The sequence below is a fragment of the Castor canadensis genome, chromosome X (genome assembly GCF_047511655.1).
Source record: "Castor canadensis chromosome X, mCasCan1.hap1v2, whole genome shotgun sequence".
Taxonomy (NCBI): Eukaryota; Metazoa; Chordata; class Mammalia; order Rodentia; family Castoridae; genus Castor; species Castor canadensis.
This window is the reverse complement of record NC_133405.1, coordinates 52576682-52648607: the sequence shown is the minus strand read 5'-3', so window position 1 is coordinate 52648607 and position 71926 is coordinate 52576682. Positions and strand designations below refer to the sequence as shown.

The 71926-nt window shown below is 40.9% G+C and overlaps 3 protein-coding genes across 22 annotated transcripts; all 3 read left to right on the top strand.

Moving 5' to 3' along the window:
• The first annotated feature begins 15140 nt into the window (after window positions 1-15140).
• Window positions 15141-58027, top strand: LOC109675794 (armadillo repeat-containing X-linked protein 1). Of its 20 annotated transcripts, none has more exons than XM_074063943.1 (5): window positions 15141-15185; window positions 15488-15579; window positions 25773-25967; window positions 55746-55850; window positions 56106-58027. In XM_074063943.1, the coding sequence occupies exon 5, from the start codon at window positions 56238-56240 to the stop codon at window positions 57627-57629; it is 1392 nt and encodes a 463-aa protein (XP_073920044.1). In that variant the 5' UTR covers window positions 15141-15185; window positions 15488-15579; window positions 25773-25967; window positions 55746-55850; window positions 56106-56237; the 3' UTR covers window positions 57630-58027. The 20 variants fall into 20 exon arrangements, with proteins under 20 accessions (XP_073920044.1, XP_073920055.1, XP_073920054.1 ...); XM_074063954.1 differs by lacking the exon at window positions 15141-15185 and adding an exon at window positions 15906-16004 and having other exon boundaries at window positions 15543-15579; window positions 55746-55799; XM_074063953.1 differs by lacking the exon at window positions 15141-15185 and adding an exon at window positions 15906-16004 and having other exon boundaries at window positions 15543-15579; window positions 55746-55837.
• Armcx4 (armadillo repeat containing X-linked 4) lies at window positions 16003-23498 on the top strand. The gene has a single exon (XM_074063940.1). It carries the CDS (start codon window positions 16051-16053, stop codon window positions 22975-22977), a length of 6927 nt encoding a protein of 2308 aa, XP_073920041.1. The 5' UTR covers window positions 16003-16050; the 3' UTR covers window positions 22978-23498.
• Window positions 58028-68454: 10427 nt separating the features above from the next.
• LOC141419932 (protein ARMCX6-like) lies at window positions 68455-69845 on the top strand. Its single transcript, XM_074064425.1, has 2 exons — window positions 68455-69064; window positions 69444-69845. Exon 1 carries the CDS (start codon window positions 68484-68486, stop codon window positions 68979-68981), a length of 498 nt encoding a protein of 165 aa, XP_073920526.1. The 5' UTR covers window positions 68455-68483; the 3' UTR covers window positions 68982-69064; window positions 69444-69845.
• Window positions 69846-71926: the final 2081 nt, after the last annotated feature.

The following is a 71926-nucleotide window of genomic DNA, read 5'->3' as shown; positions in this document are numbered from 1 at the left end:
AGAGTCAAGAATTTTCTTCTTTATAAACTATGTCTAAAACATAGAAAATTTCTCAATTTATTTATTGTACAAAGTTTATATAATTCTAATGTCAAAAATAGAAAAGGATAGTGCAACAAAAAGAAAACTATAAACTGATTTTATCAATGAAACCTGCAAAAGCATGAAATTAAGTATTAGCAAATTGACACCCAGCAGTGTATTTAATAGTCATTACCATGTGAGGTTTATTCCAATATATTCAAATGTGGTCACATATTTGAACTTTTTTTTTGTGGTACTGGGGCTTGACCTTGGGGCCTTCACCTTGAGCCACTCTACCAAGTGTTTTCGAGATAGGGTCTTGTGAACTATTTGCCCAGGCTGGCTTTGAACCGCTATCCTCCTGATTTCTGCCTCCTGAGTAGCTAGGATTATAGGAGTGAGCCACTGGCACCCAGCTGAACATTTTAATTATAACCCACAATATTAAAATTACATTAAAATAAGATCATCTCAACATGTACCATAAAATCATTTATTGAAATTTAGCATCCATTCCTGATAACAATCTTAGCATTCTAGGAATAGAAGATTCCTTAATCTGACAAAGGGTCTAGGCAGGAGAGGTAGTATAAAAACATACTTAATGATGAACCATTAAGCGCATTCCCATTAAAGTCAGGAATTAGACTGTAAGGATTCTGAAATCACCTTTACCAGTCAATATTATTCTGGAGTTCTTGTTCCATGCAATAAGACAAAAAAAAAAAAGAAAGAAAGAAAGACAGAAAGAAAGAAAGAAACAGCATTAAGTATTTAAAAGGCCTGGTTCGATCCTCAGTACTGCAAATAAAATAAAACAAAATAAAATACTGAGAAGGAAAAATACTAAACTGTTATTTCTAGATAATATAGCTGTCTCTCTAGAAAATTCAAGAGAATCAACTGACAAACTTTTCTTTGAATTTTTTTTCCTTTATCGTTGTGCTGGGTGGGGGTACTTTGTGGCATTTATACAGGTTCTTACAATGTAATAAATATATCATACATGAATTCACCCCCTCCACCACACCCCTTTATCCCTCCCCCTTCCCTGATTCATGGGATATTTGCAACAGGTATCATTTTTGCATTTAAATACATATGTACACATTTTTTGCACTGTATTCACCCTCCTACCCACTTTTCTTGCCACCTCCCCCTCCCACTGGTGCCAGCTCTCCCCCCTCCCCCCACCACCCCGCCCCGCCCCGGGCAGGACTTGTTCTGCCCTCCTGTTGTCTGATTTTTTAGAAGAAAAGATAAAACAAAAAATATGACATTTTAGCTTGTTTGAGATCAAGGTAGCTACACAGGGAGTTTCCCTGTGATATTTCCATGTATGTATGTATTATAAACTCAATTGGTTTATCTCCCCTAATTTTCTCCATTCTACCTTAGTCCCTTTCTTATGGTAGTTTCAGTCAGTTTAAGATTTCTGTATTCATTCTTGTATAGTGAGTGTATCAACCCTGTTCAAGTTCTCAGTTTCCCTACCCCTCCCGTGCGTGACCTCCCCTTAGTGTGACCAGTGTTTCATAATATTGCTGCATTTGTGTTAGGTCTATATTCCACGTATGAGAGAGAATATGCGGCTTTTGGCCTTCTGAAGCTGGCTAACTTCACTTAAGATGATGTTGTTGGGGCAGGGAGGAGGTGGCCCAAACAATTTATACACATGGAAGTGTAAAAATGATAAAATGAAAAAAAAATGATGTGTATTAAAAAAAGATGATGTTCTCCAGTTCCATCCATTTACCTGAGAATAACAAAATTTCATTCTTCTTTGTGGCTGAGTAAAATTCCACTGTATATAAATACCACATTTTCTTAATCCATTTGATAGTTGTGGGGCATCTTGGCTATTTTCATAGCTTAGCTATTGTGAGTAGTGCTGCAATAAAGATGGATGTGCAGAAGCTTTTGTTGTAAGGTGACTCACAATCCTTCAGGTATATCCCTAGGAGTGGTATTGCTGGGTAGTATGCCAAATCTATTTTTAGTTTATTAAGAAACCTCCATATTGTTTTCCAAAGTGGTTGTACTAGCTTACATTCCCACCAGCAGTGTATGAAGGTTCCTTTTTCCCCTGCATCCTCACCAATATTTGCTGTCATTTGTGTTCTTGATGGTAGCCATTCTAACAGGAGTGAGGTGGAATCTTAACGTAGTTTTAATTTGTGTTTCCTTTATGGCCAGGGATGGTAGTTTTTCATTTTTTTTTTTTTAGTGATTTGGACTTCTTCCTTTGAAAAGGTTCTGTTCACTTCATTTGCCCATGTTTTCATTGGGTCAGTGATTTTTTGGGAGTTTCGTTTTTTGAGCTCCCTGTATATTCTGGTTATCAGTCCTTTGATGTATAGCCAGCGAATATTTTCTCCCACTCTGTGGGTGATCTCTTCAGTTTAGAGACCATTTCTTTTATTTTGCAGAAGCTTTTAATTTCATGTAGTCCCATTTGTTGATCTTTCCTCTTAGTTGCTGAGCCACTTGAGTCCTAGTGAGGAAGTCATTGCCTATACCTAGTGCCTGCAGTGTATTCCCTGTTCTTTCCTTACTAGCTTCAAGGTTTCAAGTCTGATATTAAGGTCTTCAATCCACTTTGAGTTGATACTTGTACAGGGTGATAAATATGGATCTCATTTCAGTTTTCTGTTGGCAGATATCCAGTTTTCCCAGCAACATTTGTTGAAGAGGCCGTCTATTCTTCATCGTATGTTTTTGGCACTTTGTCAAAAAGTAGGTGGGCGTAGCTGCATGGATTCACATTCAGGTCCTCTATTCTGTTCCACTGCCTTCATATCTGTTTTTGTGCCAGTAACATGCTGTTTTTTATTGCTATGGCTCTGTAGAGTAGTTTGAAGTCGGGTATTGTGATACCTCCAGCGTTTCTGTTTTTGCTCAGTATTGCCTTGGCTATTCATGGTCTTTTGTGCTTCCAAATGAACTGTAGGGTAGATTTTTCAGTCTCTGTGATGAATGTCATTGGGGTTTTGATGGGAATTGTGTTGAACATGTAGATTACTTTTGGAAGTATAGCCATTTTTACTATGTTGATTCTGCGAATCCATGAGCATGGGAGATCTTTCCACCTTCTGTAGACTTCTTTGATTTCTTTCTTCAGTGGTTTGTAGTTTTCCTTGTAGAGGTCATTCACATCCTTTGTTAAGTTTATTCCTAGGTATTTGATTTTTTTTGAGGCTATTGCAAATGGAAATTGCTTTCTTATATTCTTTCTCAGTCTGTTCATTGCTGGTGTATAGAAAGGCTACTGATTTTTGTAAGTTGATTTTGTATCCTGATACTTTGCTGAAGCTATTTTGGTGTCTAGGAGTTTTTGGTTGACTTTTTCGGGTCTTTTAGGTATAAGATCATGTCGTCTGCAAGTAGGGATAGTTTGACTTCTTCCTTACCTATTTGTATTTCTTTTATTTCTTCTTCCTGTATTATTGCTCTGGCTAGGAATTCCAAGACTATGTTGAATAGGTGTGAGGAGAATGGGCACCCTTGTCTTGTTCTTGACTTTAGGGGAAATGGTTTCAGTTTTTCCCCATTTAGTATGATGTTGGCTATATGTTTGTCATATATAGCCTTTATTATGTTGAGGTACATTCCTTCTATTCCTAGTTTCATCAGAGCTTTTATCATGAAATGGTGTTGAATTTTATCAGAGAATTTTTCTGTGTCTATTGAGATGATCAAGTGGTTTTTGTCTTTGCTTCTATTAATGTGCTGTATTACATTTATTGATTTGCATATGCTGAACCATCCCTGTATCCCTGGAATGAAGCTCACTTGGTCATGGTGTATGATCTTTTTGATATGTTGTTGGATTTGGTTTGCCATTATTTTATTGAGGATTTTTACATCTATGATCATTAAAGAGATTGGCCTGTAGTTCTCTTTTTTGGATGTGTCCTTATCCAGTTTTGGGATGAGTGTAATGCTGGCTTCATAGAATGAGTTTGGTAATGTTCCTTCCCTTTCTATTTCATGGAAAAGTTTAAGGAGTGCTAGTATGAGCACTTCTTTAAAAGTCTGGTAGAATTCAGCAGAGAATCCTCAGGTCCTGGATTTTTCTTTTGTGGGTAACTCTTTATTGCTGCTTCAAATTCATTGTGTGTTATAGGTCTGTTTAGGTGATTAATATCCTCTTCGTTCAGTTTTGGATGTTGACAAACTTTTAGACTAATAATAAATGTTTGTTAGGATGGCTGAAAACAAGTTCAACAACGTGTAGCTTTATCTTATACTAGCAATAAACAACGAGAAAATGGGTTAGAGGAGCCCATTATTAGTATGAAGGAGAAAGACATCACCTCAAAGAATATCTCTTGCTATGTAACAAAATGTAGGAAAAAAGCAAAAAACTAGTGGGAGTAGAGTGGAGATCATCAGGGCACAGTCCTATGACATAAACTTGAAAAAGTCACAGCCAATAAAGAAACAGGAGAGTTCAGAGATGAACACTGTGGTGCAGTGTGGCCAGGTTCTTAATCTTGTCCTCATCTCTCTGAAATTCTATATTAGATTCAACAGGTAAATAACAAAGAATCTAAACAAGAAGAAAAATATCCCCAGAGAACAGAAGGAAATTTCCAATAAGTACTTTAGAACAACTTAAGAAGAATATAGACTTAATAATATAGAGTGCAAAGACGAGATGTTAAAACAGCAAAATTAGATGAAAAGGGAGATTGCAAGTTAACCCATTAAGATGAAATATCATTATAGAAGTAACTAAGTTATAAACAGAATAAAATAGAAAATTGTGACTAAAAATTGAATTATGCAGAGATAAAGGGCTTGAGATTGACTTTTCATTGACTGGCAATGAAAAGACAAAAGAAATAACAGGAAACAATTTATATTATACGTATACACCCAGATGCACAAAAGTATATGTAGTCATCACTGGTCTGTAAATGCTCAAGTCTGTACGTAACATGGTGTAGTATTTGCAAGTAGCCTACATACATCATTCTGTCTACTTTAACCTATAAATTACTTATAATGCCTACTGCAGTATAAATGCCATGTAAACCATTGTTAAACTGCATTTTTTAGGGAATAATGACAAGAAAAAGTCCATACATGTTTCACATAGATGATTTATTTCTAAATACTTTCTTTCCAAAGTTGGTTGAATCCGCTGATGTGAAACCAGTGGATATGGAGGACTGACTGTAGATTTACAGTCTTAAGAAAAGAATGAAGTGTTCAGATTTAAAGAGCATATCATGTTCTACGAAGTTGGAATGTTGTTTGAAAGTTCATTTATTTCACAGTGTGAGAATCTGAGTGATATTTTGTGTTTCCTCCTGGCACTTTATTGCATTGCATTGTTTCTTTACAGTGAGCAAGCATAATTTTTTAATATAAACTAAAATTATTTTCCTAAAAAATGAAGGGAGAATATAATGTTATAAAGGTTACCATTCACAATACTAACAAAAGCTATAAAACATCTGGGTATATAGCTAATAAAAATGTTTCAATTCTGTATTAATAAAATCATACAATGTTCCCGAAGGACACAAAAGAGGATATGAATAAATTTTAGGTGACTGCTCTCTACCACTGAGATATATCCCCAGTACCATGAATAAATTTCAGAACTACTACATGATCCTATATAAAAATAATTTATTACCAAGATTTTAATTATTACCAAATTAATCTATAAATTCAATGAAATTCTAGTAAAAGTCCAACAGGATTTTTAAAAAATGAAACACTTTTGTTTTTAATTTGTTTGAATTCCTTATAAATTTTGGATGTTAACCCCTTGTCAGATATATAATTTTCAAATATTTTCTTCCATCCTGTAGGTTGTCACTTCAATGTGTTGTTTCCTTTGCTATGTAGAAGCTTTTTAGTTTTTAGTACCATTTGTTTATTTTTGCTTTTGTTGCATGTGTTTTTGAGGTTTTGCTCAAAAAACTTTTTTTTTTCCTTTTTCTTTTATTATTCATATGTGCATACAAGGCTTGGTTCATTTCTCCCCCCTGCCCCCACCCCCTTCCTTACCACCCAGTACGCCCCCTCCCTCTCCCCCCCCTCAATACCCAGCAGAAACTATTTTGCCCTTATTTCTAATTTTGTTGTAGAGAGAGTATAAGCAATAATAGGAAGGAACAAGGGTTTTTGCTGGTTGAGATAAGGATAGCTATACAGGGCATTGACTCACATTGATTTCCTGTGCGTGGGTGTTACCTTCTAGGTTAATTCTTCTTGAACTAACCTTTTCTCTAGTACCTGTTCCCCTTTTCCTATTGGCCTCAGTTGCTTTTAAGGTATCTGCTTTAGTTTCTCTGCGTTGAGGGCAACAAATGCTAGCTAATTTTTTAGGTGTCTTACTTATCCTCACCCCTCCCTTGTGTGCTCTCGCTTTTATCATGTGCTCATAGTCCAATCCCCTTGTTGTGTTTACCCTTGATCTAATGTCCACATTTGAGGGAGAACATAAGATTTTTGGTCTTTTGGGCCAGGCTAACCTCACTCAGAATGATGTTATCCAATTCCATCCATTTACCAGCGAATGATAACATTTCGTTCTTCTTCATGGCTGCATAAAATTCCATTGTGTATAGATAGCACATTTTCTTAATCCATTCGTCAGTGCTGGGTCATCTTGGCTGTTTCCATAACTTGGCTATTGTGAATAGTGCCGCAATAAACATGGATGTGCAGGTGCCTCTGGAGTAACAGTCTTTTGGGTATATCCCCAAGAGTGGTATTGCTGGATCAAATGGTAGATCGATGTCCAGCTTTTTAAGTAGCCTCCAAATTTTTTTCCAGAGTGGTTGTACTAGTCTACATTCCCACCAACAGTGTAAGAGGGTTCCTTTTTCCCCGCATCCTCGCCAACACCTGTTGTTGGTGGTGTTGCTGATGATGGCTATTTTAACAGGGGTGAGGTGGAATCTTAGCGTGGTTTTAATTTGCATTTCCTTTATTGCTAGAGATGGTGAGCATTTTTTCATGTGTTCTCTGGCCATTTGAATTTCTTCTTTTGAGAAAGTTCTGTTTAGTTCACGTGCCCATTTCTTTATTGGTTCATTAGTTTTGGGAGAATTTAGTTTTTTAAGTTCCCTATATATTCTGGTTATCAGTCCTTTGTCTGATGTATAGTTGGCAAATATTTTCTCCCACTCTGTGGGTGTTCTCTTCAGTTTAGAGACCATTTCTTTTGATGAACAGAAGCTTTTTAGTTTTATGAGGTCCCATTTATCTATGCTATCTCTTAGTTGCTGTGCTGCTGGGGTTTCATTGAGAAAGTTCTTACCTAGACCTACTAACTCCAGAGTATTTCCTACTCTTTCCTGTATGAACTTAAGAGTTTGTGGTCTGATATTAAGATCCTTGATCCATTTTGAGTTAATCTTGGTGTAGGGTGATATACATGGATCTAGTTTCAGTTTTCAAAAAACTCTTATTCAGACTGTCATGCAGCATTTCCCCTATGTCTTCTTCTTAATGTTTCATAATTTCAAGCTTTACATTTAAGTCTTTAATTCATTTTGAGTTGATTTTTATATATGGTGAAAGACTAATGGTCAATTTCATTCTTCTATGTGTGGATATCCAGTTTTCTCAGTACCATTTATTGAAGAGACTGTCTTTTCCTCCTTTCTGTGACCTTGGCACTTTGTCAAAAAATCAGTTGGCTGTAAATTCTTGGATTTATTTCTGGGCTCTCTTCTATTCCATTGGTCCATGAGTCTGTTTTAATGCCAATGCCATGCTACTTTGACTAGTGTAGTGTATTTTGAACTGGGTTAGTGTAATATCTCCAGCTTTGTTCTTTTTGCTCAATAGTGCTTCAGTTATTCAGGGTCATTTGTGGTTCCAATGGGCGAAACATCTGAACAGACATTTCTCTAGAGAAGACATACACATAGCCAGCAAGTATATTTAGAGCTTAACTTCACTAAACTCAAAGAAATGCAAATCAAAACAACATCTAGTTAGAAGGGCTTTTTATTAAAAAGAAAAAGAAACCCAACAATGTGGAGAAAGAGGAATTCTTATACATACACTGTTGGTGGAAATGTAAATTGGTACATCCATTATAGAAAACAGCATGGAGGTTCCTCAAAAAACTAAAAATAGAACAATCAGATGATCCAGCAATCCAATTACTTGGTATGTATCTAAAAAATATGAAATGTCAAAGAGGCATCCATACCTCCATGTTTATTGAAGCATTATTCATAATAGCCAAGACATGGACTAAACCTAAACACCTATTAATGGATAAAAGGATAAAGAAAATGTGGTAAATATGCACAATGAACTATTAGTCAATGATAAGAGATGATGAAATTCTGTCATTTGTGATAATATGGATGAACCTAGAGAATGTTATGTTAAGTGAAATTATCCAGGCACAGAAAGACAAATAGCACATGATCTCACTCTCATGTGGGATCTTAAAAAGTTGATCTAATCAAAGTTGAGAGTAGAATAGTGCTTACCAGAGGCTGAGGAGAACAGAGGTGATAGAGAAATTGGTAGAAGTTGGTCAAGGGGTACAATGTTATAGTTAGATAGGAGAAATAATGAATGTACATTTCAAATAGTTAGAAGAGAGGACTTTGTTCTTATCAGAAAGAAATGATAAATGTTCAATGTGATGCATGTGCTTATTATCCATATTTGATCATTACACAATGTATACATTTATCAAAACACCACATTGTACCCCACACATATACACAACTATATGTCAGTAAAGTATCATACATGAAAATGACGGTTTTGAAATCTAAAAAAGAAAAGAAAAGAACATTAAACTTGGAACTTCACTTGAAATGCCCAAGCATATCCAAAAAATGTTTGAAGAAGCACAGCAATGAAGGATTTGTCCTTCCAGGTGCCAAAATTTGTTGCAACACTACACCAATTAAAAGTGTGAAATTAAGGTAATAATATATGCATAGATCAGTGGAACAGAAAAGTTAACCAACGAACAGATCTGAGTATAAAAGAGAACACATGGTAAGTCAGCTTTTCAAGTTAGTTGGGGGAGTAATGGAGTAAATGGACTATTATATGAAAGGGACTGAGATTTACCCATACATTTGAAAAAAAAGTATATCTATCTATGTATATAGAGAGATTTGAAATATATAGTTGATATATATTATAAATAAGTATCCAGAAACCACATGGAAAAAAGCTAATGCATTTGACCATCAAAGTGTGAAAATTCTGAATATCAAGTAGTATAAAATTAAGATGTGAGCAACAGATTAGGAGAACATATGTGCAACCTATACATTAGAAAAATAACTAATATTCAGAAATGTGTAAGGAACTACAAATCCGTTAGAAAATACAGCTGAACAGAAAAATACTCAAAGGATATGAATAACTAATTCTCAAAGAAGAGATGCAAATAGTCAATAAACATATGAAATGATGGCCAAGATAATAGGTACTTAAGAAAATGTTAATAGAGTCAGGAGTGGTGGTGCATGCCTGTAATCCCAGCACTCTGGAGGGTGAGGCAGGAGGATCATGAGTTTGAGGTCAGCCTGGGCTACATAGTGAGATCCTGTCTCCAGAAAAGGAAGAAAAAGGAAAGAAAAAGAAAAAAATGCATATTGTAAAAGGACAATCTGATACATTTCCACCCCCCTTATATTGGCACTAGTTACCAATGTATAGTGTGCCTGAGAATATGAAGAACAAGTCCCTGTCATATGCCTGATGAGGGTTTGAATTAGACCAGACTTTTTGCAGGGCAGTTTGGCAATATATCAATTAAATTTCATTTAATTTTAACCAAAAATGTCCACTTATAGTAGGGTATCCTAAAAAAACTCTCTCACCTTTGGGAAAAGCTGTGTATGGACCAGGTTGTTCACTGGAGCCTTGCTTTTATCAGTCCCAGACCCAGAACATTTTAGGCTCATCAATGGTAGGTGCTTAAATACATAACAGCATAAGAAAACTATGGAATACCATGAAGCAGTAAAAAAGAATGAAACAGCTTCAGATATACTGGCATGTCGAGCTTGCTAAGGCATAATTCTAAGTAGAAAAGGGCAAGTTTCAAAACAATATACTAAATATGATTCCATTTATATATTTAACAAGAAATGCAGAGAAAAGGATTCGACACATCAAACTTATAACAATGAAGAACTGTGATTTGGATGAGGATAGTAGAATTAAAACAGTGCTAGTTATTTTTCTGGGCTCAAGTCTTATAGTACAACGTATTCTTGTAAAACTTGTAAATAATCACAGAACATAAACAGCAAATAACAAAACACCCCAATTGTCTTTCGACAGGATAGAGTTAACTCTTCCTTTTTTATTTTATATCAGCCGCATTGCATAAATTTAACATAACTTATTTAGTTTCTCCCCCATTTGTTATGGAAAGGTCAGTGACTGTATCTCAATTTTTGCATCAGGTGGGATTTCAGTCAAGACATGAAATGTAGAGAGAGTGATAGCAAAATTTATTTAGAATAGTAAAGTTTATTAGAACAGAAAGGCATTTCAGAGGTGAAAGTGGGTTGTCTCAGAAAGAGAAGTTGAGAAAGAGGATTACTTTCATATCAGTTGAAGCTTTTGTTGAGTTTTAAGGGGCTTGGAGTCCCTCCGCAGGATCAGCCTTTGTGAAAGAATTATGACACATCTCAAAAATCACTCTTCCCATGCGATTACCCATGACCACCTAAGAAAAACCTACAGGGGAGAAAATTTAAAAGATTATAATGACATAGTAATAGACAAAAAGGCAACTTTCCAGCAAAGTTGCCCACTTCAACTGGCTTAGACCAGAACTTGTTTTTCACTTAGAACTAGGTGTAGGAGGACATATATGACCTGCATTCCAGAGCAAGGTTAAGCTTGAGAGAGTCTGGCCATATCAAGTCTTCATCTTATCAGTTCACACCAAGCCTCCTCCATATTGGGCATGTCAAGGTCTCTTTTGTTCTTTGCAGATGTTTTACAAGGATGTGGAACCAAAAGCCTGGGTCTAGGAAAGTTTAGCTTGCAAGCAAATATGTCATGAGGGAGAGAGAAACAGGACCCTCAGCAATGCATGCTGAACCAAGATTCTCCCTTTTTCCCTTTGCATAGCCCCATTGCTCATGTCTAATTGGTGTCTATCACATTGATCGTCATTTTATGTTGCTTCAGTTGTTTTTAGCCTTTACAAGGACAGCAAGAAATAGTCTAGCATAGATACTTTTGTGAAATTCTGTAAGTTTATGTAGATTAGCTGAATACTAAGGAACAGAATTGCTCAGTCAAAGATTTGTGGGATATTTATCACTTAATACATTTTTGCCAAAATGCCCTACATAGAAAGACTGAATCAAAATATCTGCCTCCAACAGAGTGGGGAAATATTTATTTCCCCACAAACCAGTGAACAGAATTATTAAATTCCTAAATTTTGACAGACTCATACCTGAAACCCAGTAAGGCACAGTTGTTTTGATTTGCATTTCTTTTAAGTTGAGCATCTTTCCATATGTTTATCAGTCATTAGGGTCATTTGTGTTTCTTCTCTGTGAACAAATCTGTTCATGTCTCTGGCACATTTTTCTATTGGCTTATCATTTTGTTAGTGATTCATAAAAATTTTTAAATTACAAATTAGCCCTTTGGCATCCAAAGCTATGTTTTCTTCTTCTTCGTCGTCTTCTTCTTTTTTTAACATTAACAGTTTTTTAAATTTCTTTGGTATAGAAAGTAAATGTGAGTTCGGAAAAGCCATTAGTAAGGTTGTAAGGCATTATGGGCTCCCGGGCTCACCTCCGGAAAGGGCCTCCTCCACACAGGGGCCCCTCTTAGGGAGGGCCTCTGGCTTGGGTGTCATATTTCAATGTTCTAAGAAAGAGGCTGCCTGGAGGGTCTATATTTAGAGTATGACTTCCCAGTAGGAACAGGTGGGTGTCTGGGGAGTAACTTCTGCATATTTTGTCCCTGAGTCTGGGATTTTCTGAGGGGCTTTTGTGGGTGGTGTAGTGACTTTATAAGGGACGATAGGGAGTTTAACAAAGACCTCTTTTCTCAGAGTGAGTGCTTGGGATCCTGCACTTTGTCCCTCCATTTGTGAGGGGAAAACGACTTGGACATATGGGTATTGCAGCAATTCACAGTCATCCACAGGACCCCTCCCCCATTGCTTCTGGAAAATGGTGAACACTCACCACTGCTATGGTAACAGCACATGAATGGCAGATATCAGAGAGATCTCATCAGTGTCATGATGAAAAGAAAATCCCACCTGTTAAGCCTCCTTTCCATCCATGTCACATTAGTTGGTCGTTTTTCATGGGTGTGGTGAGGACTGATTTGATTACACGCACCTTGAACTGAAAACAGTCAATTTGTGAAGTCACTAGTTTGTAAGGCACTGGGTTCATCAGGAGTTAGGTCTTCATTAAATCATCAAGGGTCATCTCTGAAGAAGTTTTTGGACACCTGACAGGGGAAGGTAAGTTCAGCGAGAACTTCAAAAGATTATAAATTATTTTTGTAAAACTACCAAGCTTAGAAATCTGAATGTCTTCCCAAAGATTAATTCACAAAACCCATTGAAGAATGGGCTGGCTTTGTTTAGGAAAATTTTGTTTTAAAAATGTCAATAATTACTAGTCTGTTTTAAAAGCTCCGAAGTAGTTTGTAGCAACTAGAAAACGTCTTAATGTGGCATAACATAGTGCGAACAAATGAATGAGTCTTTTGTTATTTTTACAATTTGAGTATTTTCATGTTAAATGAAAATGGCTTTACTGCATTTCCCCATTACAAAAACAAAAACAAAAACGATCTTAACAGAAAATAAAGGAACATATAAAAGAAAGTTAAGGCTGTATTTGCACTGTGTTTTCCTCACTGATCAGCTATTTGGTTGGTGCCTTAGTAAGGGACCGCAGATTGGAAAGAGGACGAGTGGGGAGCATTGATCTTGTAGCCTAAGAGGAAAAGAAAGGATTCCTCAAAGATGCAGAAAAGGCCACAGTCAAGGCCTGTGAGTGGGTGGGGGTACGGACCCTCCCTGGTAACCACAGACTGGTAAACTCCAACCGCAAAATGGTGATGCCACTTGTAGGCTTTCAGATTGGAGAGAACTGAGATGAGTGACAGGGCGGGGCGCGCTGGGGCACCGCGCACACACGGGAGGAGGGGGATGTCTGTGCGGGCGGAAGGGGGTCCTGTTGACTGCCTGCCAACGGGTGGGGGGTTGTGAGGAGGAGGGCGAGCGGTGACGCGCGGCCCTCACGTGACCCGGAGCTGCAGAGCGACGCAGCCCTGGGTGCAGTCGTCACTCGCGTCTGGCTACCAGCTCCCCGCTGCCCTGCGCACGGCGGGCTGGCATCGGGCCCGGGGAAAGCGGAGCAGGTAAGGCCCCGGGGCCCGCGCGCCGCGGCCAGGCCGGCAGCAGCTGGCCGACCGGGCGGCGGTACTAGGGCGGATGGGGGGCGGTGTCTCTGCTGGTTCAAGTTCAAGAGCCTTCGCCTCTGATTTTCCTGAGTCCCCCTACCGTGGGCTAAATCCGTGCAGGGCAACCATGGGCTTTGACAAGGCAGCTGGTGGGGAGCGTGTCTCAAGAGGGAAATACAGACTGAGATGTCCGCCCTCTCCAACTCTCATCACTGGCCGCACATGTCCGCTGGTTTCCTGCTCATTTCAGAGGAAGGGACGCGCCACGGTGGCGTTTGCAGAGAAAATGGTGGGCCTTAGTGACTGGACAGCGGGGTTGGTAGGGGTGGTGTTTCTGAAGAAGGGGAGGGACGATTGACAACCGGATTCCTGAATGTGGAAAGGCTAGTATTGGGATCTGTGGCCTAGGTGCTGGCCTAAGCCCTCAGTGCCTTTACTCTCTCCTGTCTTTTGGACAATAGTTCGGTGTGGCACTGTTTGTGGTGAGGCGAGGGAAGAAGAGAAAACTGCACAGGATCTATGGAGGTTAGTGTGAGCATGGGCACTGTGAACCGTCGAAGTTCTCTATGAATTTTATGACAACCATATGATTGGGATGCAGGGTGGGGCTAGCCAGGGAGCTTTCCCTAAACTATCTTTCCTTACCAAGCTTCAGACTTGTAACTTAAATTGCATGCTGAAGACCAATAAAGCTAGCAAACTTTTCTACAGATGGGTTCATTTGTACTTCAGATACTAATGAGAAAATACAAATTGGTGTATCAAAGAATATTACTATTTTTTAAGATGGTCTTTGTGGGGAGGGATAATGATTTAGCAGAAGCAAAAGCCCTCCACACCTTGTATCTTTTGCTGGAGACTCTTAGAGATGGGTTTCACGGGAAGCAGGTAACAGTAGACTATGAGTCTTGAGTCATGGGATCTGGGGACCGCCGTCTCTTCCACTATCCTCCAGTTTTCCAGATACCCATGCCTATCTGACCATCTTGGTGAAGAATATGGTGGATTTTTGGAGGGGGCAGTCCTAGAGCTCTACAGGTGGTTTTAAAATAATTTGCCTCTATCTCTCCCCCTTTACGTTTCCTCTCTCCCTTTTCTACTTTACCCATATCAGTGCTGGGGAAGCCCTAGGTTCTGACTGCTAGGAAATGGGTCTTCAAATCCAGAAAGCCAAGTGTGAGGACCCATGTGATGCATGCTCAGATGTCAACATTCACCCTTCCTCTTTTCTTTGCCTGTTCTTAGTTCTCATAGGTTTGCAGTAAGGCTGGTTTTCACTGGAAGCAAAGGAAAGAGGGAGCCTGGCCTGCAACTATGGAAGTTGGTGTGAAGGTGGGCTGTTCCTGGGGATGACAAGAGAGGGTAGGCTAAGTAGGTGGCTGAGACCTGAAAGGGTCTCAGTGAACTCCTGCCTCTTCTGCTCTAGGCTGCTTTCCACAATGCTGCTGTACTCCCTGTGATTGTATTACATGAAATGGTAGAGGTATTTAGGTGAGGGTGGATTAGGGTATGACTGAGGGGGGATCACAAGATGGGCCACATTAGTAAATTGGATCTGGGCCCTGGCAAGGCAGGCACTAGGGTCAGAAATTAGGGTGCTTATCTGTTTTACCAAGGATTTGGTCTCCATCACCTCCTGTTTATTTACTTGTCCATAGATCTGCCTGCATGTCTGCAGCAGAGCTGGAGATCACTGGAAGCAAAGAAACTAGGAGGAAGTTGTATCTGATCAGTAAAGACTGGTAAGAGGGTGGGGACTGCCTGGGTATGCTTCTGGGGTAGGTTGTGTATCCAATAACAGCTATTGTCCAGTCTGGAGGATCCTCAAACTCTCACTTTTCCAGCCACCTTTTGTATAATCCCTGTCACCTACCCCAAGCCTTCACTTTAATTCTGGTACAGGGAAGAGAGTATGGTAACACCTGGGAGAAATGGGGTGAATAAAGGGGGTAAATAGGTAGTTTGCTAATAATAGGCCAACCCCATTAAGAATAAACTTTGCACTCTCATCTCTCCTTTCTTTTGTATGTCTGTCTGCCTCTAGGTCCAAACATCTCATGAGTCTATAAATCTACTTTAGCGTGTATCACCAAGCAAGAGAAGGAAAGAGGAGGGAACTTCCTTGGATTGTTACAGGTTGGTATGAGAGCTGAAACCTGTGGTAATGGTGATCAGAGTAGGTCCAGTAAAAATCTAGGTCTGGGGACTTCTCTGCCTCTTCTATTAATCATCAACCTTCCCACCATCCTTCCTGCTGTTCATCTGGTATATGGAAGTACCCTGGTGGAAAATTTCTGTGCATTGGGGAAGTTGGGGAAAAGATGAAATAAGGGATGGAAAGTTTTATACTCATCCTTTTCTCCCACCCAGCATATAATTTCTACCCTTTCCTGTTCCTCTATTTATTTGATGTAGTAGAATTAGAAGAGAAATTTTAGTTCATTTCCTTCCTCTACTTCTAGGTCTACCTCCAGTGGGAGCTGTAGTGGCCTTTGAGTGACTGAAGACCAGCACCCTCACAGGCCTACACCCAGACCTATCACTCTCTTTCCCCAGGCCAAGTGAGCTCCCTTGTACCTTATTTGTGCCTTCAACAGGGGTGATTACATGGGCCGCATTCAGGAAGTGGGCTGGGCGACTGCAGGACTGGTGATCTGGGCTGGCACCTGCTACTACATTTATAGATTAACGAAGGGAAGAGTTCAGAGTGTGAGGAAACATTCCAGAAATGGGTCCAGAGTCAAGATGGAGACTGTGGCTGGAGTACAGAACCAGACCTTGGCCAAGAGTGAAGCCATGGCTGGGACAGAGATTGAGATTAGACCCCAGGCCAAAATTGAAGCCCAAGCTGGAGCAGGAAGTAGGCCTGGGGCTGAAGTAGAGACCGTGGTCACTGTTATAACCAGACCCAAAGTCAATTGTCAGGCCAAGGCAATGTCTGGGATAGAGACAGAAACTGAATCTGAGGTTGACTCAGTGGCTGGAACACTGGTCATGACAGAGGCAGTGACTTTGACTGAGATCAAGGTCAAAGCCAAGGAAGTGGCCATGAAAGAGGCAGTGACCCAGACTGATGTTGAGGCTGGGGGAGTAGGCAAGAAAGAGGCAGTGACCCAGACCAAGGCTAAGGCTTGGGCACTGGTTGCCAGGGCAGAGGCCAAGAAAGAAGCAATGACCCAGACCAAAGCTGAAGCTCGTATATTGGCTGAAAAAGAGACAGAGATTAACCGAGTAATGGTGACACAGAGTGAGGTCTTGGCAGTGACCAGGGAAGTGGTCAAGATTGGGACCATGAACAAGACTGGAATTGTAACTGAAACCAAGACAAGAGTCCTGGAAGAGACTGTGAGTGTGGCTAAGACTCAATCTGAGGCTTGGCCTGGTGCCACAATTGATGCTAAGGAAAATCCCTGTGGCATGTCCAGGGCAGTGGTTGGAATGGATATGAAGTCCTATGCACAATCTCAGGCTGTAGCCAAGATCCAAGATTATGATGTGTTTGGTGCTGGGGTTGAGGACAAGGGGAATCTCAAAACCATGTCTAAGGCAGGGTCTGGGATAGACACAAGGGCTCCTGCTCCGCCTCAGATTGTGGCCAAGATCCAGGCTGAGGCCATGCCTGGGGCAAGGATTGATGCTGAGGGGAATACCAATGCCATATGTAAGGCAGAAACAGACATGATGGCCTGTATAATACAACCTCAGACTGTGGTGAAGAAACAGGCAGAGGCAACATACGGTGTCAGGATTGATGGCAGAGGAAATACTAATGCCATGTCAGCAATGACTGGAGCTGACATAAGCATTATTCAGACTGAGGCTGTGCCTGATGCCAAGGTTAAGGGTCGAGGCAATCTTAATGCTACGGCTAAAACAGGGTCCAGGGCAAACATAAGAACCAATTCACAGGCTGAGGCCTTGCCTGATACCAGGGATAAGACCAGAAGCAATCCCAATGTCATGGCTAAGGCAGGGGCTGGGATAGACATATTGTCCTGTACCCAGCCTCAGCCCGTGGCCAATGTCCAGGGTGATTCCTTGCCTGATGGCAGAATCAAGGCTAAGGATAATGCCAATACCATATCTAAAGAAGGAGCTCAGTGTATGGCCCAGAGCCAGGGTGAAGCCTTACCTAATACTAGAGGTAAGGCTAGGGGCAAAGCCAAAGCCAAATGTAAGACAGGTGTCAGCACAGACATGAAAGCCTGTGCACAGCCTCAGGCTGGGACCAAGACGCAAGCTGAAGCCTTGTCTGATTCTAGGATTGATGGTAGGGGTGATTGTAATGCCATTTCTAGAGCAGGGGCTAAGGCAGACCAGAAGGCCTGTGGTCAGCCCCAGGCTGTGGCCACCTCCCAGAATGAGGCTTTGCCCGTAACCAGGAATAAGGTCAAGGGCAATCCCAATGCTGTGCCTAAGGCAGAGGCTGGAACAGCTACAACAACCTCTGCCCAGCCCCAGGTTGTGGCTAGTTCCCAGACTGAGACCTTGCCTGGTACCAAGAATAAGGTCAGGGGCAATCGCAATGCTGTGCATAAGGCAGGGGCTGGGCCAGATACAATGGGCTCTGTCCAGCCTCAGACTGTAGCTACTTCCCAGGGTGAGGCCTTGCCTGGTGCCAAGAATAAGAGTAAGGGTAATCCCAATGCTATGTCTAAAGCAGAAACTGGGGTGGGTACAACAGGCTCTGCCTATTTCCAAGCTGTATCCATTTCCCAGGGTACAGCTTTGACTGGTACCAAGTCTAAGGTCAAGGGCAATTCCAATGCCATGTCTAAATCAGAGGCTGGGGCAGGAACCACGGGTTCTGCTCATCCCAAGGTTGTGGCCAATTCCCAGGGTGAGACCTTACCTGGTGCCAAAAGTAAGATCAGGGGCCATTCCAATGCTGTGTCTAAGGCAGAGGCTGGGGCAGATACAACAGACTCTACCCAGCCCCAGACTATGGCCACTTCCCATGGTGAGACCTTGCTTGGTGCCAAGAATAAGGTCAGGGGCCATTCCAATGTTGTGCCTAAGGAAGCGGCTGGGGCAGCTACTATGGGATCTGCCCAGTCTCAGGCTGTGGCTAGTTCCCAGGCTGAGACCTTGCTTGGTGCCAGGAATAAGGTCAGGGCCAATCCCAATGCTGTGCCTAAGACTGAAGCTGGGGCAGGTACAAGGGGCTCTGCCCAGTCCCAGGCTTCAGTCAACTCCCAGAATGATACCTTGCTTGGTGCCAGGAATAAGGTCAGGGCCAATCCCAATGCTGTGCCTAAAGCAGGGGCCAAGTCAGGTACAAGGGGCTCTGCTCAGCCTCAGTCTGTGGCCAGTTCCCAGAATGAGTCCTCACTTGGGACAAGGGACAAGGCTATGCCCAGTTCTGAGGCAGAAGCCACAGCAGCAGATGACGTCTATGCAAAGTCTGAAGGTGGGGCTGTGCCCACTTCTGAGAGTGAGAGTGGGACAAGTGCTCAGATCTGTGAAAAAACTCAGTCTAACGTTCATGACTACTACTGGAATGGGATTGGTGTTGAGGATTGGATTGCTGCTGAGCGGTGGATCAAATTTAGATTTCAGGCCATGGATGGAGACTGGGAGAGTAGTGTGACCTGGGCTGATGAGAATGAAGCCAGTATTGGGTCCTGGAGTGGGGCTAGTGATAAGGCTGGTGTTGTTAGTTCCTGGGCTGTGGCTTGTGATGAGACCAGCATTAAGTCCTGGGCTGGAGCCAGGCCTGAGAATGAGGTTGCTCTTGGGTCCTGGGTAGGAGCTGGGGACCAGGCCACTGGGGGGCTCTGGGCTGGGAGTCAGGCCAGTGAGGGGTCCTGGGCTGGGGACAAGGCCAGTGGAGGGTCCTGGGCAGAGGCTGAGAACAAGGCCATTGCAGCATCCTGGACTGGGGTTGAGAACCAGGCTAGTGGGGGGTCTTGGGTTGTCTCTGGGAATCAGGCCATTGGAGGACCCTGGACTGTGAGCCAGGTCAGTGATGGGTCTTGGCCTGGGGTCCAGGCTAGTGGAGTGTCCTGGGTTGTGGACCAGACTACTGGATCCTGGACTGTGGCTGAGAATCAGGCTAGTGCAGTATCTTGGACTGGGGCTGGAAATATAGTTAGTATTGGGTATTGGACTGGAGCTGTGGACCAGACCAGTGGAGGATCCTGGGTAGGGACTGGTGATCAGTCTGGCAGTGAGAACAAGCCTAGATTTGAGGATCAGGTGAGTCAGAAAGGGTCCTGGGCTGGGACTGGTGGCCAGGCCAGTGGAGAGTCCAGGTTGGGACCTGAGGACCAGTCTAGTGGAAGGTCTTGGGCTGATACTGCAGACCAAACCAGTGGAGGGTCCATGCTTGGGACTGTGGACCAGTCTAGTGATGGATCCTGGCCTGGCACTGGGGAACAAGCTGGTGGAGTTTCTACTCCAGGGTCTGCAGACCAGTCCAGTGGTAGGTCCTGGGCTGGAACTAGGAACCTGGCTGGGGGAGGGTCCTGGTCTGGGACTGGTGATCAGTCTGACGGGGGATCAAAGCCTAATTTTGAGAATCAAGCCACTAATGAAGGGTCTTGGGCTGGAGCTATTGTCCAGGCTGGTGGAGGGTCCAAGTCAGGTCCTGAGGATCAGTCCAGTGGAAGATCCTGGGCAGATTCTGGGGATCAAATTAGTGGAGGGTTCTTAGTTGGAGCTGTGAACCAGGCCAGTGGAGAGTCCCAGGCTGGAGCTGGGGATCTGAGTGGTGGTGGGGTAAAGCCTATATTTGAGAATCAGGCCAGTGCAGGAAGATGCTGGGTTGATGCTGGGGACCAATCTGGTGGAGAGTCTAGGCTGGGACCCAGGAATCTGTCCAGTGGAGATTCCTGGCCTGGCACTGGGGACCAGGCCACTGGGTGGTTCTGTGCTTACACTGGGACTCATACTAGTGGAGGAGGGTCTTGGGGTGGGTCTGGTGGTCAGGATGTGGGAGGGTCCAAGCCAGGGCCCATGAACCAGTCTAGTGGTGGATCCTGGGCTGGTACTGGGAATCAGGTTAGTGGAGGGCCCTGGGTTGGGCCTGGGGATCAGGCTGTTGGCTGTTCTAAACCTGGATTTGAGGATCAGGCCATTGTAGGAGGATTCTGGCCTGGTGCTGGGGATCAGGCCAGTGGAGGGTCCAGGTTAAGGCCTGAGGATCCGTCCAGTAGAGGAGTTTCATGGAATGGGACTGGTAGCCATGTCATTGGAGCATCTAGATTGGGTTCCACAGACCAGTCCAGTGGTGGGTCCTGGACTGCCATTGGGAGTCAGATCAGTGGAGGGTCCTGGGTCGGACCTGGGGATCAGACTGCAGTCTGCCCCAAATCTGGATTTGAGGATCAGACCCATGGAGGAGCCTCCTGGATTGGTGCTGGGAACCATACCAGTGGAGAAACCTGGCCTAGGCCTGGAAATGAGGCCAGTGGAGGTTCTAGGCTGGGCTCTGAGGACCAGGCCAGTGGAAGATTCCTGGTCAATGCTGAGGTGGAGGCCAATGAAGGATTCTGGTTTGGGCCTGGGAGTGAGGCCTTTATAGGGTCTTGGTGCTGGACAGGGGAAGAGGGTACTATTGTAGCTGTGCCTGTTGGTAAGAATAAGGTCAGTATTGAATCCACATCAGGGACTGGGGAAGAGACCATCATTAGTTCTGGATTGGGAGATGAGAACAAGGCCAGTACTGAGTCCTGGATAAGATCTGAGGAAGCAGCTTATATGGGTACCTGTGAGGGGGCTCAGGCTGGAGCTAAAACTGCAGCTGAGGCTGGAACTGAGTCAGCAGCTGAGGCTGGAACTGAGGCAGCAGCTGAGGCTGGAACTGAGGCCACAGCTGAGGCTGGAGTTGAGGCCAGTGCTGAGACTGGAACTGAGGCCAGAGCTGAGCCTAGAGTTGAGGCCAGAGCTGAGGCTGGAGTTGAGGCCAGAGCTGAGGCTGCGGTTGAGGCCAGTGCTGAGGCCAATGCTGAGACTGGAACTGAGGCTTCAGCTGAGGCGGGAGCTGAGGCTGTAACCGAGGCCGGAGCTGACACCGGAGCTGAGGCTGGGACTGAGGCCGGGGCTGAGTCCGGAGCTGAGACCGGAGCTGAGGCTGGGGCTGAGGCCGGGGCTGAGGCCGGGGCTGAGGCCGGAGCTGAGGCCGGGGCTGAGGCCAGGGCTGAGGCCGGAGCTGAGGCCGGGGCTGAGGCCGGAGCTAAGGCTGGGGCTGAGGCTGGAGCTGAAGCCATGATGGGGTCTTGGTTCTGGAATGGAAATGCAGCCACTGAAGGGTCTAGGCTTGTGACTGAGGAAGATGTTGGCTTAGGGCCTTGGACTTTGGATAGGGATACAGATGAGGATGAGTTAAGTAGAGCATCCAGCCCTGATATTGAGGAGATCAGTTTAAGGTCCTTGTTTTGGGCTGAAAGTGAAAACAGTAGTGAGCTCAGATCAAAGAGTGAAAATGATGTCAATTTTGAGTCTGGGACTGGGGACAGCATTAAAGATAAATTTGAGGCTGATGATGGAGTTGATATAAGGTCTTGGTTCTGTACTGGTAATGAAAACAGTAGTGAAGACAAATCTACACCTAAGGCTAAAGCCAAAAAGTCAGCTGAATCAAGAGGCACATATCCATCCATGGTTCCTGGGGCAGGAATGGGGCCGTGGGATGGAGCCATGGTCTGTTCAGAAGCAAAGTTTCTACACCAAAATAATGGCAGCTTTCCAGTTGAAGATGACTTCAGAAAGCAGGTCAGGTCTGGGGAGAAAATCCGGCCCTGGTCCTGCCGCTGTAAACGCGAAGCTAATGTGGATCCACAAGATCTTGAAAAACTCATTTGCATGATTGAGATGACTGAAGATCCTTCTGTTCATGAAATAGCTAATAATGCTCTGTATAACAGTGCTGATTATCCTTATTCACATGAAGTTGTTCGTAACGTAGGTGGAATCTCAGTTATTGAAGGCTTGTTGAATAATCCCTACCCCAGTGTTAGGCAGAAGGCTTTAAATGCACTGAATAACATCTCAGTGGCTGCTGAAAACCATAGAAAGGTTAAAACATACTTAAATCAAGTATGTGAAGATACTGTCACCTATCCCTTGAATTCAAATGTGCAGCTGGCTGGATTAAGATTGATAAGGCACCTCACTATTACTAGTGAATATCAGCATATGGTTACAAATTATATTTCAGAATTTCTTCGTTTGTTAACTGTGGGAAGTGGAGAAACTAAAGACCATGTTTTGGGAATGCTTGTGAATTTCTCTAAAAATCCATCTATGACAAAAGACTTGCTTATTGCCAATGCTCCAACAACACTGATTAACATTTTTAGCAAGAAAGAGACAAAAGAGAATATTCTTAATGCTCTTTCACTGTTTGAAAATATAAATTACCATTTTAAAAGACGAGCAAAAGCATTTACGCAGGACAAGTTCAGTAAAAATTCTCTTTATTTTCTATTCCAACGACCTAAAGCCTGTGCCAAGAAACTTCGAGCCTTAGCAGCAGAATGCAGTGACCCGGAAGTGAAAGAAAGAGTTGAGGTATTAATAAGTAAACTCTGATTGGCTGTATATTCCCAAACAAATTTGATTAACATTTTGTTTTTGTAGCCTGGAAGTGATGCACTTTGTAAATTGCATTATAAAACTGATGTTACCTATGGTGGTCTATAGCTGGATCATTTTATGAACACCAAATGAATTCAAACTTGTACTGGAAATACATGTGTCAATTTTTATCTTGTCTGGATTGAGATATTTTTAGTATGCTTCATGAGCAGAAACTGAACTGATTCTTCATAAGTAAGGTAATCTTTGGTCCTTTGTGTGGACTTCTGTTTATACATTTAAGACTTTATTTTTATGTCATCAATAAAGTTGTGTGTTTTAAGCAGCAAAAAAGACATTGTCCTTGTCTTTGAGTTCATGATCTGTTTGGAAAGACAAGATACATGGAAAGAAAAGTAACAAAATCATGAGCCGCCTGTCAGCAGCAGATGCTTTGCATCAGTGCTTAGAGGCAGCAGAAATTGCTGCATGCAACACTGTGCAGGGAAAATTTTACAGAGGAGGGGATACTTAAGTAAAGTAAGATGGACTTGGAGGGTAAGATGCAAAAGACCAGAAGGGCATTCAAGGAGGAAGAAGTGGGGGAAGGAAGGCATGGAGATGGGAATCCAGCATCAGAGAGAAAGGCTGGCCTGCTTGGAGTGGAAAGTTTTGGGAGGGGAATAAGAGGCAATAGAGTCAGGAAGTTGGCATGAATTCTGTGCATGGATCACTCCTGATTGCTAAACTGGGGTGTCTGAATATTATCCCATCTACCCCTGGGAGACAGCAAGGCATTTCATGACCAGAAGAATGAGAGGATGAAAGGAAAACAACAAGGTTGATTTGTGTGCAGGATAGGTTCAAGTTGGAGTGGAGACAGGAAAGGTGACTGGAGAGCAGAAAGTCAGCTAGGAAGTTACCACCATAATCCAGGCAATAGATGATAAAGCAAGAAATTTTACTGGTGGCTATGGAGATGGTAAGGACAAGATGGGAACAAGAGACCATTTGAATAAATAGGTGCTGCAACATATTCTGGGGACATATAGAGAGGGCCTATTTTATTTTTGGGTTCAGGGATCCTTGGGAACATGTCCTCTTTCATGGCCAACTCTAGTTTCTTTGTAAGTGAATAAGACAGCTATTGTTTTGAAATAATAAGAAAATATGGTTGAAGGAACCATCAATTTGAGTACTTGTATCACATTTCTTTTGTAAGGCTGGGGTGGAGCTTTTATGGAACCATGGATAGTGCTGTTGGGATACACAGCAGAGAAGATTCACTTCTTTCCCACCCCACAGTGTTGGTGAGGAGTGCAGGAAGAAGAACCCTCAAATTGTGAGACTGGGAGCATACAAGGTCAAGGTCCATTGAAAAACTTGTTTCAGAAGCCTTCAAGATGTGCATGCCCTTTGACCCAACAATTCCACTTGTAGAAATCTGTCCTTAGAAACTAATTAAATAATTGACTTGTAGATAACTGTGTATCTTCAAACTATTTAGAAGGATGAAAAAATATAAATGACCAAAATGTCTCAGAATGAACAGTTGTCTAAACAAATTAAGGTCTGTACATTGAAATATTCTGTAGCCATTTAAAACATTGGTACACATCTACATTTATTACATAAAAATTCATGTAATCTTAAGTGGGAAAATAGGCTATAAATGCATATATATATATATAGATAGATAGATAGATAGATAGATAGATATAGATATATATCACATGAAGTCAGGGTCTCAGGCTTGCTGGGAAAGCTTTCTACCACGTAAAGCCATAATCTCAGCCCAAAAGTGTGATTTAAATGATGTCTATGTAGAGATTGGTGAATACTGTGAAAATGTTAATAGTTCTCTATGGGTGTTAGACTGGTGGATGATTTTACCTGTTTTTTTACTCATCTGTTTATAATGTTTATGTAATAAGTAGGGATTTCTTATGTAATTTACCCAAAGGAAAAGAGTGGAATCAGGATAGGCAGGCCTGTCAGTTTGAGGAGCCTAGAGCAAAAGTCTAAATAGAGAGAGTTGCACTTATTTATGTCTAAATATTTGAGAGGTATTACCTAAAAATTTAAATAAATGTCTAAATAAAACTGTAAATGTTTGAAAATTAAATCTTTTAAGCTAGTTAAAAGATAAAACTATTCTTAAACAGTGTGCAGTGGCACATGTTGCAATCTCAGCTACTCAGAGGGCTGAGGCAGGAGGATTGTGTTTGAAGTAGCCTGGGCAATATACAGAAGGTCCAGAAAAACAAAACAAACAAAAATTATTTTCAAGGATTAGTACTTGATGATCATCAGTTTTTTTTTTTTGGTGGTACTGGGGTTTGAACTTAGGGCCTCATGCTTGTTAGGCAGGCGCTCTACCACTTGAACCACTCCACCAGCCCTTTTTTGTGTTGGGTATTTTCTAAATAGTGTCTAATGAACTATTTTCCTGGGACTGGCCTTGAACCACAATCCTCCTGATCTCTGCCTCTTGAGTATCTATAATTACAGTTGTGAGCCACCAGCGCCTGGCAGCCACCAACTTTTTATGATGAAGAAATATATTGTAGTTGTCCTGATCCACCCTCAGGAATAAAGGGCTTATTTTCTAGGTGTTCTTCTGGTAGACAGTTCTCTCAGATGTCATATTTCTTAAGAAATTGTCTCAGCTGAAGACAGCCACCTCTTCCAAGGTTATAATCCTTTCCATTCACATCCAGTGACTGATAGACATAGCCATCTTGTCACCAAATGGGATAGCTTACTTTCTCACTCTGTCCAATCCTGCTTCCTTCTTTTCCCTTCCACAGGTGTTGCTCTCAAGGGTATTCCTTAATAAAACCCTTTCATGCTGAACTCTGTTTCTGAGTCTGTGAGTCTGCTCCCTGAGAAGCCAACCTGCAAGAATTGGTACAAGAAGTTGTTCAAGAAAGCAAACACTGTGATGTAATTTTGGAAATGGATCTCCTGCTGACCAGCTGGCAATGATCACTCCATCACTGGTGGTAGGTGGAGTAGATAGGTTCCTGAAATGAGGTTGCAGAGGAATTGTTAGAGCCTTCATTGGTGGTATACTAGGGTGGCATATTGGTGGAAGGGAATACATTGACTGGTGCCATATATCAAACTTTTGAGAAATATGAGAGAAATGTTAATTATAAAGAAGGCTACAAAAATTATGTGGTTATTGCATAAGTTGGGTGACCTCTTTGAAAATAATGAAAAGGTGAATTGAAATAATCAACTATTAAAAGCTACACGCCAAAGTCCAAGGGCTTTGTTCATAGCATGTAAAGAGGCCACATAGAGAAAGGGAAATCTGAGGAGCAGTATTAGAATTTATTGAAAGAGAGTTTCAAAGAAAGTTAAAATCCCAGCCATGGTAAGTCTTCTGAGCCAAGACAGGGGCCTTGGTTAGAAAGAAATGGGGACCTCTTGACTGATGTCCCTAAAAATCTTCTATCCCCAGATTCTCCTGAATCCTTTAAGTATTCAGAATTGTCTCACTCTTCTATATTAAAGGCTAGCATGCCACCTTGCTTGACGATTCATAGTCCTTTTCCTTGTAATATAACACGGATTCTCCTTGGAAGCTGCCTCCACTTCCCATCCTGGCCACTGGGCCTATAACTGGGAGTTTACCACAGCATACCAATCTGAGGAGATTGATTAGGGGGCTGGAATATAAAAGTGAATACAGGAGAATGGATCAATTTGAGAGTGCTCTCCCAGAATACAATATTAAACACCCTAAAGAACACCCCAGTGATGATGTGAACTCACTATTAGGATGGCAGTCAAAGTATGGAAAAAATAATAGCCTCCATTAAATGAGGTATAAATGGCAGATTTGCTGTAGCAGATGATGGAAGAAGGGATTAAAGACTCAGAGAAGTGAGAATGATAGAAAAATTATATAAATCTAGAACAATCCTCCAGAGGAGGATTTCTGCAAGAGAACCCCAAAAATACACCATTTACCAAAGCTATGAAGAATGTACTGGTCAGAGAGACCAGCATCACTAAGGAGTTTAGTAGGGGCACTCTTCTATGTGTTAGGGCTCAGGGGAGTAGAGGTTGTTATGGGAGGAGGATTAATGATAGAAATAGTGATGTCTCTGAAATAACAGAGGCAGGATGGCTGTATTTAATGGTCAGAAATTAGGTGGCTGCAAATACCAAAATCCACACAGTGTGGCAAGTGGGGAGGTCTAATTTACAGAGACCTATGGAGATGATTAGTAGAACATAGTGCTGCAGGCGGATAGATGGTTAAGAGATGGTTAGTAGGGTGTAGATAGTGCCTTGGAGAAAATAAGCAGCACTCAATCTATACACTAACAACAACAAACAAACAAAACCAAAAAAAATTAACCCAAAGGTGGTTGGGAGTCTGAGGGAAGCTGCCTCAACAAAAAGCCATTATCCCTTGCCCAGCTTCTGGTTCTAAGTCATTTTTTGATCCAGAGCACAGTGGAGGAGAGTCTGGATGTTCAGGGAGAAGTACCCTACAATATAACCATAGTAATGCTTCCCCATACCTGCCCAGATACCTAAAATACCACCGTAACCTCCAGGTTCAAGTGGAGATTATGGGAGCCAGATATTAATGGGATCCTGGCCCAGGTCTGGTTCACAGTGGGTCCACTGGGTCCACAGACTCACCCAGTGGTTATTTTCCTGATCTCTGAATGTGTAATTGAAATCAACATAGTTGGAGTTGGTATGAGCCCAACTGTAGTTCCTTGGTCTGTGAAATCTGAGCTGTTTGTAGATGAGAAGGCCAAATGAATGCTTCTAACTGCACTTGCCCTCCCTGGCCAAAATAGTAAGTAAAAACATAGAGAATCTTGGGGAAGGTGGGATGGCAGAAATTATTGTCACTTTGAAAGATCTAAAGAATGTAGGGATGTGGACTCCATTATATTTTCATTTAAGTCACCAGTTTGTCATCTTGCAAAATGTGGGCAGTGCCTGGTGAATGACAGAAGACTATTGCAAACTCAACCAAGTTGTAAAAACCATGCCAGATACAGAATCTTTGTTAGAGTAGATTAACATGCCCTTAGGTACCTAGTATTCAGCTCTTGTGAAAAATGTGTTTATTATCCTTATCAGAATGGAAAAATAGAAAAATTTCACATGGCTCACATTCATGTAGAATGGTCAACAATATGCAGTTACAGTTTTTTTCTGAATGCTTTACTAATGTTCCTATCTTTCGTTATAATGTAGTCTGGACCATCTAAACATTCTGCAGAAGGGGTAGCATGTTGGACACCTTGGTAAGACACATGCATTGCAGAGGATGGTAAATAAACACTACAGAGATTCAGGGTCTGGCCAACTTAAGTGGATTGAGTGGTCTGTGGAATGCCAGGAGAGACCTTCTGAAGTAAAGGACAAATTAGAACATTTCAACCTTCTTCACGAAGAAGGAAGCTTAATGCCTGTTAGGCTTATTTGGGTACTGGAAGCAATGTATTTAACACCTGAACTTGCTGTTTCAACTCATATACTGGGTGCTACACAAACTTCCAGATTTGAGTGGGGTCTACAGCAGAAGGAGTCTCTATGGCCCAGTTTCATGTAGTTCTGACACTTGGCCCATACAAAAGGCAGATCCTATGGTATTTAACATGTTTGTATAGACAAAACATATCATGTAGAGTTTTTAGCAAGCCTCTGTGGAAAAATCACAACTTAGCTAGGGTTCTGGAGCAAAGCTATCTCACACAGACAGAAGGATAATATACATTATAAAATAGCTCCTAATATCCTGATAGAGATGGAATGGTTGACTGTAGGATATCAAATGACCATATAGCCAGAATTTCCCATTATGAGCTGGGTTAAGTCAGATCCATGAAAGTATAAGTTTGGGTAGGCCTAGAAACCAATTGAAAGTTTTACATACAGGATCAAGTACAAGCAGTACTGGAGAGCTCAAGTGATTGCACAATCAGTAGAACAGAACTGCCATGATATTCGTCACTGTCACGCTAGTGCCTTTTCCTCATCTTGCACCTATGATTTCATAGGGCATCCTTTATGACAAACTGACTGCTGAGGAAAAAACAAGCCATGTTCATAGACTGGTGGGCTTAGTACATGGGTATCAGAAAATGACCCTAGCATGACATGGATATGGTAAACAGGAAAGAATTTGAGTCATATTACCGGGAAAACTGCCAAGACTGGGAATGATGGGGACCTGTAATTAATAGTGGAAGGAGATTTTCATCTGCAGCTTTGAGACCTGCTATAGTTGTCATAAGTTTCTCCTAGGAAAAGAGGTTCACCAGATCCCTGGAGGAGCTGATTCCCGAACTTACATGAAGTGGATCTGTATTGCACAAGGTGGGGGATGTTGTGGACACTGTGGTGTCCTGTTCAGAATTCCCTTTATCCATAAAGGACTGATTATTTCAGTTGTTAGGAATGTTGCCTCCAGAGAGCCCGTGGCTCAATCTGTTTTCAGGGTTACTTCAGATCACATCTTATTCTCAGTGTGGCCCACATCCAATGACTCACTGATGCTGCTTGTAAAGTTTCAAGATTCTTGCTCCAACTCAAGGAAACTCTGAACTTACATCCTGTCTTTAGAATTTTCTAGAAGGTATGCTGAGGCATTCTGTTGATAGCTGATTGAAATTTGATTTCTCCTGCTTTTTTTTTCTTTCTTTTCTTTCTTTTTTTTCAGTATTGGGGTTTGAAATCAGAGCCTTGTGATTGCTAGGCAAGCTCTCTACCACTTGATGCGCCCCACCAGCCATGTTTTGTGTTGAGTGTTGTTGAAATAAGGTCTTGTGAACTATTTGCCCCAGCTTGCTTCCAACTTCAATCCTCCTGATCTCTGCCTTCTCAGTAGCTAGCACTACAGGCGTGAGCCACCAGTGCCTGGCTGATTTCTCCTGTTTACTCCTGCTTTCTTTCTCCTTTTCCTTCCACAAGTGTTGATCCAAAGAACATCATCTAATACACCTTATTTCAGAATCTGCTTCCTGGGGAATCCAATCTGTCACAATGCTTTACATATGTTACATTTCTATCTATCTATCAGCTATCTACCTGTCCATCCATCTAACACCCATCCATCCATCCTAAAATCAGGGGTAACATGGGTTGTTTAATATTTCAAAATGTTCTTCAGCCTTCATACACAACTGTTGCAAGTATTGCACTAATTTTGGTGACCTCTGAAACCATAAACTGGAAAATGAAGACAAGCAAGAAAAGAGACACTGGGTATTACTGGGAAGTGATAATTTATTAAGCAAAAATATATTGCATTCATATATTTGAGAAGGCTTTTGGCAAATTGCCTATTTTTTTTGTTTTCCATAAACCTTCTACTGCTTGAATCTTTCCTTCCTGCAGCTTGAAACAATATCTGTCTCTTATGTGAGCAGTGGCACAATCTACAATTTTTTGGGTATTTGAACATTTGAACACAACTGACTTTTGTTTAGAGGACACAGAGACAGCTGTGTAGAAGCATTTTCCCAAAGCCTGAGCAGTGTTAGTCAACATGCATGTGTTTAGTGTCACAAGTTACACTGTGCCAACGATGATGTGACTAAGGCAAGTATCTGTGCTTTAGTGCGTGTGTGTGTGTGTGTGTGTGTGTGTGTAAGAAAGAGAGAGGGGGAGAGAGAGGGAGAGGGAGGTGGGGGAGGCAGAGGGGGTGAGAAGAGATAGGGAGGAGAAGAGGGAGAGAGATATGTAAGACCCTCTGATACATGGGACTTAGTAGGGCTCTTATGCACGATTCTAAGGGCAGCAGTGAGGTTTGACTGTCAGTGGACAACATTCCTAGATGCTTGGGAGACTGAAATGGTCTTGTAGCCAATTCTGTGTCTGACTCTGGCCTCAGGTTCCCAGATTCTTACTTTTGTGCTGTTTTACTAACAGATTCAAGGTTCAGGGAATGGCTTAAGGTTTGGATGTAGTGTCATTGCTGTGCCATGCAAATATGAGGAAATATTCCACATTGCTTATCGAAGATGAAAACAACAGTCCTTTTTGGGCAAAAATGTCCATTTATGGTAATCATATGAACTGATTGGCCATGAAGGCAGTATATGGTAGGGAAAGAGGATAATCTGGAGTAGAGGATGAAGAGGGAAGCATATTAACAGTTCTCTTCATTTTCTATTTTTCAAGCATGAAGGAACAGCTTTGGTAGGGGAAGAAAATGAATCTTGATTTGAACTCCTTGAGTCTGAGGTGTCTGTGAGACTTCCAAGTGGAGAGGCTCTGTGGCCATGTGAAAGGCATGGGTCTTCAACTCAGAAGAAAGGAGTGGGCTAAGGATACATATTATGGATGATGACTGAAGCAGGACAGAGAGTCAGGTAGATCCAGTGAAGAGGACAGATGGAAAAACAGAACAGAACCCCAGGAGAGTGATAGGGATGGAACTTCTGCAGAGAGGAGTGCAGAATTGAAACAAGGTATGGCTTCCCTCAGTGCTACAATGCACATTTCTGCACTTTACACAGAATTAGAGTCCTATGAATGTTTTTGCAAAGAGGAATGCAGAACTGAAACAGCGTATGGCTTCCCATCAATATTATAATGCATACCCCTGTACATTTTTTAAAAGTTGCGGTACATTACACACAACTCCATCTTCAGCATTTTTAAATGTATGTTTCAGTGACATTAAGTACATTCACATTTTTGGGCAACCATCATCACCATGTGTCTCCAGAACTCTTTCCACCTTTCTAAACTAACACTTATGCTCATTAAATAGTAACTACTCACTCTCTCCTCCCCCAGCCCGCTGCAACCCCCAATTGTTAGTGTTCATTTCTATAAATTTGACTACTTAGGGTACTACATATAAGTGTAATCGTGTATTATTTGTCCTTTTGTGATAGGTTTATTCACTTAGCATAATGTTCTTGTATTAATTTGCTCAGGGTGCTATAACAAAATACCACAGACTGGGTAGCTTAACCAACAGAAATTTATTTTCCAGAGGCTGGGAAGTCCAAGATCAAGATGTCAGCAGTTTCTAGTGAGGGCTGTTTTCATGGCAGCCATTTAAAGATGTCCTTCCATGACCATTCCTTGATGCATTGATAGGGAGGGAGAGGACAGAGGATGGGAGAAGGTCAAGAGAGGGGAGGGAGGAAGAGGAGAGGAAAGAGCTCTTTGAGGTTTCCTTTGCTAATCATGTCTGGTCAGGGATTTCCCCTCCCCCCACCTTGTGACATCATCTAATGTTAATTACTTCCTTAGAGACCCAATTACTTCCTTAGAGATATCTGGAGATGTAGCCACAGTAAATGTTAGAGCTTAAACATGTTTTGGGGGAGCACGTGCATTCAGTCTATAAAAAAAGGTCCTCAAGTTTCTGTACATTCTTTATTCAGAATTGGGGTCCTATTCAATGTTCAGTTGTAGGACTTGGTGTTTAAAATGCAATTTTCAAAGTTATAAGTATCATAAGTCATAAAACAATGACAATAATAATAAAAATATGGTAGAACCTTTCTTCATCCTTCTCCAACCCCAGATTTCTGCTCTCCAAAGCCTAAACTTTCAAATTTCTTAACTATTTCTTTTGGTATCACCTCCATATTTATATATAACCTTTAAATTTTTTTTTGGTGGTGCTGGGGTTCGAACTCTGGACCTTGCACTTGTTAGGCAGGCATTCTACCAATTGAGCTACAATCCTAGCCACAAACCTTTTAATTTCTTGATATTTAAATTTTATACATCAGCCACAACTTCTTTTTGAACTCAGGTTCAAAAAGTATTGGGGTTTGAACTCAGAGTTTTGTATTTGCCAGGCAGGTGCTCTACCCCTTGAGTCACACCTGCAGCCCTTTTTGCTCTGGTTATTTTGGAAATAAGGTCTCACTTTTTTCCCTGACTGGCCTTGACTGTGATCCTCCTATTTATGCTTCTTGCCATAGCTAGAATGACAGGCACGTGACACTATACCCAGCTCTTTTCCTGTTGAGATAGGGTCTTGTGAACATCTTGTCTGGGCTGGCCAGGAACTGTGATCTTCCCGATCTCAGTCTCCCATGTAACTAGGTGGCTCCAAGGATGACACAACCAAGGAAGTAACCATGAAAGTACCCAAACTATGCAGGGGCTGGGGGAGTAGGCAAGAAAGAGGCAGTGACCCAGACCAAGGTTAAGGCTTAGCCGCTTGTTGCCAGGGTAGAGGCCAAGAATGCAGCAGTGACTCAGACCAAAGCTGAAGCTTGAACATTGGCTGATAAAGAGACAGAGATTACCTGAGTAATGGTGACAGAGTGAGGTCATGGCAGTGATATGGGGTCTAACAAACATTTTTACTTGAGTTGTCACAGAACCGAGATCTTCCTGATCTCAGTCTGTCAAATAACTAGGATATAACAGGTGTGCACCACCATTTGATTAAGGTGGGGTCTTGCAAAATTTTGCCCAAGCTGGCCTGGATCTTCCAGATCTCAGCCTCTCAAGTAGATAGGATTATATGCATGAGCCACCAGTGCCTGGCAAGCCATAACTTTTTACAATGGAAGGATTTAGTTGCCTTATACTTCCCACATTATACATAGCCTCATTTCCCTCACATTCTCCCAATATATTGTTATGACATCACTCTATGATGTGCAATCAATATTCAGTGTTTATATTATGTCTACGTAAATATTTTTCACTGTTGAGTTGTTAAGAGCACAGATTCTGTCACTGAGCAGCCTAGTTTCTACTCCTGGTTTTGCCCCTTAATAGCTGTGTCATCTTGGGCAATTATCTTCATTGTTCTCTGCCTTACTTTCCTCATATTTAAAACAGGATTAATATGAAATACATATTTCATAGGATTTTATGAAGGTTAAAATGTTAAGCATTCAGAGTTCTACTTGGTACATAGTTAATTGGCTTATATTTTATTTATTCCTTTTATAAATTTCTGTTTTTCCTGGAGTTAATCATTGCCTCATGTTTAGTTTGCTTAGGTATTTTTGATGTTTATTTGCTTGAGACAGGGTCTCACTATGTAACCAGGCTGGCTTCAAACTCAAGGTCATCCCACTTAGCCTCTGGAGCACTGGGATTATAGGCATGCATCACTACATGTGCTGTTTGCTTAGTTTTTAATGTGCTATAAATAATTTGGCCTTATACCTTTTAGTGGAGCTATAACTCCTCTCAAAAGTAATCTCCAGTAGTAATTACAGTAGTAATCTATGTTTCCTGGTTCTTTCTGTATTTCTGCTCCATTGTGAAAGATTGTTCTCTAGGCCTAATGTATAGTTAATAGCCCTTGTCATCATAATAGTATTCACTTTTTGTCTTTCTCATTGGGTCTTGTTTTCTTGAATCTTGTGCCTCCTTGTGTCTTGATTTATGACCTTATTTTGATGGAGTACCTTTTCTGAGAATTGGTGTTTATAATGCACATACTTGAGATTTTGCATGTCTGAAAATGCCTTTATTCTATTTTCACAATAACCTCCCTAAAGGAAGTATACAGTCACATTTGGGATTAGGGCTTTAACATGTGAATCTTGAGGGACATAATTCAGCTCCTTTTCAGCATCTATGAATAATGGTAATATCCTTATATCTATTTTCTACTTTCAGAAGCAATCAGTTTAACTATTTTGTGTAGTACTGGGATATGAACTTAGGGCCTCATCTACCTGAGCCATCCCCCCTCAGACCCAGTTTCAACTCTTTTAACTGATTATTTTGGTATTATCAATCTATGTCTAAATAATATTCTTACATTGCTGTTTCTTTATTTTTGAGTTTTAATCACTGATTTCCCTTTTTGAGATATGGGAGTTTAGCTCTTTCTTTTATGCCCACTCCTGCTTACTCTCATCATTCATTTCCAGGTTTTTTTTTAATAATAATTGTTCCCATTGTTAAATTCTTATTTGGTAATATTAACAGAATTATTTTTGACTGTGTATGTGCTATTGACAACTGAATCACATAACACATTAAGATTACTTTTTCTGTCCTGCACTTTTGTTTTCTCTAGATTTCATCTTTCCCTTTCCACTTTTCTATGTATTTATCAACAATTTGCCTCCCAAATATTGCCTCAATTATGTAAATATTCTCCCATTGTGTTCAAAAAAATTAGATATTCTGCTAATGTTACATTCTTGACAAAGTTCCTCTTGGGAATCTTCTAATCTGCTCTAATCTCCCTCATATCTCTCTCTTTCTTGGGTTATGTGCTCTTTTGGCAGAGCGCATCATTCAGTAGCTTCTTATATACTTCTCAAAAGCATGCAAGCAAACTTTTGAGACCTTTCAAGTCTGAAAACTGAATTATTCTACTTCAACATTTGATTGATAGCTTGGCTGGAGATGGGATTTTGAATAGGAAATTCTCTAATTTTTGCCTTTTAGCTTTCAGTGTTGCTATTGAGAAGTCAGATGTTACTCTGTTCTTTTTTATATTTATTTTTCAATAGGTAATATATTTGCATGGCTTAAATTAATAATAAAAATGCAGTGGATGCCCTTCGTCCTTCCACTGTCCTTCTTCCACTCAGTGTCCCCTTTCTCCACCTGACCACTGTTTTCAGTGTCTTCTTTATCCTTTCAGGATTTCTTCTTGCATATGTAAGCAAATATGAACATTTTTATTTTATTCTTTTATATAAAAGATAATATATATACACACATACATTTACACACTTGCTATCCTGCACCTTTCTTTTTGTGTGTTTTTCTTTGCTTGTTTTACTTACAACATATTTGGGCAAACCTTTCATATCAGCACATAATTTGAGAGCTTGGGTTGGCAGAATGTCTCTTCTTTCAGTATCCAATCTTTCATTTAATTTTTTCTGTTTTCAGTACAACTTATTATACCCACCGTCACTCAGCTGTATTTGTGAGTTCAGAGCTTCTCCAGGCATTAAACCATTTGGGTTTTTTGTGGGGGTGGGGAGAAGGGGAACTTACCTAGTGTAGGGGCTAGAGGAGGAGCTTTGGGGGTCTAACTGCTTCTTATTAAAAATTTTAGCTGTCTCCCATTCTTAGTCCAAAGAGAGTTCTGTGAAGTGAATCACAAACACCTAGTTCCTCCTCATCATTGTCAATGGCTGGTAAGTTTCAGCTTTTTCTGTTTTTCTAGGTCACACAATACCTACCTATCTTCCAAAACATATATCCCATATACCATCATTTCTTCTTCATTTCTGTTTATATTTCTTAACATTTTACTATTATTTTAAAGGGATTTCAGGATTGATCGGTATCAGTGCTCTCTAGAGAAATAGAACCAATAGGAGATTATATATGAATGCACACACAGATACATATGTTCATACATTTATACATACACACATATATGTGTATATATGTATCTCTCTACACACACACACATATATATGTGTGTGTGTGTGTGTGTGTATATATATATATATGTGTAGAGAGAGAGAGAGAGACAGATATTTAAGGAATTGGCTGGCAAATCTGGAATTTCTTAGGGCAGGCTAGAAAATCAGGGTTTGGTTGTAACCTTGACTCTGAAATCCATGAGGCATGAGGCATGCTATAAAGTTGAATAAGATTTCTATGTCTCAATGTACAGATCCTTCTCCAGAAGACTCAGGTTTTTTTCTTAAGGTCTTCAACTGGTTGGATGCAATTCACCCACACAATGGAGGGTACTCTACTTAAAGTAAACAGATTATAAATGTTAATAACATCTACAATATATTTTCATAGCAGCATCTAAATTAGCATTTGACCAAACAAATGGGCATCATAACCTAGCCAAGTTGACACATAAAATTAACCATCACAGTCTACCCCAGTGTCAACATGGCATTCAAACACATCTCCTCAAACCTTACTTAATGTTCAACTAAAGACAATAACAAAGTAATACATTCATCTAAGATGATACAAATATACTGTGTCCAATTGAAAACACACTAACCCTTTCTCCAGAGGAGGATGCAAAGTCCTTGGGTGATGTTCACACTTCTCACTGATTAACTTGTAACTTAACTACTTTATTATAAAGCTAATACATCCTATGTTATATGATAATTGAACAAGGGAGAGAAAAATCAAACATATTTGTTATACACATGAACATAATCATAATAAAATAAGGAATAAATACACATAATAATTACAGACCTCATTTCTGCAACTGGTTATGTGGTTCTTGCTGGGTTTTGTAACTACTTTCTCTACCCATTCCATTCTCTCTGCCTTCCACAAGTGCCTCAGCTGGTAATGATTCTTTGCCAGGTTGGGTCACCTGAACCTTCATTCTAGAAGGGTCTGGGCCTTTATTAGTCCTGCTTGAATTGAGATGTTTATAGTTTTCCTGTAGCCTGGGATCAATAACACCAGCTAGTACAGTGAGTCCCTTTATTGCCTGTTAATTCATAGGTATGAGGAACCCAAAATGTCTGTTGACAGTCTTAACTGTTAGTTCAACTTTACTACTGGAAGCGTTTCTTCTTTTGTGACTAGGACTTCTAGACCAGCAGAAAATAAAATATGGAGACAAGAAACAAAACTTTTACTAGTGGATTACTAATATGATAGAATTTCCCCTCCCATTTCCACCTGTTGATTCTTGGACCTATGAGTCCTGTCTATGGAAAAATAGCACCTTATATTGGATACTGATTTAGAGTATATAGCATCCTACAGAATATTACCCCTTTTAGGATTGGGGATGTAGCTCAACGGTGAGTGCTTGCCTAGCATGCACAAGTCCCTGGATTCAATCTTTAGCACCACACACACACACACACACACACACACACAAAAGAATATTACTCCTATATGAAATTGTCTTAAGGAAATGTCACCTAGTTGATGCTACAACTGAGTCTTCAAAAAGCCATTCCATCATTCTACCAAGCCAGCTGTTGCAAAATAATAGGGAATGTGGCAAAAGACCAGTGAATTCCACGAATTCCAAGAACATGTGCCTATTGCTGCATTTTGTTTGTTGTGAAGAGTTCCTTCATTAGAAGCAATGTTGTATTGAATGTTATGATGGTTCGTAAGGTGTTATGTAAGTCCATGGATAATAGTTTTGGCACAAGCATTTCAAGAAAGGAAGACAAATCCATATCTAGAGTAAGTGTTTATTCTAGTGAGAATAAAAATGATGCTCCTTCAAAGACGGAAGCAGTTCAATGTAGTCAATCAGGTAGTGGGTTGGTTATTCTGAGAAGTGGTGCCATATGTAGGACTCATTGCTGGTCTCTAATGCTGGCAGATTGGGCACTCAGCACTGGCTATAACTAGGTCAGCCTTTTGTGAATAGAAATCCATGTTGCTGAGCCCATCTCTTCCACCATGGCAGCTTTGTTCATGAACCCATTGGGAAATGAGTAGAGTTCCTGGGGGAAAGTGTCTGACTGGCATCCACAGAACAGGCCACAGTATTACTTGACTATTAAAATCTTCCTGTACTGAGGTCACCCTTTTGTGAGTGTTCACATAGGACACAAATATCTTCACATCTTTAGCCCATTCAAATGGCCTATCCACATGCATCTCCTCCAAATTACCTTGCCACCAGTTTTCCAATCATGTTTCTTCCAAGTCTTTGACCATCCAGCAAAACCACTGGCCACAGCCCATATATTGGAGCACAATAACACATCTGGCCATTTTTGTTTCTAAGAAAAATGAAAAATAAGGTACACTACTCAAAGTTTCTGCCCACTGGAAGGATTTCATTTGACCACTATCCTTCAGAGATGTCCCAGAATGGACCATTCCATGCAGCTCTGCACTTTTGGGTGGTACTTGCATATCATGTAGAGCCATCTGTAAACCAGACCAGTTTTCTCTTCCTCAGTGAATCATACAGAATTTCTCCATGAGGCCACAGGTGCAGGCTAGGAGAGAGGAGACAATGCATCAGGAGTGGGGACCATGGACATTTGAATCACTTCCTTAAATAACTTGTGCCTTCAGGGCCTGTTGGAGCTCAATATTACATATACTACCTCCATTTGATGTTGGCATGCTGTGTTATATGCCCCAAACTATGGTGTGGTGAGTCAGACAGCATTCAATTCATGTTGGGCAGCTCACTAGGAAACTTGGTGGTCTGTAGTTAGGTGTTCGGTCTCTACTAACACCCAGTAATATGGTAAAAATGTGTTCCTTTAAAGGAACACATCCTCAACAAAGGATGGCAAGGTTTTGCTCCAAAATCCTATGAGTATGCTATGTACTAATAGCATCCTATGGATCTTCACCTGTAGGGGCTTTCCAAAGTCTCTAAACAGCATCTAAATCTTCCTCTGACACTTCAAGCACTATTGGATCTGCAGAGCAGCTTGCATGGCAGCTTGGACCTGTTGCAGAGTTTTCTGTTGTTTTTGGCCCCACTCAAAATAAGCAGCTTTTTCAGGTTATTGGTAAATGTGACAGAATAACACATGCAAATGAGAAATTTGTTGCCTCCAAAATCCAAAGAAATCCACTGGACATTGTGCCTCTTTTTTGGTTGTAGGAGGGCCAGATGCAATAACTTACCACTCACCTTAGAATGAGTATCTCAATATACTCCATACCACTAGACCACTAGAAAGTTTGCTGAGGTGGAAGGCTCCTGAATTTATTTTTAGTAGCCCCCTCAACATGCAAATGAATTGTCAATAAGTCTATAGTAGTTACTATTTCCTCCTCACTTCATCCAATCTGTATAATATCATCAATGTAATGGAGCAGTGTAGTAAGTTCTGGAAAGGCAAATCAAGGTCTCTGAGGATTAAACTGTGATACAGAGATGGACAGTTGAAGTAGAAGTGAAATAGGACAGTGATGGTGTTTCTGTTCTTTGCAGTTGAAAGCAGATGACTTCTGGTGGTTTTTTTACAAACAATTATTGAGAAAAATAGCATTTGCTAGATCAAAAGCTGCATACCAGTTTCCAGGGGATATGTTAATTTACTCAAGCAATGAGAACAGAACACATCTGAAGCAGCAGGTGAAATTACAATCCCCTCTTGGTTAAGTTTATGACAATCCACCATCATTTTCCAAGATGTTTTCTGCATATGCCAAATAGGCAAGCTGAATCAAGTCCTTGATGGTGTCACTAATCTCCATGTCCCTCCAGGAATGTGATAATTGACTTTGGTCAAGGCAACTGTAGTAGCACTTGCTTTTTCTGACAATAGCCTTTGCTTCACAAACCAGTATTGGGACCCTGCTCATTGCTGAGGGTGTTTGTTCCAATTATGCATTCTTATGGATTATGGGGCAATAACCACAAGATGCTGGACTCACTGAACCAACTGTGAGACAGATGTAAACTAAAACTCCATTGACCACTTGCCTTCCATAAACCCTGTCTCTGGCTAGTGTCAGTGATATTTTGGGTCTCCTGGACCATTGTTCAGCTTTCCCTGAAAGGTCTGTTTACTTTCTCTTTCCCAGTGCATAGTTTCCTTGGTAACTCTTCCCTTTGAAGAGGATGGAAAAAGGATCAACAGTATAAGTTTTTTTGGCAATGTCACAGAGTCTTTCCTAAGGGGCATCTGGTCTCCCTTTCATTTAAATGTTCTAGGTTGTAAAGTGGCTTGAGCCTGGGAATAGATTGAGGGACTATGACTCTGTTTTTATGATTTAAGTTAGTCTTCTGCCCACTTGATCTAGAACACTTTATTGTATGTAAATCAAGTAAAATTTAGTAGCCTATTCATTTCTTTTCTTCTAGATACCCAGATCAACTAGGCATTGCAAATGCCTAGTTGATGCAGATCAACTAGGTCTGCAGATAAGACTATTCAGATTATTGGTTTGGCTCTGCAGTCTACTGTGATAACAATGCCCACCTTGTCTTTGGCAATTGAGTATTGTCATTTTCCCCCTGCCACCCAAGGATCCAAATATCCCATTAGATTTAAGGATCCCAGTTCAGTGACAGCAATTCCCACTGCAATTGCTGTCCTACAAAGAAGAGTAATCACAGAGTACTTCACAGATGCTGGGGCTTTCCTTACAAATTTATTCCTCATTAATTTGTGTCCTCCAGTTTCTTCCACTGTGAGAAGCAAGTCTTATGTGATAAATCCACTCTGATACTCCAATTTCCTCCTAGCCCTGAGAAACTTTTTGGAACTGTATGCAAAGGAAAGTATGGCATTTCAACTTCATTTAGAGTGGGCTACCTTTTCATTTATGTTTCATCCAACCATCAAACTGTTAAGAGTGCTTTCTAATTTGAGTTGCAAAATTAAATCCAGAATATTTGTAGAGGGAGTCCATATCAATAAACCTGGCCTAGTCAAATTTAATGTTCTTTCTAACATTACCCCACACCATTAATGTCAATAGCCACGTTTTTCCTGGATTTATTTCCCTATAACTTGGAAAAAACACGTAGTTTATTATTGTTTTTAGCTTAGTGCATCTTCTTATGTGTCATACTTTGTACCTTGCCTCTTGAGCCCTACAGTGACTTGAGTCTAGAAACAAAGAGAGGTGGTAGAAGTGAGTCCTGAGGAGAATCAGCTGTGTATTACAAGGCTATTACCTCAGGGGAGACCATTACAGTTTCTTCAGGCTTAGCAGAGCTAATCTCAAGGAGGGGTAGAATGGCAACTTCCACAGGTAAGAAAGATTCAGTTGAATTTAGGGATTTAAGATCATTAGTTTCTTTTTTTTTTTTTTTTTAATTGAACATGAACCAAATATTTTAATGAAGCAAGAAGTGATTAGAAACCTCAGCTATTACCCAATAAAGTTGTAGAGGAATGACTTGGTTTGTTAGGGGATAAACTGGGAGCTTAACAATGGCTAAGAGTACAGGTATTATGAGGTGAGGGAGGATAAAGGAGAATGATGGAGGGGTGAATTCAACTATGATATATTTGATACACTGTAAGAACTTTTGTAAATGTTACAACGTACCCACACCAGCACAACAATAATTAAAAAATAAACTGAGAATGGATTTAAAATTTTTTAAAGAGCATAGGTACTAAAAATCAAGTCATATAAAGGATGGTGCTGAGGAAAAGAGGAAGTAGAAGGATAGGGAGGAAAGGGAGAAGGTACGTACAGTAGTATGATACAGCACTGTGTAATTAGTGAAAAGAAATACAAAATGCTTTAGGAAATATAGGGGGAAATAAAGCACGGAAACAAAACCACAATATAACAAATAAACTAAAACAGAAAGAATAAACCAAACCAAACCAGCATGTGTTTCTTGACGAGTAGAGGTGTGGATACAGGCTCTGCCCTGTGCAAGTGTCTGGCAGTCTTCATCATCTTTGGCTCTAAAAGAGATCTGTCTGTGTTTTTCAAATGTGTTTAGATACTTTTCCTTACTTCTAGATCAGGCCATATTTGGTTTCTTTATTAGCCTACATTTCCTTAGTTTAACTAACCTGAACCACAAAGAGAAGATAGTCCATCCCCTTTGTCTTTGAGGGCCCATCTTCACCTTTCCCTTCTATGGCTTATAGGATTTTTAAAAAAATTTTTTTTGCATTCTTCTGATCTGTTGAAGCCAAACATCATGAATGAAGAACTTGGCACTCACCTGCCAGGGTGCATGTCACACTCTATGTGGAGGAGCCTCTCAGGAGAAGCACCACTCAATGTGGGGCAAAGATCCCAGTATCAGGTTGTGAAACCCCCAGTTGTCTCCATGGTGAGGACTGAAATCAGGATTGTGAAGTGCAGCTGAAATGCCCACTGTAGCTCTTGGTGAAAAGGGTTCAAGTTCCAGGATGACAGCAATGTCTCCAAGATCTGGCAAGCCAAGCAAGTGCCTACTTTCTTTTTTTTTTTTTTTTTTTTTCATTTTACTTTTATTATTCATATGTGCATACAAGGCTTGGTTTATTTCTCCCCCCTGCCCCCACCCCCTCCCTTACCACCCACTCCACCCCCTCCCGCTCCCCTCTCAATACCCAGCAGAAACTATTTTGCCCTTATCTCTAATTTTGTTGTAGAGAGAGTATAAGCAATAATAGGAAGGAACAAGGGGTTTTGCTGGTTGAGATAAGGATAGCTATACAGGGCATTGACTCACATTGATTTCCTGTGCATGGGTGTTACCTTCTAGGTTAATTCTTTTTAATCTAACCTTTTCTCTAGTTCCTGGTCCCCTTTTCCTATTGGCCTCAGTTGCTTTAAGGTATCTGCTTTAGTTTCTCTGCATTAAGGGCAACAAATGCTAGCTAGTTTTTTAGGTGTCTTACCTATCCTCACCCCTCCCTTGTGTGCTCTCGCTTTTATCATGTGCTCATAGTCCAATCCCCTTGTTGTGTTTGCCCTTGATCTAATGTCCACATATGAGGGAGAACATACGATTTTTGGTCTTTTGAGCCAGGCTAACCTCACTCAGAATGATGTTCTCCAATTCCATCCATTTACCAGCGAATGATAACATTTCGTTCTTCTTCATGGCTGCATAAAATTCCATTGTGTATAGATACCACATTTTCTTAATCCATTCATCAGTGCTGGGGCATCTTGGCTGTTTCCATAACTTGGCTATTGTGAATAGTGCCGCAATAAACATGGATGTGCAGGTCCCTCTGGAGTAACAGTCTTTTGGGTATATCCCCAAGAGTGGTATTGCTGGATCAAATGGTAGATCGATGTCCAGCTTTTTAAGTAGCCTCCAAATTTTTTTCCAGAGTGGTTGTACTAGTCTACATTCCCACCAACAGTGTAAAAGGGTTCCTTTTTCCCCGCATCCTCGCCAACACCTGTTGTTGGTGGTGTTGCTGATGATGGCTATTCTAACAGGGGTGAGGTGGAATCTTAGTGTGGTTTTAATTTGCATTTCCTTTATTGCTAGAGATGGTGAGCATTTTTTCATGTGTTTTCTGGCCATTTGAATTTCTTCTTTTGAGAAAGTTCTGTTTAGTTCACATGCCCATTTCTTTATTGGTTCATTAGTTTTGGGAGAATTTAGTTTTTTAAGTTCCCTGTATATTCTGGTTATCAGTCCTTTGTCTGATGTATAATTGGCAAATATTTTCTCCCACTCTGTGGGTGTTCTCTTCAGTTTAGAGACCATTTCTTTTGATGAACAGAAGCTTTTTAGTTTTATGAGGTCCCATTTATCTATGCTATCTCTTAGTTGCTGTGCTGCTGGGGTTTCATTGAGAAAGTTCTTACCTATACCTACTAACTCCAGAGTATTTCCTACTCTTTCTTGTATCAACTTAAAAGTTTGTGGTCTGATATTAAGATCCTTGATCCATTTTGAGTTAATCTTGGTATAGGGTGATATACATGGATCTAGTTTCAGTTTTTTGCAGACTGCTAACCAGTTTTCCCAGCAGTTTTTGTTGAAGAGGCTGCTATTTCTCCATCGTATATTTTTAGCTCCTTTGTCAAAGATAAGTTGCTTATAGTTGTGTGGCTTCATATCTGGATCCTCTATTCTGTTCCACTGGTCTTCATGTCTGTTTTTGTGCCAGTACCATGCTGTTTTTATTATTATTGCTTTGTAATATAGTTTGAAGTCAGGTATTGTGATACCTCCTGCATTGTTCTTTTGACTGAGTATTGCCTTGGCTATTCGTGGCCTCTTGTGTTTCCATATAAATTTAACAGTAGATTTTTCAATCTCTTTGATGAATGTCATTGGAATTTTGATGGGAATTGCATTAAACATGTAGATTACTTTTGGGAGTATAGACATTTTTACTATGTTGATTCTACCAATCCATGAGCATGGGAGATCTCTCCACTTTCTATAGTCTTCCTCAGTCTCTTTCTTCAGAAGTTTATAGTTTTCCTTGTAGAGGTCATTCACATCTTTTGTTAGGTTTATACCTAGGTTTATACCAGGACCTACCCATCTGCCCTCATTCAAAATTTCAGAATCTTGCTACTTCCCAATGAATGCCCTCATTTAAATATTAGATACTTTGTGATTTGGGAATTCAATTCAGCCACTCAGACAGTGTGTAAGATTCTGGATTTGGGTTTCAAAACAATCTTAGCTTTGAGGCTTTAGAAGATAAAGGTTTATTTCAGGGCAGATAAACTTTCGGGTCATTTATGTAGTAATTGAGCTGGGAATTTGAAGCTCTCAACTTATTTATTTCCCCACTTCCTCCACACAATTAGGGGTAACCAAATCAATCTCATTTGACAAATATGTTCCTAAGTATCAAATGGTCACCTGGAAACTTGACCCCCCTCCAAGTATGTGATTAAGAGTCGTCAGTTATGTGTATCTTTATTTGTGTATCTCTGTTTGCTCATCTTGCCATAGACTATCAGTGTTCTCTTCAAGACTGGAAATATGGTGGCTGGCAGAGTGGCTCAAGTGGTAGGGTAGCACACCTGCCTAGCAAGTGCAAGGACCTGAGTTCAAATCTCAATACCACACACACACACAAAAAGACTGGAAATAGTCATTACTGTCTTAAAAATCTAATCAGATTAGAAAACTAATTCCCAATGTTCCCATAATACCACTCTTGGTAGCAAAACTCTGTATTACTCAGGGTTCTCCAGAGAAACAGAACAAATCACACACACACACACACTCACACACACACACAGAGAGAGAGAGAGAGAGAGAGAGAGAAAGAGAGAGAGAGAGAGAGAGAGAGAGAGAGAGAGAGAGAGAGAGAGAGGTAGCTCACACAACCGTGGATCTGGCAAATCTGGAACTTGCAGGGCAGGCTGGCAGGCTAGAAATTCAAGTAAAAGTTGGTGTTCCAGTCTTTGGTTCAAAATTCTTAAGATAGGCCAGCATGGTGGAAACTAAGGTAGAATTTCTATATTACAGTTTTGAGGCATAATTCCTTCTTTTCTGAGAAACCTGTTTTTGTTCTTACAGCCTTCAACTGCTTGCATGAAATTCATCTACATTATGCAACACAGTATGCATTCCTTAAAGTCAATTGATTGTAAATGTTTATCACTTATACAAAATGCCTTCACAGCAACATTAAACCAGGGTTTGATCAAATAACTGAGCTCCATAGGCTAGCCATGTTGACACATAAAAATTAACTGTATGTTCAGTACAGTATATTTGACTGAACTCTCTCAATTCTGATTTTAAAAATTTCTTTAATTATGTTATGAAAAGAAGACATTTATTGTGGATGTTTTACAAAATACAGGTAAGTGTGAATTCATAACACATAATTTTATGCACTTTCTGTTTAGAGCTGTAGAGATATGGTTAAAAGGAGTTATAGTCACCCTGAAAGAGCTCAACAACAGGTTGGTAGGGAGTTATTTCAAAAATTGTAGCACCTCTGTACTCATTTTATTGTTTGATCATATTGTGATCATTTTGGTGAAAACAGAAATTTAAAAAGTTGCACAGGAATTCAGAATGATCTCTGCATAATATAGCACATGCACACATGCACTCACCCACCAAAAGAATGAATTAGGATGAGAAAAATAATTGTAATAGTTCAGAAAAATATTAAGAAGGAAGTAAAAAAACCTATCCTGTATTTTTGTGCAGGGCCTGGACTACCAAGAAAATGATGTATTTTCATGAGAGAGAGAGAGAAGTAGAATTCTATTTCAGCAGAGTAGAGGACAAAAATTGGTTCAAAGAAGATGTGTAAATGTCCTATAATTCCTTCCATACTTAGGTACTTGGCAAACTGGTGCGGTTGGGAGGGAGCCATCTGAGATTAAAGGCCTTGTTCTATGGATAAGTGTGTTTCCACCTATTCATCTCAGCCAGAGGTAAAACTATGCATACAGTCCTGAAGTCATCCATCATATTTGAGGATGAAGACTTAAAAAGGGACAGGTGTAGTGGCTCAAGTGGTAGTGCCTGTCTAGCAAGCATGAGGTCCTGGGTTCAAATCCTAGTACTGCAAAAAAAAATACAAAAAGATGCTTAATTAGATTCAGATTCAATTTAGGACAGCAGAGTGGCTGAGGCCCTAAGAGTGCCTGCCTGGTAAATGTGAGGTCCTAATTTCAAATTCCAGTGCTGCCAAAAACAAAAACAAAAAACCAACAAAAAACAAATAAAAGAATTTGGGCGGAGTGGCTCAAGTGGTAGAGTGCTTGCCTAGAAAGTGTGAGGCCCTGAGTTCAAACCCCAGTCCCACCAATAATAATAATAATAATAATAAAAGAATTTCTGTGCTTGTAAAACGGGCTGGAGGTGTGGCTCAAGTGGTAGAGTGCCTGCCTAGCAAGCATGAAGCTCTGAGTTCAAACCCCAGTACTGACACATTAAAAAAACAAACAAACAAAAAAAAGGACATTGAATTTCATAATAGTTGTGGAAAATCACACTAGTCACAAATACTAATCAATGTAGAGACTCAGTTATAAATATGAGCAAAACCCAAAGAGCCCCAAGATACTAGAGTAAACCTCATAAAAATAAAACACATCATTCTTTATTATTCAAAGGTCACAGAAAATATGAGAGCTTTAAGAAATTTTAAATTTGTGTTCTCAGGGAAACTTGAGAGGATACTACATACATAAGCCAAGAGCAGACTGTGTTGGAAAAGAGAAACGGGTCAGCTAAAATAAGTTCTTGTCAATTAAATATGTTTGGTTTAAAACTTAAATAGAAGGACTAAAGAGCCTACTGTACATGGTTGAAGATGGAATTGGTTATTTGGGAGACTTAAAATTCTCTCTAAGTTAAAAAGAGACTTCTCTACATAACCAATTAATCATATGTAGTAGCAATATTCTATGAAGTTTAATGCAATTGTTAAGAAAGAATTCCTAAAATTATAGTGATATATTATAATACAGTAATAGAATTGAAATCTAAGGTAATGTGAATGCATTTGAAGTAGAGTTAGGATAGAGTTGATCATATTTTATTGGAGGTTGGGAACAATTATAGATAGTGGTTAAATTGTGACATGTGTAGAAAATATGTTTATATATGTTTGATAAAATTTAAATTATAGCCACTAGTAGAATCACACCACAATGTCAAATTTTCAAGTGGCTAAAAGGAAAAAATATGTCAGAGCCTTCCCAAAAGATGCAATAAAAAATCATGAACAATAGAAAATACAAAATTAAGGTAGCAGAAATAAGACCAAAAAGAAACAATCACAATTAGCATGAATGGTTAAGTTCTCCTATGAAAATGTAAGGATTTTCAGGTTGGCTTTTGAAAACACACATCAAAGCAGATGCAGACCTGGGCGCCAGTGGCTCACACTTGTATTTCTACCTACACAGGAGGCAGAAATCAAGAGGTTGAGACCCTATCTCAAAATATCCAATACACACACACACACACACACACACACACACACACACACAAAGGCTGGCAAAGTGCCTCAAGTGGTAGAGTGCCTGCCTAGCATGCTCTGAGTTCAAACTCCAGTACTGCCCGCCCCCCCAAAAAAAAAGACACAGAAAGACTGAAAAGAAAGAAATGGAAAAATACACCAGGCATATGTGAATTTAAATAATCGGAAGTGCTAAGATTAGTATCAGATGAATTAAATTTAAAGCAAAATATATTCAATGGTAGAAACAGTTATTTTGTATTTAAAAATATTATTCTCCGACAAGAATATATAACAGAAAAACTTCATCCACCGAATAGCATAACATTGAAATGTATAAATAATAATTATTGAATATGCAACAGATGCTCTATGAAATTTGAATGGGTAGCTTATCAGCTAATTGAAAAGTAATTGACTCACAGGAGAAGATGATAAAATCCTTATTAGGCATTTTGTTTGAACTCGTAATATATAAATAAATTTATGCTCATTTGGCTTCTTTTGATATAGGTTAGGATCAATAATTTTCTTTTGAATATAAGTCTTCTGATTAGAGTTTCCCATCATTTTCCTTGAATAAACTATATTCATGATGCATCATGTATAGTTTTCAGTTTCGTTAACTATAGGCGCAATGCCGTTCAGCAGATGTCTAACACTTACTCATCGTGTGAAACTGAAGTTTTATACCTATTGAACAGTAATACCTTATTTTCCCCTTCATTGAATTCCTGGTAACAACTATTGTATTATTTCTTTGAGTTTGGCTGTTTTTGGGTACCTCCTGTAAGTGGAATCATGCAACATTTGTCCTTTTGTGATTAACTTATTTCACTTAGCATGATGTTTCCTAGGTTCATGCATATTATAACATGTGGCTGAATTTCCTTCTTTTCAAAAGGCTGAATAACATTTTACCATTAGTGTATTCTACATTGTCTTTCTTCATTTATTGGTTGTTTCCATATCTCAGCTATTATAAATGATGCTGCAATGAACATGGAAGTGCAGATATCTCGTTTTGGGATCTTGATTTCTCCCTCTTTCTGTTTCTCTATATGTCTCTCTGTTTCTCTGTCTCTCTGTCACTCTCTCTGTCTCTCTGTCTCTGTCTCTCTCTCTCTCTCTCTCTATATATATATATATATGTCACTGGATCATGTGGCTATTCTATTTTTAACCTTAAATTTTTTGGAGGAACTTCCTAACAGATTTCCACAACAGCTGCCTCATTTTGTATTTCCCCTCAACAGTATGTACTGTACTGGGGTTTCAGTTTCTCCACATCCTTGCTAAGACCTTTTATTTTCTTTTTGATAATAGCCATTCTTACTGGAGTGAGGTGATATCTCATTATGGTTTTGATTTGAATTTCTTTGGTGATTAGTGGTTTTTTTCATATATCTATTGAGATTTTTTTTCCATATATCTGTTGGCTATTTTTTGTGTCTTTTTTGGAAACATGTCTCTTCAGATTCTTTTTTCTATTTTAAAAGTTGAGTTTCTTGCTGCTGAGTTGTTTGAGTTCCTTATATATTCTGAATATTAATTTCTTGTAGAAAGACTCCATTTTCTAAGATGTCAGTTCTCAAGTTAACGTGCAGATTTACTGCAAGCACTGCACTAAATGTCAACTGTTTTGTTCTGTGTGTCGTTCAATTTAGATCTTGAAACATCTGTATATACATACTCTATATATTTGCATGAAGAAAGGTAAAAATTGTTAAAGTGGTGGTATGGTAGGCATTGCCGGGCACTTTCACATTGTCTTGTACATTTTGCTCTGTTTGCTCATGCTTAAAAGAAATAAGTAGAGAGAGAGAGAGAGAGAGAGAGAGAGAGAGAGAGAGATTACTACTATTACTGAGCGTAATATACTTTTCTAGGTGAGTAGTTTTAAGAGCTATGTTTCCTCTCCCAACTAAAATGAACATACATCTACACACAACTTTAACACAATTTCAGGTGATCCACAGAGTTGACGAGCTGAAAATGCCTACCCTAGGTTAAGTGTGGTCAGTGAGGATTGTTCCTTGGGGAGAGGCATACATTTGACTGGGCATACAACTACACCAAGGTCAATGTGAACTAGCAGGTAGTAACCATGCAAGGAGGTTAGTTTCTTGCTGGGTGCCTTAGAGTTAAGGATGCCTGAGATAAGAGGCTCAGCAAGCTGCACTTCTCAGGTAAGGTGGTAGCAGCAGTGTTAGGAGTACGTTTGAATAAGGGAAGAAAGGTAGAAGAGAACAGCAATCCCTTCTACACATTGCAATCGCCTCTGTGGGAATTTGGGGGACGACCAAAGGAGCCAAAGATCTTTTCTCTTGAGGAAGTCCTTGCCCTACCTATTTGTTCCAGAGTGTTTCCTGCTCCTTCCTGTAGTAATGTCAGAGTTTCAGGTCTGATATTTAGGTCCTTGATCCATTTTGAGTTGATACTAATACAGGGTGATAGACATTGATCTAGTTTCAGTTTCTTGCAGTTTCTTTCAGTTTTTTTTCTCCATCATATGTTTTTGGCACCTTTGTCACAAATGAGGTGGGTATAGTTGTGTGGATTCATATCTGGGTCCTCTATTCTGTTCCACTGGTCTTCATGTCTGTTTTTTGTGCCAGTACCATGCTGTTTTTATTCCTATTGCTTTGTAATATAGTTTGAAGTCGGGTGTCATGATACCTCCAGCATTGCTCTTTTTGCTGAGTATTGCCTTGGCTATTCGTGGTCTCTTGTGTTTCCAAATGAACTTTAGGGTAGGTTTTTCAATCTCTGTGATGAAAGTCATTGGGATTTTGATGGGAATTGCATTAAACATGTAGATTGCCTTCGGTAGTATAGCCATTTTTACTATGTTGATTCTACTGATCCATGAACACGGGAGGTCTTTCCATCTTCTGTAGTCTTCCTCAATCTCTTTCTTCAGGAGTTTGTAATTCTCTCTGTAGAGGTCATTCACATCCTTTGTTAAATTTACTGCTAGGTATTTGATTTTTTTTTTTTTGAGGCTATCGTGAATGGAATTGTTTCCATGTATTCCTCTCAGTTTGTTCGTTGTTGGTGTATAGAAAAGCTAAGGATTTTTAAAAGTTGATTTTATATCTTGCCACCTTACTGTAGGTGTTTATGGTGTCTAAGAGTTTTTGGGTAGAGTTTTTTGGGTCTTTCAGGTATAGGATCATATCGTCTGCAAATAAGGGTATTTTGACAGTTTCTTTACCTATTTGTATTCCTTTTATTTCTTCTTCTTGCCTAATTGCTCTGGCTAGAAATTCCAGTACTATGTTGAATAGGAGTGGGGATAGTGGGCACCCTTGTCTCGTACCTGATTTTAGGGGGAATGGTTTCAGTTTTTCACCGTTAAGTGTGATGTTGGCTATAGGTTTGTCATATATAGCTTTTACAATGTTGAGGTACATTCCCCAGCAACTAAGAGAAAGGATGAATAAATGGGACTTCATAAAATTAAAAGGCTTCTGCACAACAAAAGAAATGGTCTCTAAACTGAAAAGATCACCCACAGAGTGGGAGAAAATATTTGCCAGCTATGAATCAGACAAGGGACTGATAACCAGAATATACAGGGAACTTAAGAAACTAAACTCTCCTAAAATCAATGAACCAATTAAGAAATGGGCAACTGAACTAAATAAAACTTTTTCAAAAGAAGAAATTCAAATGGCCAAAAAACACATGAAAAAATGCTCACCATCTCTAGCCATAAAGGAAATGCAAATCAAAACTACACTAAGATTCCACCTCACCCCTGTTAGAACAGCCATCATCAAAAACACCACTAAAAACATGTGTTGGCAAGGATGCGGGGAAAAAAGAACCCTAATCCACTGCTGGTGGGAATGCAAGCTGGTGCAACCACTCTGGAAAAAAAATTGGAGAGTTCTTAAAAATCTAAACATAGACCTGCCATATGATCCAGCAATCCCACTCCTGGGGATATACCCAAAGGAATGCAACACAGGTTACTCCAGAGGCACCTGCACGCCCATGTTTATTGCAGCATTATTCACAATAGCCAAGTTATGGAAACAACCAAGATGCCCCACTACTAATGAATTTATCAAGAAAATGTGGTACTTGTACACAATGTAATTTTACTTAGCCATGAAGAAGAATGAAATCTTATCATTTGCAGATAAATGGATGGAACTGGAGAACATCATTCTGAGCGAGGTCAGCCAGGCTCAGAAGACCAAGAATCGTATGTCCTCCCTCATATGCAGACTTTAGATCTAGGGCAAATGCAGCAATGTGGTTGGACTTGGATCACGTGACAAGGGGAGAGCACATACGGGAGATATAGGAATAGGTAGAAAACCCAAAACATGAAAGGGTTTGATGTCCCCACTCCAGAGGAACTAATACAGAAACCTTAAAACGACAGAGGTTATCATGAGCAGGGGATCAGGAACCAGTGTAAAGATCAGTTAGAGTTGAATCAACATGGGTCGTAACATACTTGAGTTAAGTATTCCTTAACTCAACTAGCAAAGATGCTTTGTCTTCCTTATTATGCTTATGTCATTTCTTCAACAAAATTGGTGATAAGGGCAGAACAGGACCTGCCTGGAACTGAGGGGGGGAGGTGGGGAGGGGGGAGGGGGGAGGGTGGGTGAGGACGGCAGTGGGGGGAGAAATGACCCAAACAATGTATGCACATGTGAATAAATGAAAAAAACAAAAACAAAAACAAAGATCTTTTCTCAGTTTGGTCACATGAGTAAAGGTGGCATATACTATCTTGGTCGCTCATCCCTAAATATTTTTTAGATTGATCCACAGATACATTCCTGAATACAGGGAATGAGAAGTTCTGGAATGTGGGAGGTGTGGGAGGGCAGGGCAGGGCAGGGCATTCCCATTTCCTGGCAGGGCTGGGAGGATTGGTCCATCACTTCCTTCCTCATCCTCAGCTGCGTTGGCCTCAGTAGACTGGAATGTAGTCTAGAGGCAGGTGTTCAGAGCAGTCATCAAATCATAAGGCATTCATACAGCAGTCAGCCAAGACTTTGGGCACTAAGTACATGTTTTTCTTTAATTAAACAAGGCAGGATTGTGTTGCTTGCATTTTACCAAATTGCAAATTGAGCCAAAAATAAATGAGTCATTTGTGTAAAATGGCCAAGATTAGACAACTGGTCATCTCTTAGCGGATTAATCCATAGATTATATTTTAAAAAATTCCAGTTTTCAATTTTTAAAATAAATATGTTTTGAAAGCTGCTATTTGGCAGCAACCAGTAGAAATGGTTTTTTTTTCGTGTAACAAATACATAGGTCCACTGGGTTTTCTCCTCCTTTTAAAGTTCCCCACTCCAGTGGAAGTATCATCTTTATTTTTTTGATGTAAAAGTAATATTGATTTAAAAAAATAAAAAGAAAAGTTGAAGAAAGACAATCCCATTACTTATCTTCTTTTTGTAAAATCCTGCTCCCTATTTGGTATGGGGGTACAGGGGAAAGATTTGAACTTTATAACTGAAGGTTATAAAGATGTGCAGGAAAAGAAGTTGGACTTGGAGTAAAAAAGATGCAAAATTATTCCTCGAAGAGGAATAAAAGGTCAGTGGATGTGGGAGCAAATGCAGCTTGTTTGTGTTAATCAAAGAAAGGAAAATTCCAACCACAAGGAGAAGCGACTTCTGTGGTCCCTGGGATTGGCAAAGAGGAAAATGAGCCACTGAGCTAATGTGCAGGGAAGGAAGGGGGAGGGTGGGCTTCTGTTGCACTGGTGGTGGGAGTGGCAATTGGGGTCCTGATCTCATGGTGACGTGGCATTCACGTGAGCGGGAGCCAACGTGTGCAGAAGTCTTAATTCTGGTCTTCCAGTGGTCTGGTTGCCCTATATTACTGCCCAGAGAGCGGGCGGGCTGGTGGCAGAGGAAAAGGGGAAGAAGACAGAATCCTAGCAGGTTTGTGTGTGAATGGGCGCTGCCTGGGAAGAGACCTAAGCAACGCGGCCTGCTTTCTCCACACCCTCGCACTGCTTCTGGGTCTTCCTAGAGCAAAAAATAGTGGACCTTGGAGTGCTAGGTTCCCGGGGAGACCCCAGACTGGTGTGTGTATGTGTGTGTGGGATCTTTGGTATTCCAGGACCTTGAATAGGGAAGGGCAGGTATTAGGACTGGTGTACTATGTGCTGATCCATCTACCAAGCCAGAATCTCGAGACTTTCTTTCAGAAACTCTGGTCTTTCAGAAGGGCCCTCTGCCTTTCAGATCAAAGGAATAATCCACCCCGAATTCCTACAGGTCAGTGTAAAGCTGAGATTGCCTCGCGGTCCCCCGGAAGAGGGGGGATGCCTTAGGACCTTGCCATCACTCGGGACCCTTATTGAGTCTTCAGCAGTCTCCGTGCCATTTTTTTTTTTTTGGTAGAAAAAAGAATGTGAGAGTGCCTACAAGAAAAATGGTTATCACTTGGGGGTGGGGTGGATTACGTTGGGGAGGAGGACAGAAGTGATCATTTGGTGTTCTTTCCTCTGTTTTTCACGCTCGCTGGACCTACCTCCCTCCTCACATTGCGGTGGTTGCAAAGGGGTGTGGCTTTTGCTGGGAAAATGGCCGACCACTGGGGATGAGGTGGAGGGTGGGGGGGGACTCCGTATTGCTCGAAGACAATTGCCCCAGGTGTCTGCGGTGTCCAGTGAAGTGGGGGTAGAGTGAAAGGCGAAAAGGTGAAATTCATTTTACGACCAGCTCCCTGAATTTACAAAAGCTGGCATTGGGACTTTCCAAAGTGCTGTTGTGTCCACTGAGCCATCCCTCTCTGCTGTGTCGCCGTGTCTGTGGATCTTGCGCCTGAAGACCAGTCCAATCCTAGGATCAGGAGGGAGAGGAAAATTATCCAGAACCAAGTAGGTCAGAGAGGGTGATGGCACTGTTTGGGGACTCCTGGGATGGAGGATGATGGTGGCCGTAAATTCGTGGATTTCTACCGCATTCCCCCCTTTTCCTCTGGCGCTTTTGAGCTTGCAAAAGACAGGGAAAAGTGCTTGGGAGGAGGTGATTGTCAAGAGAATCCTAGGTTGGGGACGGGGGAATGTTGCTCCAAATTAGTTTAGGGTGTTGGTCCATCCACATTCAGAGTTTGTCAGTCCTTCGGTTTGGTGAAGGCAAAAACCGAGATGAGGGAGGGAGGAAGTTGCTCCTGAGCAGTGGAAATTGGTATAATTGGGCGGAGGAATGGAAGCTGTTCTTGTACCTTTAAGATGGTGGGGGTGTGTTTGTATTTCTCGCCTATGGATTTCCATATACCACTCTCACCACCAGCCATTTTATTACAAGGGAAGGGGTGGTTACCTTTGTCACCTTAGTCACCTTCGGAGGGAATGACTGACAGGGAGAGGGGTGGAGATTTGTAGGAGAGGATCATGAAGGGTGGGGGGAGATAATGAATTTCAAAACCACAGCTCTGTGAGGTGAGGAGGGTAATGAGGAACTCTGTGCCTTGAGGGACAAGGGCCAGGGGATTCAGAGGATGGCTGTGACTGTCTTGGGTGAGATTCATCTGTTCCCTGATCTCTCACTACCCACCGTCTGATTCCCTTATTTGCAGGTCTACTGGAGACTAGAAAGAGAAGGAAGGAACTGCGTGGATCTCTCTGCTGGTGTATGTGAGGGTGCCCCTCCCTCAGGACATCTACGAGGGTAGAGGTCTTAGGTGACTTAGCAAATACTTTAAATTTAACATTTTTGGGTGAGGTGGTGGGACGTGAGGTTGGAGAGTTTGGATGTGGGGAAAATTGCCAAATTAGTTTCCCGTTGGAGGAAAGAAATCAATGGACTGTATACCAAGCCCTGAATTTTGGTCAGTATTCCCATACGTTTCTATGTTTGTGGGCAAGTGGTTTAGTCTGTCTATGTGCACGGGCACCAAAGTTGGAGCCGGTGCCGGAAATCTCCCCCTTTTCTCTAGGTTCCACTGTATCTGCTGTTGCTGCAGTGCCTGCTGGCTGCAGCTGAAGACTCCGCCCCCGAACTCCGGAGCGTTCTGGGCCAGATCAGGCCGGCTCTGCGCCCAGGTTAAGGGATTCCTCACAGCTGAGCTATGGGCCGCACTCGGGAAGCTGGCTGCGTGGCAGCAGGCATGGTCATCGGGGCTGGTGCTTGCTACTGCGTGTACAGACTGACCTGGGGAAAAGATGAGAACGAGAAAATCTGGGATGATGATGACTATGACGAGGACGATGAGGATGATGATGAGGAGTCTTGTGACACATCAGAAATTGGGATGGAGAATGAAAAAGGAGATAAGACTAATGCCGGGGTGGGGGCCAGAGTCAAACCTCAGGGTGATTCAAAGACCAAGGCCGAGGTGAGCCTAGGACTTGAGAGTGGCCCAGGTGTGAAGAAGGAAGTCCACTCAGAATCTCAAATCGGAGGCGGACTAGAGGCTAAGGCCAAGGCCCTTTTCAACACCCTGAAGGAACAGGCAAGTGCAAAGGCAGGCAGAGGTGTCAGGGTTGGTACCATCTCTGGGAACAGGACCCTTGCACCGAGTTTGCCTTGCCCAGGAGGCAGGGGTGGGGGTTGTCACCCCACTAGGAATGGAACTAGGTCTGGGAGCAGGGCAAGTGGAAAATCCAAGGGAAAGGGCCGAAGTAAGAGTAACAAGGCTCCAGCTACAATATGGCCTGTCCGCAGGGGCAAGTTCAATTTTCCCTATAAAATCGATGACATTCTGAGTGCTCCTGACCTCCAAAAGGTTCTTAACATCCTGGAAAGAACAAACGATCCTTTTATTCAAGAAGTAGCCCTGGTCACACTGGGTAACAATGCAGCATATTCATTTAACCAAAATGCCATACGTGAATTGGGTGGTGTCCCAATTATTGCAAAACTGATAAAAACGAAAGACCCCATAATTAGGGAAAAGACTTACAATGCCCTTAATAACTTGAGTGTGAATGCTGAAAATCAGGGCAAGATTAAGACATACATCAGTCAAGTGTGTGATGATACCATGATCTGTCGCTTGGACTCAGCTGTACAAATGGCTGGATTGAGACTGTTAACCAACATGACGGTGACTAATCATTACCAACATTTGCTTTCCTATTCTTTTCCAGACTTTTTTGCCTTGTTATTCTTGGGAAATCATTTCACCAAGATACAGATTATGAAACTAATTATAAACTTTACTGAAAATCCAGCCATGACAAGAGAGCTGGTCAGTTGTAAAGTACCATCAGAATTGATTTCCCTCTTTAATAAAGAATGGGATAGAGAGATTCTTCTTAATATCCTTACTCTTTTTGAAAATATAAATGACAACATAAAAAGTGAAGGGCTTGCATCATCCAGGAAAGAATTCAGCAGAAGTTCGCTATTTTTCTTATTCAAAGAATCTGGAGTATGTGTTAAGAAAATCAGAGCATTAGCAAATCACAATGATCTGGTGGTAAAAGTAAAAGTCCTGAAAGTATTAACCAAACTCTAATTTGGAATCAGCCCCAAACATTATTGATGTAATTTTTTAGTTTGCACATGGGAATAATGTATTTTGTAAATTCTTTGGTTTTCAGTGTGCATATATGGCAAGGAGATCCTTTTAGCTGTCATTTTGGAATAATGCATATCACAGATTATCAACAGTGATTGCTGCTGGATTTAGACTGGTCCATTTTAAGGATGTAAAATAAATATTAGAGCTTGTACAAAGAAAGCACCTATTAATTTGATCTTGCTACCTAGATGAGATATTTTTACTCTTTCCCTGAATTGACAGTGAAATAATTATATATCACGAATAAGCTATACTTTTGTATTCATTTACAATTGTTAATCTAAGACTTGTGTTTTATCAATAAAGTTGTGTGTTTAAAGCAGCAGAAAAAAGCCATTATCTTTACCCTTGGATTTATGATCTGTTTGGAAAGACAAGATATATGGAAAGAAAAAGTACCAAAATCAGGAGCCGCTGGTCACCAGCAGATGCTTTCCATCAGTGCTTAGAGGCAGCAGAAACTGCTGCATGTGACACTGCCCAGGGAAAATTTTACAGAGGAGGGGGATCCTTAACTAACATAGGCTTGGAAGATAAGACACAAAAGATCAGGAGGGCATTCAAGGAGGGGGGAAGTGGTGGAAGGAAGGCATAGAGAAGGGAATCTATCTCCAGAGAGGAGACTGGACTGCCTGGAGTGGAATGTGGGGAGGGGAAAGTTGTCAGAAGTAAAAAGGCATTGCTTGTGTCAACTTTAACAAAAAGGTAAATGAAGCTAAGAGATTATGAAGGAATGGTTCTTGTGCATGGTTGCCTGATAGTACCTATCACCAAAAAGTGCCAGAGCCACAAACTTGCACAGACCAAATTGAAACCTTATACAAAAAGTACTTAGACACAGACATCTGCCCAGTAACTGTTCAACATCAAACTGACGCCACCCTTGTTAATGAATCATGTGGCCAAGGGTTATTGTTTCAGGATATCAGAGGTACTCCTTCTTATTTTTTTGTCTGTAAAAACTTTCCCTAGCCTGGTGCTGGTGGCTCATGCCTGTAATCCTAGCTACTTACTCAGGAAGCAGAGATCAGGAGGATCAGGGTTCGGAAGCCAGCCCAGGCAAATAGTTTGTGAGGCCCTATCTTGAAAAAAAAATCACAAAAAAGGGCTGGTGGAAAAAAAAAAGGCTCAGAGTGCCTTCCTAGCAAGCATGAGGCCTTGAGTTTAAACCCCAGTGCTGCCAAAAAAAAAAAATCCCTATCTCAATCCCTTTGAATATGCGGAGTTTTTTTATGACATGCATATTCCCATTGTAATTCTCTTCTACTCCTAATAAGTATCATTATTCTTTGGGAAATCTCTTTCTGTTTTTCATTTAGGCTTTCAACAATAACCTGGATTTTGGAAAAGTGCTGGGTGAGACAGGTGTGAGACTGCCTGGTCCAGGCTGGCCACAGGACCAGCTCATATACCAGTATCCCAAAATTGTCACATAGGATGTTGTCACTCTCATTCATTTTGAAAAGGCAGTTGTAGGATTGTGGCTGTGGGTAGCTTAGGGTGACAGAGAAGAGGCAGTGTCCTTTCTTTAGAGTTGAAATTAGAAATTCAGAAGATATCTTGCTGTTTTGGTTTCTTTTCAATCTAACAGTTTTAGAGTCAGTATCAGTCCAAATGTGTTCAAAAGTAATTTTATAATGTTAATTTCAATTTGTTATAAGTTGTCATCCAAAGCATAGTATTTTGAGGCTAAGGAAACAAGTTTATTTAATTCATATTTTAATCTGTTTGTTTCAAAAGAAATTCCAAGTTTAGCTTAGGCAAATTGATGTGGTTCAGGTAAATTTTGTTTACGGCTGTCTTTGGCTTTGGTGGGTTCCCTTGAGAATGGCTTTCACAATCATGATTGTGACTGTTTTCAATGCTAGCTTTTTACATTAACTTTGCATTGTATCCCAGGCTGAAGGTGTTTGCTGTTTAAGCTGTGGCTCTTCCTTGCTCTTAACCCACAGCTGTCTCATAGCCATTGTTGGGTCCCAGGTCTTCCCTGATTGACTGAGGTGTGGTAGAATCAGGATAAGGGATATTTTCATCTCAGAGTGCTGTATCTCCATGCTTCACCCTACCCCTTGGGGCCTTGTCAGGCATTGTGTTCAGGGTTTGGGCATTGTGTGAGCTTGAGGAGGGGTGTGGGAGGAGGTAGGGTTGGGGGAGGGAAGGAATCCCTATTAGAGGTGTAACTTTATCCTGGCAGGTTCATGCATGGGTAATTCTGTTAGCCAGTGAGAGTGGGCAAACTGTCACTCTCTGGCCTTATTGACTGTTAACATCCTAAAAAGTGGAAGAGGAGGTATAATATAAGCGGCTTTGTTTGGGCATAGAGCCTTCTTCGTTTACTGAGCATTTGTACGCTTGCAGAGGACATAATATGCTATTCAATGGAGTGAGACTTCCTTTTGAAAATAAAACCCAGAATGATAATCAATGTTGCCATAAGAAATAGAATTACAAGCAGATCAGATTCTTAGTGATTGCTGCTCAGAACATTCTCTCCCTAAGATCTAACTAGATAAAAATGCAGATGATTGTAGAAGATTTTTCAATGTTCAAGGAATGTAGCCAACTTACAGAGATGCTGATGCCATCAAAGTAGGAGAGCCTGGTGGATGTCTAGTTCGTTTAGCTTTGTTCATGATTTTTCCTTTATAAGTGATTAGCATAGGTGATCAAAGCTTACCTACTTTTCCTGTATGGATTCTAGGTTTTTGGTCATGAGGACAAACCTATAGGTTATAAAAATGGGATCATATCTTTGTATAAATGCTTTTGAATGTTTTCATTTAAAAATCGCTGTCACTTGTAGTCATGGATATTACAAAGTAGGCCTTTATCATATCACATCTTCCGTGTTAGCATACTTTGTGGAGGAAATTTTTGGTTGCTTATGACGTGCTATTTTTCTCCATAAATAGAAACATTATTTTTATGTGTGTTACTTTTGAGGCACGATGAACTAAACTGCTATTGGTGAAGTCCTATCCTACATTATTGCTAAAAAGTAATAATTTGTGTGGTTTCTTATCTCATGACTAGAAGTCAGAGCCAGGGACACAGCTTATCTAACATCTTGTTGTGATATGCAACATCAGGAAATAAGAGTGAGGGGAAAAGGGAGTGAAGCCAGGAAATAAGGAAACCAAACACAACAGGGTGAGTTATCCATCTGAACGTAATTTTTCAACAAAACACAGATTATCTTAGATGATGTTTTCAGTAAGGACATATAAATTATTGTTTGTAAGAACAGCTTAAGTGGAAGGAGTGGAAGAAATTTATGTCAAAAAATTTTTTTTTGCTATGCTGTGCTGCGGATCAAAACCAGGGCCTTAACATGCTAGGCAAGCGCTCTGCCACTGAACCACATCCCAAACCTTCTGCTAGCTCTCATGAACACCTGGTCTCCCATTGGTCAAATTCTACTTCACAGGGCATTAATTCCTGTATACTTTCATGAGTGTGATCTGGCTAGTTTGTACCTGCAGTAGTCTCTCTTTATTAGGTGATACTGTATTAGGTGACTCCTCAAGCTACGTCTGGAACCTCAGTGACAGTGGTCTGAGCTTTAAAAATGTGCAAAAAAGAATGTATTTTTGCTGTTTTTCCTCTGGCCAGGAAATAAGGCAGTACATCAGGGCCCAGGATTGGGGGTGGAGTCAAGAGATTCTGGGATAGATCACACAGAGTTTAGGAAAGGTTGTGAGAGTTCACAACTGTGTTACCAGTCCATTTTGAAGGGTCCTAAAACACTGCAGAGTAGGATCCACTATATTTTGGGCAATGAAAATTTTACAGACACATGCCACCATGCCCAGCTTATTTTTCATTGAGATGGGGTCTTGAAAACTTTTTGCCCAGGCTTTTCTGAAACCACAGTCCTCCTGATCTCAGCCTCCTAGGTAGTAAGAATTATAGGTGTGAGCCAAGCCACCCAGCTTATTTTATTCTTTTAAAGAAATTTTCTTACATAATGTCATGAAGATTCTATACATCTTATCCTAGAAGCTCTATTATTTGTCTTCCACATTTAGATTTATTATTTACCTCCATTTTATTTTTGCGAAGGACCATGATTCTATTTTTCTCTATATGGCTATTCAACTGACCAAGTACCATTTCGTGAGATGATAATTCTCCCCCCACCATACTATAGTGTCTCACTTTTGTGATAAGTTGTGTTTCTATATATGTATGGGTCTATTTCTGGGCTTCTTATTCTGTTCATTGGTCTACTTGTTTATACTTGTACCAGTGTCCTGCACCCTGTCACAATTAATATAGCTTTTTAACACAACTTGATATTTGCTGGTATAAATTCTTTATTGTTATTTTCCAAGATTGTCTATTCTTGGCCTTTTGTATTTCCATGTAGTTTTTTTCAAAGCTTCTTAATTTACACACACATATAAATACACACAAGTCAGTTAGGATTTTGATGGAGATTGTACTGAACCTACAGATTCAGTACATTGAATCTACATAATAATCATCATATTTGCACTATTGAATTTTCCAGTCTGTTAACATGGTCTACCCTATCGTTTATTTAGATGTTTTCTAATTTCTCTCCTTTTTCTCTTTTTATTAGTGTATATTAATTGTACAAAGGGGTTTCATTGTAATAGTTTCATATATGTATATAATGTACTTTGATCAAATTCACCCCCTCTATTACTTTTCTTATTCTCCCTTTGAACAATTTTAGTGAGTTTTATTATTCTATTTTCATACATGTGTATGAAGTACTTCATACTCACTTCCTCCTCACCCTCTCCTTTCACCCTCCCCTCTTGCTCAAAATTCAGTGATTTTTTTTTGTGACACCAGAGTTAGAACTCAGGGCCTCACACTTGATATGCAGAAGCTCTACCACTTGAGCCGCCCCCACCCCAGCCCTTTAATTTCTCTTAAGAATGTTTTGTAGTTTTCGGGTTTCAGATTTCTTGGTTTGGTTAGTTGTATTCTAAATGACGTGAATTTTCAATTTTCATTTTCTTGTTTATTGCTGATACACTGGAATATAACTGATTTTTAAATTTTCTTAAATTATATTATTTTAAACTGACATGAAAATTATACATATTATCAGGTTAGCATGCAACACTTTGGTACTTATATACATTGTATAATCAGGATAAACATCTATCTCCTCAAACATTTATCACTTTATGACAAAACATTCAAAATCCTTTCTTGTAGCTTTTTGAGAAATCTCCATACTATTTTCCAAAATGGTTGTACTAATTTACATTACTGCAAGTTTTCAAGTGTTCCTTTTTCTCCACATCCTCATCACCACTTTCATCTTTTTGATAATTGCCATTTTAACAAATGTGGTGAAATCTCATTGTGTTTTTAATTTGCATTTCTCTGATGTTGAGTATTTTCCATATACCTGTTAATCATTCATATATCTTCTTTTGACAAATGTCTATTCAGGTCTTTGTCCCACTTTAATTGAGTTATTTCTTTTCTTGCTACTCAGTTGTTTGAGTTCCTTATATATTTTGGACATTAACCCCTTATCAGATGTATGGCTGGCAAATATTTTCTTCCATTTTCTAGTTTACATTTTGACTGTTGTTTTCTTTGCTGTGCAGAAGACTTTTAGTTTGATATAGTCCCACTAATCTTTTTTTTTCTGTTTTTTTTTGTCTGTGATTTGGGGATCATATCCATAAAATCATGTCCCAGAGGAATGTTATAGAACTTTCTTTGTGTGTTTTCTTTTAGTAGTTTTATTTATGGGGTCTTACATTTAAGTCTTTAATTAATTTTGAGTTGTTTTTTGTATATGACATGAGAGGAGAGTCTAATTTCATTCTCCATGTGGGTGTTCAGTTTTCCCATCATGATTTATTGAAAAGACTGTGCTTTCCTCATGGTGTGCTCTTGGAACCTTGGTTGAAAATCAATTGACCATAAATGCACGGGACCATAAATGCATGGGTTTATGTCTGGACTCTGTTCTGTTCCATTTGTTTATTTGTACATTTTTATGCCAATACAATGCTTTTTTGATCATTGTAACTTTGCAGTGTTTTTTAAAAGTGCATATAATTTTTTAATACTGGGGTTTGAACACAGGGAGCTGTGTTTGCTAGGTAGACGCTCTACCACTTGAGCCATGGCCTCAGTGGTAGTATATCTGGAAGTCAGGTGGTGTGCTGCCTCCTGTTTTTCTTTTTGTTCAAGACCCTTTGGCTATTTAAGGTCTTCGTTGTTTCCTATGAATTTTAGGATTATGTCTGTCTGTGAAAAACTACATTGGAATTTTGATAGGGATTGCATTGAATCTGTAGATTGCTTTGGGTAGTCTGGACATATTAACAATATTAATTCCTCTACTCTGTAAGCATTGGATTATATTTCCATTTATTTGTGTCTTCTTTAATTACTTTCATCAATTTTAAGTTATAAAAAGTTTATTGCACGTAATGTATATAGAAGGATAAGAGTAAGAAAACTTGGAGCAATTTTAGAAAGCTCTATAACATCTGTAAAACAATTGCTTAGGGTCACCTCTCAGTCTTGAGCCATGAACTTTTTTCTTTAGATATCACTTCTTGTTGCAGGGGGTGGGGTGAGGGAAGAAGGTGGGAGTGAGCTAACCAATGTACAATGCAAGGTTATTTGGAATTGTCACAATAAGTCCCTCCTGTACAATGAACATATGCTAATAAAAATTAAAAAATCACTTCTGCCTCATTTATTCTCTCCTTTCATCCTGAATTTCAAGTAGACATATGTTAAACCCTTTTTAATGCTGTTTCTTACTCTTTTGTGACTCTGAGATTCATTCTGGATAGTCTCTTCTGAGTTACCTTCCTGTTCAAAAATTTCAAAATATTTGTTCACCTTCTCCTTAATAGCAAGAGGATGTTTCATTTAATAATTTGCCATTTTCCTAACTTACTATTGAGACCTTTGGTAAACTTTTGTTGAAGTATACCATATATACACAAAAGTGTACAAATTTAAGTGTCCAACTATAATTTTCACAAAGTGAACAAGAAATAAAATACTGAAAATACATCGGAAGCTCCCTCCATGCCCCCAGTTAGTTACTGATGCATCCTGAGGGTAGCCACTATTCTGACTTCTGACAGCATGAATTAGCTTTTTTGATTTTAAAAAGTTAAATAAACCATGACGTTAACCCATACTATTGCATGTATTTATTGCCATTTATGAACATAAACCTTACTTATGAATACACTGTATTTCATTTTTCCATTGTATTATTGACAGATACCTAGGTTTTTTCCAGTTTGGGGCTATTATGACTAGTACTATTCTGAACATTCTTATACATGACTTTTGGTGACCATATGCTTACATTTCTGTTAGATGTGAGGTCATAGATTATGTACATTTTTATCTGAAAATAAAATTAAGATTTGGAACTTGGAGTCTAGTGAAGTCAACAGGATAAATTCTACTTTATGGGAGTCTGTCCAGAAAACAAGATGGTCTTGTTTAAGACACAGTTTTGTTCATCTCCAGTCCCATTGACTTTAACATTTGATACTGAAGCTAGAATATGTTTTGACTTAAATATTATTCTCAAAATTAACTGGTGGTAATAGCATCTCTCCAGGAAACTCCATATACATATAACACAGAAATCTTTTCATAAAAGTCAGTATTTCCAACAAAAATAAATAGGCAAAAAATAAATAATTAAATTATGTCTATCTCATTATGCCTTATTTCATGAACTATGCCTTTTCATGGTTTCAAGCAAGATGATGGATATTAGTGACCAGGGTGCGGGGAGTAAAAAGATGGGAAGTTGCCCTGTGTCTTAAAAGAAATCAAGAAGTACAAATAGAAATAGACAATTGCTTCAGGAAAAGAAATTTTTTCTTCCTGGAAATCAGAGAAGGGCAAATTGCAACAAAATGTAAGGTCTTCTAGGATTGGCAAATTAAAAAAATGAGTGACAGGTGTGATGGGAGAGAGAGAGAAATAGAAGTGCACACTCTTTCTTAATTGGGGACCATGGATCACTATTAATGTGTATCTCAGGTGACTAAGAACTGTGGCAAGGTGAAGTCTTTTTTGATCCAGCTATCAGGTTCATGTTGACCTCAGAGAGATGTGTTTATTAGCCAAATGAAAAGAAAGAAACTGCTCTGGTTATGTGCAGGTTACTGTGAGAATGAAGATTACCCAGGAAGTCTTAGGGGTCCAGGTTGGGACAGAGTCAGATTCCCCTACACCCCCACCCAACCCACTAACTCATTTTAGTTCTCTAAATTATACATGAGGTCAAGGGGAGAGATGGTCTGGGGGGGTTCTGGGATAGAGGGGTGGGAAATACTGAGATAGAATGCTGAATCAGTAAAAGGTAGCATCATCCAGCCTATCATCCAGCACTGTGTTCACCTACCTTACTAGTATATGTTGGTTTATTTGTCTGTCTGTAGAGGGCAGCACAACCCAAAGGAAAGAAAGAGACAGCCACTGAGATATTTGGTAGACAGAAGCTTGTGTTCCTTAAGGAAATGTGAGAACTGAACCAGTCACAAGAGGGTGGTAGAGGCAAGCACCAAACCAGAATCTACTTATTCACTCCTCTGTTTCCCAGAAAACTAGGAATCCCAGTCCCTTTTGACTCTGGAAAAGCAGGGTGGGTAGAGCAATAAATTGGGCATTTGTAAAGTTGATAAAGTGGCTGGAAGGCAAGGTAGATGGTGTGCTAGAGGCCTAAATGGTACACTTTTAAAGTTAGATTCCACATTTTGGAGAGAGCTCACCTCAGACTTATGTTCAAGTGCAGCTACCAATCTCCATTCTCTCTTGTCTGTCTACTTGCAGACAAAAACCTAGGAAAGAGAGGAATTAAATTGTTCCAACAGTGTGATACCCTGTAGAAAGGAGTGGGATTGTTTTTCTCCATCTCCCAGTCTTTGTTCTCCTTCCTTTTTCCTTTGGTGTTGGAAAAAAAAGGTGGGTGCTATACCTCAGGGGAAATTGTAAAAACGAATTTGAGGGAAGAATATGTCAGAGGAGGAACACTTGAAAATTAAGACCCTACCATAAAGGAAATGCAGATCGAAACCACACTAAAATTCTACTTCACTTGTTAGAATTGCTACCATCAAGAACACCACCAACAACAAATATTGGTGAGGATGGGGGAAAAAGGAACCCTCACACACTGCTGGTGGGAATGTAAGCTAGTACAACCACTATGGAAAACAATATAAAGGCTACTTAAAAAACTAAACATAGATTTGCCATATGATCCAGCAATACTACTCCTAGGGATATACCTGAAGGAATGTGAGTCAGGTTACAACAAAGGCACCTGCACACCCATGTTTATTGCAGCACTATTCACAATAGCTAAGCTATGGAAACAGTCAAGATGCCCCAATGAATGGATTAAGAAAATGTGGTATTTGTACACAATGGAATTCTATTCAGCCACAAAGAAGAATGAGATTCTGTCATTTGCAGGAAAATGGATGGAATTGGGGAACATCATCTTAAGTGAAGTCAACCAGGCTCAGAAGGCCAAAAATCACATGTTCTTCCTCATATGTGGATTCTAGACCTAAAACAAATGCAGTAATATTATTGGATATGGGTCGCACACTAACGGGAGACTGTGCACGGGAGGAATAGGGAAAGGGAATGGGGTTGATGTGCTCGCTGTAGAGGAGTGAATATAGTAATCTTAAACTGGCAGAGGCCACTATGGGAAGGGGACTAGGAAGTAGTGAAGAGGTCTCGTACAGATGAACCAATTGGGGTTGTAATACACAAGTGCATGGAAACAACACAAGGAATCTCCCTGTGTAGCTATCTTCATCACAAACTAGCAAAAACATTATGTTTTTCTTCTTATCTTCTATGTTCTTTCTTCAACAAAATTGGAGAACAACAGGGCTGAATAGGTTCTACCCAGAGGTGGGGGGGGGCGGGTAGAAGGGGAGAGGTGGCCCAAATAATGTATACATATGTAAGTAAATGTAAAAACGATAAAATAAAATTTTAAAAACGAAAATTAAAACCTTAAATCAGAACAAAGCAGCATGGATCCTCTTGTATTCTGTGTGCTAATAGGTCCCAATGGAAAGTTCCATGTGTTTCTGTGTTCTTAGAGCAATGTTGGACGGCAGAAAAATATGCTCAATAATATCATTCCAAGAACACCATCACTAGATAACTTTCTTTTTTGCTTATAATCTTAAATCTTTAGTGCAAATAAAAAAGACAAAATAAAAGATATAAAAATGATCTGGAATACAATCATTCTTGTAAACTAGAATCTAACAATGCTCTGAGAGTAGATCTTGGTGAAAGACAAGCCAAATATACAAATGCAGAGAAGACAGTACGGTGACTCCAATTCCTGGCATTTAGCAACACTCAAAATAGGTAACTTTTTCAAGAATAAGACCTATCTATGACTTGTCCTAGATATGCGAGATGCAAAAATTGATGAAGTACTGAAACAAATGTGCAGGTCAGATCTAGCATTGTTACAATGCTCATCCATTACTCAGAAGAAGGTGAAATCAGGTAAGAAAGGACCAGAAGTGTGGGTTTATTCAGACAGAGGTAAGGAAAACTAGGGGCTTTCCTGTGTAGTCAAGGAACCAAGAAAAGCAATGTCCTTCTAATGAGTTTGGCCTAGAAGTGACAAAGAAAATAAAGGCCAAAAAAAAAAAAAGAGTCACCTTTTCGTTAATAAAGGGATATTTTTGGAATGCTGAAGATACTGAAATTTTCACCTGTGCTCCCAACCTCTCCAAGTGTCCTTCCATTCAGGGAAAAATGTTGTGTGATGAGCCCAAAGATACTGATTTTTCACTTGGCCACACTGTCAATAGTCACATGGCCAGCCTCTCGAATGTAGGAACCACGGTCATCACACCCCATGCCTCTGTTAGGGAGAAGGCTTGGTGTGCACCGAAAAACCTGAATGCCAGTATTGAAAATCAGGGCCAGATTAAGATGTACATCGATGAAGTGTGTCGGGAGACTGTGTCACATTGCTGCAACTCATTTCTGCAGCAGGCCGGATTAGATTTGTTAATAAGCATGACAGTTATTAATAACATGCTTGCCAAGTCCGTTTCAGACTTGAAGTTTCCTTTGATAGCCGAGGGAAGTGGATGTGCTAAGGTTCAGGTTTTAGAACCACTGATGGGTTTGTCTGAAAAATCAGCCTTGGCAGGGAAATTGCTGGGGGCCCAAATGCTGTTCTCATTCATGTCCCTCTTTATCAGAAGTGGAAACAGACAGATTCTCCTGGAAACCCTCGCCCCTTAAGTGGCTGTCTGGACCAGAATGGCACAAAATCCACCCAAATCCCGTTTGGTTACAGATGTCAAGGAATGCTGCAGTAGGTGCTGGTAAAGATCCAGTCTTAGCCGGTCACCAAGTCCTTGGGCAAAAGTTCCAGTCTCTCAGTAGAAGGCCTCACTCTCATTGGCCAGGCAGGGGCTCCTACAGAGCTTTGGGTAACTTCTTGGTTTGGCAGTCTGCAGGCAATGTGCATTGTAAATTACTCCCTTGCAGCCTTCTTCCTGCTGTAAAAGGGCTCACTGTGGCTGCCAGCTGCAGATAGTGGACACCAAGCCACAGCACCAACAGGGCTGTTGTTGCCCGTGGTGGCCTCCCTGTCTAAGTGGGACCACTTGGCAGACACTAGACCCACATGGGAGCTTGTGCCGAAGATGCATTTGCCGCTGCTTAGGTTGAAGTATTTACCCTTTCCTCCTTCTTCCACAGCAGCTGATGGATGGTGAACTTATTCATCAAAAAAGCGCACTCCCCTTCTGTCCATTGTACCGATTTGACCTCCTCCACCCAAGTCTGCACCTGTGTGTACCACCAATAAACTTGTGTGCTTTGATTGGCAAAAAAGAGACATGGTCCTTGTCCTTGAGTTTACAGTCTGTGCAAAGAGAAAGGCAGAAATGTACCAGAAACGCCAGCTGACTGGGGAGCCTGCTCCCTGACAGAAGCGCTTATCAGGGTTCACTGGAGGCAGGGACAGAAAGGGGCCACTGTGCTGAGGAGAAGCTTCAAAAGAAGAGGTAGGGGGCAGGGATGACAGGCAGTGGGGGACAGAGAGGTTGGTGGAATTAAGATGGAACCTTGAGAACTGGGAGAGAGGACATGCTTGGAGCCAGCAACGCAATGAGTGGTGCAGAGGAATCCCTTGGGAAGGTTTGTCCTTGACTGGCAGCCTGGGGAGAAAGGTCAGTGTTCTTGGCATTCATCTGCTCAATCCTGGGTGGCTGGGGTGGGGGTGGGCACCGAGTGTGTGCGGGGGTGGGGTCTGTCTTGCATCCACGAACAGCTAATATGTCGTTATCACAAGAAAGATTGCCACTGGCACAGCCCCTCCTTTATGCAGTTTTCTCTCTCCTGTCAAACTGCTGTTAAACCCACTTCCAGTGCTTCTCCCTTCCTTGGGATCCTAAGCACTGCTTCCTGGCAGAGTGAGAGGCTTGGCAGCTCCTTCATTTGGGGGAGACTCCTCTCTTTCCTACCTTCCATTAACTCTCCACGGGGATTGTATGACAGATGTGGAGAGTGTTTCCAAGACCAGCCTCAGCCAGTCTATCCGGGGACACATCTAGGCCCTACCTCTCAGATCCCAGTACCTCCACAAGGAAGGGCATACCCCTGTGTGCTAAACCATTGATCCATGGGACGGCCATCTTATTCTGCCATATCCCCCTCCCCTACATTTCCGGACTTCTCCCAAGGAGCCCTAGCCTGTCCTCGCCAAAGCCAGGTCCCCTGCATGTTTGCTGCGTGTCAAGCAGCACTCTCCTTCCTCAAAGCCAAGGCAAAACCTCACACACCTCTGCTTCCTTTGGGCGGTGCTGCTTTTATGCCAGGTGCCCTCTCCTGTGGTTCCTCCTGTGAGGCCTCTGAGGGCCACCAAGCCTGGGCAAGCAGTGATCTGTCTGCACAGTGCTCTGCCTTCTGCCTGGTCTCTCACACACAGAACACAGCTTTCTATTCATTTCTTCTCCTTTCTCCCAGAGTTTGGGTTCCAGGTGCGTGACAGCTCTCCTGCTTGTACTGTGTGCTCCATGCTGTCCAGTGGGCTTGGGCTCCTGCCAGGACCCTAAGAAACCCTTGGGAATTCCTCTAACCTGGAATGTGGATGCTATCACTTCCCTCATGCTGGGATATTCAGAGACCTGTGGTCTCTGCCACACCACATCCCCATCATGGCTCACACCTCTGGAGCTTCCTGAGCTGCCTGCATGGCTTAGTCTCGTTTCCCAACACTGCTAATGGAATTGCTCTTTCTCCCAGGCAAGCGGCTGTTTGGCTGAGTGATCTGTTTTTCAAGGAGAATTTCCCTGAAGACAGCTCCCCCGTCCTCTCTTTCCAGTCCAGCCTGACTTGCCAATGTGCAACGTCTTCAGTGACACCTCATTGCTCAGCCTCTTTAATCTCAGCACAGAGGTGAGACTGCTCTCCTTGCTCCTAGCTTATGGCCCAATTAGCATGTGCCTCCCTCCTCCCCTGCACACTACAGAATTCCAAATTCCCCTTGGCATACAGTGGTCCAGCATCTCCTGGGTACTTGGCCCTTTAAGACCACAGCTGACTCCTAACTCAGGGAGGGCCTCAGAAGCTTCCCGCCCATCCACTGAGCAACTCAGTCACAGTGAAGCCTGCTGGCATCAAAGCATCTCCACTGCAAGGTCTAGGGCCAAGTCAAAAGCCACCTGTCCATTTGTTGGCAGTGCCCTTTTGAAAGGTAACACTGCCTGTGTGGATGTGCAGCACTCTCATCTGTGCTTTGTCCCTTGGCTGGTTGTGGGGATGCCAGGTAGGAGCCCAGTTCCCTGTGACTTCTGCCTGGGTGTGAGCTATATAGAGGCATATAGAGGCGCAATGAGCACCACATCCCCAGGGCCTCATCAAGGGACTGACAGGCTCTCAGCACTAGCAAGAGCACTGGCGCCCCCAGCCTTCAGGAGTCCTGAACTTACTTGTCTGCTACAAACTCATGACAGTCTTTCTGTGTTTTCTCATGGCAAATATTAGTCAAGCCCACCCATGCTTGTCTGGCATGTTGGTGGTGAGGGTTTCTTTGGTGCTTGTGGATGATCTCTGCCCTAATGACCTTTTCAAGTCATATTCCTATTAAGCTTAAGAACCCTCACTGTGCAGAGTTTAGCACCATGGGAAACTGGGCCCCTGGTTTCTTTCCTCTGCCAAATTACTATGTGTGTACAGGG

Bases quoted from the DNA above. Each gene is read 5' to 3' on its own strand.
- Armcx4 (XM_074063940.1), top strand. From the start codon at position 16,051: ATGGGCCGCATTCAGGAAGTGGGCTGGGCGACTGCAGGACTGGTGATC.
- LOC109675794 (XM_074063943.1), top strand. From the start codon at position 56,238: ATGGGCCGCACTCGGGAAGCTGGCTGCGTGGCAGCAGGCATGGTCATC.
- LOC141419932 (XM_074064425.1), top strand. From the start codon at position 68,484: ATGTTGTGTGATGAGCCCAAAGATACTGATTTTTCACTTGGCCACACT.